Below are 72,089 nucleotides of genomic sequence, written 5' to 3'. Positions count from 1 at the left end.
CCCAAAGCCTAAGAAGAGGAATCTTAGGTCAGTAGAAGGAGCAGTCCCAGGCTGTGGTAGATGTAGTGAGGATGTTAAGCAAGAGGAATCGGAAGGACTCAAGTTGCATCCCCACTGTCTAGTCTCAGAGGCCCTGATGGACTAGGATCACATGAGGATCATCCTGACTTCCAACTTGGAATTCTCAGGAGACTAGGACCGTGATGGAAGACAAGAAGCTTCATAAAGCAGAGAGTGGAGTTACAGGGTTCATCATGTGTCATCGTGAGGACCTGAAAGTGGACACTATACACTATACACACTATACACACACTACACACACACTATACACTATACACACACTATACACACACTATACACACACTATACACTATACACTACACACACTATACACACACGATACACTACACAGACTATACACACACTATACACTATACACACACTATACACACACTATAGACACACTATAGACACACTATACACTATACACACTATAGACACACTATACACTATACACACACTAAACACTATACACACTATACACACACTATACACTATACACACTATACACACTATACACACACTATACACACTATACACACACTATACACACTATACACACTATACACACACTATAGACACACTATACACTATACACACTATACACTATACACTATACACACTATACACACTATACACACACTATACTCTATACACACTATACACACACTATACACTATACACACACTATACACTATACACACTATACACACACTATACACACACTATACACAAAAGAAGGCCCTGGAAAATCACTGATGCTATGGACCCCAGGAAGCCCTGGGCACAGATGTCAGGTTGATTTCAGTCTAGACAGTCTTAGCGAAGTGAGACCTCTGTCTAATACAATCAGCCGCAGTTTCGCAGAGGGAGGGACCTGAGTCCAAGGAGGACCTCACATGTGATGCTGAGTGTTAACGGGGACGCCTGCAGAGGGAGCCAAACAGAATTCTGTAAATTCTTAGCTCTGTGAAGCCCCCAAAGCTACTTCTGAGTGATCCCCTCCTTCAACCTGTGTGATATTAGGGAGGGCTGAGTCTCCTCTAGCCAGCTCAGAACCGAGATCTGCAGATGGGGGTGTGTTGACCATAACAGGACTTAAGGTGAGGACCATCAGTTCTAGTGGGAGGATCTCTCCCCCAACGAAGGAGGCTCACAGGGTGGCAACCCACCTGACAAGCAGAGATGCTTAGAGCAGAGCTGACCTCCCACCACTGGGGACTTGGGAAGGCGAGGGCTTTGTCTGGGAGCTGGAAGACTTCGGTTCATACAAGGAGGCATCCTGGGCTCTGATACACTGCACAAGGAGGATGCGAGGACGGATGAATATTGAGCTACCAGGGTTCCCGTAGCACGCTGCCCCTGCCGTCATCCCTGGGAGACCCCACGTAGGACCCTACGCAGCTCCCCTCCACTTCCGCTTTGAAAGCGAGCGGATCGGCCGGTAGCTGTGGCGACCGTTTGGCGGAGACTTAGTGTCCAGAACTCGTCCGGAGCCAAGGTGAGGACCTGAATGGAGCTGAAGGGACTTTCCCAACCCTCCCAGCAATAAAAGTGACCCATCCACATCCCACCCCTGTGATATGGCTCTTATGAGTCCCTCAGCGCTATCGGCTGAATGTGCGCTAGAGTTTCTCAGGCTAAGGCGTTGGTCTGTGGGGGGTAGGCCCGGATTCTACCCCCGGAGAAGCTCTAGGTCCTAGAGGAGGGCCCTGAGGGCTGATGAGCAGACTTCGACACTGCAAGGGGGCCAGTCTGAGCGGCCCCCCTATACTGGGCTCTAGGAGGCCCCGGGTAGAGCTGGCCAACTGTGGTGCCCCCTGGTGTCCACTGGAGCTGGTTTTGGGGAAGTGAGAGCCTTGCTCTAATGGAATAGACCCAGGTCAACAAAGGGACCTAGTCCTCAACAATATTAATGGCTGTGACGCTAGTAAGGATGGGGGCTCCTCCCATAAGAAATGGAGCCACATAAAGCGCCAGTCCTATTTTCAGGACTGGGAGAATCAGGCGTTTTGACATGACACTTCCCGGGACATCTCAGGGAAGTGAGAGACCAGGTCAGTGAGGGCAGCCACAGGTTGGCAAGGGAGGGTTTGCGGTTTCCTGGTGGATGGTGAGAACGTTGGGGGGCTGTGGATGTTCCACACCACGTCATTCGGACCACATCTCCCTGTCTTCGTCCCTGGGAGACCTCAAGGATACATGTTGAATCCCATTGTGGGCTAATGTGGAAGTCAGGGTCTTGGTCTGAATGGAGTGGTCAGCAGAGGGAGAAATCTTCCACCCTGTCATGAGTCAAATGTAGGCCTTGGTTGCCTCTGTGTCCTGGCCATGATAAAGACTGCTGCAGTGAACATGAGTACAGGTGTCTGTTTCCATTACCATTTCCTCAGGATATATGCCCAGTAGTGGCATTGTTTGCTCATGTGATAGTTTTATTCCTAGTTTTTTTTATGCAGAGTGAGTTAAGTCTGAAAGAGGAAAGCCAATATCATATATTAATGCATATATATGGAATCCAGAAAGATGGTACTGATGAACCTATTTGCAGGGCAGCCTGGAGATGCAGGCCTAGAGAACACACTCGTGGACACAGTAGGGGAAGGAGAGGGAGGGGCAGATTGAGAGATTAACATTGAAAAGGTACATATAACCATATGGAAAATAGATAACCAGTGGGAATTAGTTTTATGACCAGGGATCTTAAAGCCAGTGTTCTGTGATAACTTAAGAGGGGTGTGACGTGGGAGGGAGTTTCAAGATGGAGGAGACATAAGATAAACCTACAGCTGATTCATACAGATGTGTGGCAGAAACTGGTACAATATTATAAATTAATATTGTAATATTGTAAAAAATAAATTTATTTCCAAAAAGACATATAGGAGAAAACAGAAACAAAAGAATATTTTAGACCTTGAATTGGGATCTTTTGAGGGTCCACAGGGACATCAACCTGCCTGTACCAGATTTTGTTCTCAGGAGACCGTGTTTGGTAAGATAAGGTCATCTTCACTTCCTGCTTTTGGGACACAGAGTGACTGGCTTTTACTATCAAGCAGTCGTCACTTCAGGAGAAAGTTGAGCTTCTCTACCAGGAGCTCAATAAGGAACCTGAGTGAGTAATCAGTGCACCTATCCCAGCCCTCGGATTTCAGCCCAGGAAATCTCAGGGAAGGGCTGTGAGGCTCAGCACCTTCTTTACTGTGTTATACAAAGTCTGCGGGAGGGGAAATGTCTAGTCTGAAGGTGCAGACAGCAGCCCGCAAATTGATAATGGTGCCCGATGTTTTAAGGAGCCAAGGTAAGGACCTTGCATGATGATCCCAGTGAACTCAGGGTAGAAAAGACCCTAATGAGCTCTCAGCACTGGTTGTCTATCTCCTGGCAGGGAGGTGGACTGAGGCATCCCTTCACTTACCTCTGGATCATGGGGATGTCTAAAGTGTCGGCATCAGTGTAGCAGAGGGAAGGGTGCCAAGGCTCCGCCAGGACTTGACGCGATAACAGTGAAGTAGAACTTAGAAAACCCCACTGCTGGCACCTGCTGGCACCTGAGTGAATCCAAAGCAGGGCTGAGAGGTCGCAGAGGAAAAGTAAGGCCTCTATTTTTCCTCTGTGGGATTGTGTGGGGAAAGGCTAAGCAGGACAACAGGAGCCTTGTGGGTTCCTAGGGCAGTGTCCTCAAGGACACCTGCAGAGGCGGCCTTTGATTAAGCCAATGCAGAATCTCCCTGTTTTAAGGTGCTCATGTCAGCTCATTCTCCATCCTCTAGGTTCCCAACTTCCTGTCTATTGGCCCAGACTCGTGCCTGCGGTCCCTGACCATAGCCATCATGCCTCGTGGGCAGAAGAGTAAGCACCGTGCTCGTGAGAAACATCGCCAGGCCCGAGCTGAGACCCAGGGTCTTCATGATCAGGCTACCACATCTGGGGCAGAAGAGACCACCTCCTCCTCCCCTCCTGATTCAGAGAGCAGTCCCTCAAGCTCGTCTGCTGCTGGCACCTCCAAGGGGCCTCAGGGAGCCCAAGGCACCACCAGTGCTGCTGCAGGTGCTATGTGCCAAAGATCTGGTGTCGGGCGTGCAGCACGCTCGAGATCTGGTGTCGGGCGCGCAGCACGCTCGAGATCTGGTGTAGGGGCCGAGGGCCAAGTTCAGGAAGGGGAAAATTCCTCCCAGGCCTCAACTGCTGCTGAGAGCTCTCATACAGATCTTCTGACCTGGAAGTCAGAGATGTTGGTGCAGTACATGCTGTGTAAGTATAAGATGAGGGCGCTCATTAAGAGGTCTGAAATGCTGAAGGCAGTCACTAGAAGGTACAGGGAGCAATTCCCTGAGATCCTTAGCCGGGCCTCTGAGCGCATGGAGCTGGTGTTTGGCCTGGTGCTGAAGGAAGTCAGGCCCAGCAGTCACTGCTATACCCTGGTGAGCAACCTAGATCTCAGCGACAGTGAGTCTATGAGAGGTGACTGGGGGCTGCCGAAGAATGGTCTTCTGATGCCTCTGCTGGGTGTCATCTACCTGAATGGCAACCACGCCCCTGAGGAGAAGATCTGGAATTTCCTGAATATGCTGGGCATCTATGATGGAAGAAGTCACTTCATCTTTGGAGAGCCCAGGAAGCTCATCACAGAAGAACTGGTGCGGGAAGGGTATCTGGAGTACCGCCAGGTGCCCGGGAGCGATCCCCCTCGCTATGAGTTCCTGTGGGGTCCTAAATTGCTCACAGAAACCAGCAAGATGAAAGTCCTGCAGTTTTTGGCCAAGGTCAAGGATTCGGGTCATACTGCCTTCCTGCCACAGTATGAGGAGGCTTGGAGAGAGGAGGTAGAGAGCACCGAGACAGAGGTGCGGCCAGGGCTGGTCCTTCTGCCTCAGCCAGGCCTGGCACTGCTGCCTCAGCTGCTGCTGGCCCTTCCTCTTCATCCTGGCCTGGCAGTGCTGCCTCAGCCGCTGCTGGCCCTTCTGCTTCAACCAAGCCTGGCATTGCTGCCTCAGCCGCTGCTCGCCCTTCTGCTTCGACCAAGCCTGGCATTGCTGCCTCAGCCGCTGCTGGCCCTTCTGCTTTGACCAAGCCTGGCATTGCTGCCTCAGCCGCTGCTGGCCCTTCTGCTTCGACCAAGCCTGGCATTGCTGCCTCAGCTGCTGCTGGCCCTTCTGCTTCGACCAAGCCTGGCATTGCTGCCTCAGCCGCTGCTGGCCCTTCTGCTTCAGCCCGGCCTGGCACTGCACCCTCAGCCGCTGCTCGCCCTTCTGCTTCAGCCCGGCCTGGCACTGCACCCTCAGCTGCTGCTGGGCCTTCGGCTTTGGCCACTGCGTGCCCCAGGGCCAAATCCAGCCGCTCATCTCGCCCCTAGTGTGGTCTGACGCCCGTTGTTCACTTTGTGCGTGGAGAAGCCTGTCAATCTGTGTTCCTGATACGCATCAGTAACTTGTTGACTTTATTTCCCCCAATTTTCAGTTCTTAAAATATTTCAACAGAAACGTCATTTAGATTCATGATATAAGCATATGAATAACATGGGTCACACACAGTTTGCTGTTTGTCAAATTTAGGAGCAAAAATTTTGTTTTCTCAAATATTGGAAATCCTCACATCACCTTTGTGATCCAGGGTGAGAATAACATCACTTTAGGATGAGAATATGCTTAGAAATGTGAAAGACACCACGCTCAGAGAGGCTCAGAACATTGATACATAAATTGAGATATAGCTGAAAGCTAGTCAGTTTTTGGTTTACTTTCCTCTCTGTTTAGTCTCCCTTTTTGTAAAGATAAAAGTTATATACCTGAATATGCTTATGTTTTTCAAGAATGTTTGAGATTATAAATTATTGCAAATGATTTATTCGTGGTTCTTCTTTTACACAAACATTAATTGAGCATCTGCTTTTAAGAAGTCTTCATGCTTATACTGGTGATATTTAGTCAAAAATGTCTCAGCCTCTTCCCATTCAATTATAGTCTCTCAGAGAAGCTGTCATTCTATGGAAGAGGCTGAGATGCTCTCTACCTCAAGAAGAAAAAGAAAAAAGGGTAAAGTGGGGTTGGAAACAGCATATTACTTTGTTTTCATTGCTAGGCAGAATTTTTGCTAGATTCAGGAGGTTGGGTATTTTTTTCCCCTTCAGTTAGAATGCTGCATAGTACCTGCTATCTCTTAGATGCAAAAAAAGAAAAAAAAATACCAGCTGATGTAATCCCAGCTAATTATCTGAGGTCAAGATAATCATAGTAATAACTGCCATTGCCCCTAATGTCTCAGTAGAGTCAAGCACCATGACAGATGCTTTCTGTAAATACATATATTCCACCAGTCCAACAGGACAGGGCCTATCAAACACAGTTCATGATGGAGAGCCCAAGGCTCATAGAGATAGTGTTTGATTTTTGCTGAAGTACTTCAGGCTGGTAAATGACAGAGTTGGGACTAGACTTCTGCTCTATAAACTACTGTAGCACTCATACTATTTCCACCCCCCACCCCTTATCTTTTTTTTTTTTTAACAAGTACTTTTAACATTTGATATTTCATTTCCTTTTTCTTATTTATTTGGCTGTGCTGGCTCTTAGTTGCAGCACGTGGGGTCTACTTCCCTGACCAGAGATCAAACCTGGGCCCCCTGCATTGGGAGCCTGGAGTCCTAGTCCCTGGACCACCAGGAAAGTCCCCACCCTGTATCTTTTATTTCAGGGTTTTTCTTAATACTTCAAAATTTGTTGTAGGTGATTAAAAAGAATGCCCTTGTGCTCAAGCTCTTGGATCAGAATGTGTAGCCAGAGCAGTAAGAATACCAAATATATTTAACCAAAAATACATATCCCTTATTCATTTCTCACAGATTAATGAGACAATATTTGGTGCCAGTATAAGCATGTGCGTTGGCCCTATTAGATAACCTCTGAAGACCAAGGGCTCTCCATATCATGCTTACAGTCTCTTGCTGGTAGAAAGTATATCTATCAGAAATAACATGAGAATCTTCACCTGGCAGATGAGATAGATTGATGTACTTTTTTTTTCCCTAATGGGTGACCACCTGTCCTGGGACTCCTGCCTTGGGCTATAGCTTCTCCATCTACCATCACTCCTAGGACAGGGACCCATTCTCTGTAGCACTGCAGAGCAAACATAGCTGAAGAGTTTGTAGAGACGTGGAATTTCCCCAAAGGCCTTTAATCCAAGACACAGAGAGCAAGATGAGGACCCCATGTAGGAGGGTTGAGGAGAGCAACACACCAGAAAAGGAGGGAGTGGTCACTGGAACAGCATTCCCGACTGCTCTCAGACACAGAGGATCTCAGAACTGTTAGGCAAAGCATAGCCTTGCTTATTCTTCAGGCTTCTCAGAGACCTAAGAAACTTGGTGTTGGGGCAGAGTTCTGAGGTTGGATAGGAGTGAGGAATTGACGGTGATTAACGTGAATGAGGGTGATAGAAAGACCCAGCCACAACAGTAGCAACCCATAAAGACCTGTCCTCATTGGCAAGCCCATAAAGTCCAGAAAAATCCAGGCTGCTGTGGTTAATGCTTTCAGCTCAGGTCCCAGGAAGGTGGGGACATTGGGAATCAGCAGAGTCCTCAGCCTCAGATCAGCAGAGAATAGAGCCCCGGGAAGGGTGCAGATTGAAGACCCAGAGTGTGGATATGGAAGCCCCGCAACCCCAGCTGACAAGGCTACACTTACTCCCTCCTCTCCAGTTAGCCCTGGGAAACATAGGTAAGTGCTGGCCAGCTAAAGGGCCCCCTGACTTCTGCCTGGAGGGTGTCAAGGAGATGTGGACATTGATTTATAAGCTGGCTCTTCATCAGAGAGTGGAAATCCCAGACATGACATTTGCACAGTCCTGTATGAGGAGTGTGGCAGCCAGCTACCCCATTACAGATAAATTCTTAGACAGTCCTGCAAATGTAATGAGCCCTAGGAGGGAACAGGCAGGGCTTTCAAACTAGGTGTATCCCTTATTTTCTGAAGGCGAATGGCTTCAGCACCTTAAAGTCCTTGGGCTAATGGAGGGAGCCTGTATCAGCTGAGGAAGGGTACCCAGTTCCTAACAGGAATCAACTGATGATACAGACCGACAGCAAAGGATCCCTCCCAGAAAGAAGGGGGCTACAGAGGGCACTGTCCCTGTTAGGCCTTAGACTGTGCCACTAGGCCTGGTGACATGGTGAGTCCTACTCACTTCCTCCCAGAGGATCACTTGGAGGTAAGGAACCTCATCCTGATCAAAGGGAGCAGCCGAAGCTCAGTAGAAGGATGATTTCCACATTGTGCCAGAAGTCAAGGTAAGGACCCTGAAGACTGAAAAGACCACCTGCCTCAAAACAGTGGGGGCAGAACATATTCCTTCCACTACTGTTAGCCTTGGAAGACCACAGACTGGGTGGCCCATGAGACAAATTCCACCTACCTTGAGAATCTCAGGGAATTGGGGGCCTGATTGGAGAAGCGTTAAGGCAATTCAGGGAGCATTTCCAGGTTATTTCCAAGTCAGATTGAAGATGATAAAGGATGTGAGAATACATATACCAGGATGTCCACACAGAATCCTCCCTACTGTCAGGCTACAAGGCCCCAGGCAAAGTTGTCAGGCCAAGGGGCTGTTCAGTTCTGACTGAGGAGTAGCAGGAAAGTTAGGGTTTTGGGTCCCATGTTAACAAGGGGGAATCTTGGGCTTGGCTGAGAGTCAAATTTGAGACCCTGATTTGGGACCCTGAGAGGAACCATCTGTCATCCTCAACCAGCTTCCAGAGCTTTCATCCTTATGAGACTATTGGCAGGCATGGCTAGTTAAGGCCACCCTTATTTCTTCCTCCAGGCTCACAGGGAGGTATTGGTCTTACTATGAGGAGTTCAAGAAGGAGGGGATTCCCCAGGCCCCACCAAAATTCAAATTGTGGAGCCCGAGTGGAGACTGAGGGGTCCATCCATCGTTGAATAGAGGGGACAAAAGAGAGTCATGCCCTATCCTTTGATGTCAGTTCTAGAAGATCAGGGCATGGCTGTCAGCACTCTCCCTAACTTCTTTATATCACACCTTTTTGTTGTTATTGAATTGCTAAGTCATGTCTGACACTTTTGTGACACCATGGACTGTAGCCCATGAGGCCCCTCTGTCCATGAGATTTTCCAGGGAAGAATTTTGAAGTGGGTTGCCATTACTTTTTTAAAATTTTTTGACATTACTTTGCCAACAAAGATCTGTCTAGTCAAGGCTATGGTTTTTCCAGTAGTCATGTATGGATGTGAGAGTTGGACTGTGAAGAAAGCTGAGCGCTGAAGAATTGATGCTTTTGAACTGTGGTGTTGGAGAAGACTCTCGAGAGTCCCTTGGACTGCAAGGAGATCCAACCAGTCCATTCTAAAGGAGATCAGCCCTGGGTGTTCTTTGGAAGGAATGAGGCTAAAGCTGAAACTCCAGTACTTTGGCCACCTCATGTGAAGAGTTGACTCATTGGAAAAGACCCTGATGCTGGGAGGGATTGGGGGCAGGAGGAGAAGGGGACGACAGAGGATGAGGTGGCTGGATGGTATCACCGACTCGATGGATGTGAGTTTGAGTGAACTCCGGGAGATGGTGATGGACAGGGGGGCCTGTCGTGATGCAATTCATGGAGTCGCAAACAGTCGGACACGACTGAGTGACTGAAATGAACTGAACTGAACTGAATGGTGTATGAGGCTGAGCATCTTTTCATATGCTTGTTTGCTATCTGTGTATCTTCCTTGGTGAGGTATCTGATCATATGTTTTGTCCACTTTTGTTAGATGTTAGTTTTCTTCTTCTCAAGAGTTCTTTGTATATTTTAGATTAGAGCCTTCATCAGACATGTCTTTTGCAAATATTTTCTCCCAGACTATGGCTCATCTTCTTGTTCTCTTGGTTTATTTTTATAAAGCAGAAGTTTAAAGGGAATGAAATCTAGCTTATCAATTATTTCTTTCATGGATCTCTATCACTTTTTTCTATGATGATATTTTATTGATTGATTGATTGGTATATGGCACATGGGGTCTCAGTTCCCCAACCAGGGTTTGAACTCACACTTCTTGCACTGGAAGCACCGTTTTTCTTTAATTTTAACTTTTTATTTTGTGTTGGGGTATAGCAAATTAACAATATTGTGACAGGTTCAGGTGAACGGTGAAGGACTCAGCCATCCATATACATGTATCCATTCGTTCCCAAACTCCTGTCTCATCAATACTGCCACATAACACATAATTAACCAAATAATTAAGAGTGATAAATAAAGGAGACAAAGAGATAATGCTCAGTAACAGTATGATCATTTGCTTGTGCAAAATTAAACACCCTCAAGCCATCAAGGCTTACAAGATTATCTGCCACTATCCCTCTCTGTAGAAAGTGAATATTTATTTAATTAAAATATTTATTTTTATTTTTATTTTTTGACAGCTCTGGGTCTTAGTTGTGACACTCGAATCTTTTTTGCCATGGGCAGGCTCTTTAGTTGTGGCATGTGAGATTTTTAGTTGTGGCAAATGAACACTTAGTTGTGGCATGTGGGATCCAGGTACCTGACCAGGGATCAAACCCAAGCAGGGAGCACAGAGTCTTAACCACTGGATTAACAAGGCAGTCCCAAAATAAATATTTTAGAACTAACCTAAATCTGATGGCTCAGATGGTAAAGAATGCGCCTGCAATGCAGGAGACCTGGATTCGATCCCTGGGTTGGGAACATGCCCTGGAGGAGGCAACCCACTCCAGGTTTCTTGCATGGAGAACCCACATGGACAGAGGAGCCTGGCAGGCTACAGTCCATGGGGTTGTAAAGAGTTGGACATGACTGAGCGAATAAACACACACACCGTAAATCTGACTGAAGAGAAGGAATATATCAACTCTTTTTTTCTGACAGCATAACATGTATCTTGGATTCCTTGATTTGTGCTGCATTTTCCTAACCTTATATCACTTTGGGGACAGAGACCCATTTTCCCCAAGATTTGCTAGAGGGTAGCTGCTCAAATGTTGTAGGAACATGCATTTCCGAGGAAGCCTTTAATCAAGCGACAGAAGCTAATATAGGAACCTCCATGAAAGAGTACCGAGGAGACAGTCATCCCTGAATGTAAGGGTCACCCAAAGACTAAGAAGAAGAATCTCAGATCAGTAGAAAGAGCAGTCCCAGGCTGTGGTAGGTGTAGTGAGGACGATGCTGCGTACGAGGAGTCCAGAAGGACTCGAGTTGCATCCCCACTCGGAGGCTCCAATGGACTACGATGTAACGAGGATCACCCTGACTTCCAACTTCGAATTCTGAAGGAGACTAGGACCTTGATGTAAGACAAGCAGCTTCATAAAGCAGAGAGCGGAGTTACAGGATTCGTCACGTGTCGATGTGAGGACGTGAAAGTGGACTCACAGTAGCACACACTGCATCAAAGGAGGCCCTGGAAAATCTGACACTGTGGTCCCCAGGAAGCTCAGGGCACAGATGTCAGGTTGCTTTCAGTCTGGAAAGGCTCAGCGAGGTGAGACCTCTGTCTAATACGATCAGCCTCATTTTCACAGAGGGAGGGACCTGAATCCAAGGAGAACCTCACGTAATAATGCTGAGCGTTAGAGGGGACCCCTGGAGAGGGAGCTAAACAGAATTCTGTAAATTCTTAGCCCTAAGAGACCCAGAAGAGCTACTTCTGAGTGGTTCCCTCATTCCACCTGTGTGATCTCAGGGAGGGCAGGGCCTCCTCTAGCGGAATTGGACCCCAGATCCGCAGAAAGAGGCATCTTGACCATAACCGGACTGAAAGTGAGGACCGTCGGTACTAGTGAGAGGGCCTCCCCCCAAAGAGGGAGGCTTACAGAGTGGCGCTCCTCCTGACAAGCAGAGGTGCTCAGAGCAGTGCCCTGACTCCCCCGACTAGGGACTTCAGGAAGCAAGGGCTTTGTTTGGAGGCTGGAGGACTCAAATTCATAGGTGGAGGCGTCCCGAGTTCTGATAGGTTGCACAGGGTCGACTGTGAGACAGGATCCAAGGACGGGTGAATATTGAGCTACCAGGGTTTCCGTAGGTCCTTGCCCCTGCCATCATCCCTGGGAGACCCCACGTAGGACCGTATGCCCCGCCTCTCCACTTCCGCTTCGGAAGCGAGGCACTCGGCCGCTTGCTGTGGCGTCTGTTCTGCAGAGATTGATTGTCCAGAACTCGTCTGGAGCCAAGGTGAGGACATGAATGTAGCTGAAGGGAATTTCCCAAGTTCTCCCAGTAATAAAAGTGACCCAGCCCCGTCCCACCCCTGCAATACACAGTTTCACTGGCCCTGTCCTGAATTGCAGGGCCGAGGAGCCATCTTGTAGTTGCCATGTGGAGGGCCGCAGCGGGTCGGGCAGCTTGGTTTAAAGAGGGCGGCCTCTTTAGGTGAAGGGAGTAGTCTTGTTCTCAAAAGGTGAAAAGATGGGGCCGTCAGAGCTCACAGGGGTATCTCTTTCCAAAGAGGTGACTGCACAGAGGCCCCTCCTGCCGCCACTGCTGCAGGGACCTGGAGTAGCAGCCCCCAATCTTTTTGGCACCTGGGACTGGTTTCTTGGACGACAGTTTTTGCATGGGGTGGGGTGAGCTGGTGGGATGGGGCACGACGGGGTGGACAAGGAAGGGTGGGGTGGCATGGGAGTAGGGTGGGTTAGGGTGAAGGGATGGTTTTGGGATGCACATTACATTGTTACTTTATTTCTGTTTTTATTACATCTACTCCAGTTTAGATCATTAGGCATTAGATTGGGAAGGTTTGGACTCCTACCATAGGGGTCCAAATTACCATAGAGTAATTCAGGCTGAGAGAACCCGTCATTTTTGTGGTGGGGGTGGTGGCAAGCATTGGGAGTAAGGGACGTTCAGGTAGAGAAAGGCATTTATATAAAAAGGTATGGACCTAGAGAGTATTATGTATGTTAGGTGAAATAAGTTAGAGAAAAAGAAACTATATGATTGTACTTCTATGAGAAATCTGTAAAACAGAAACAGTTGTGATGCAGAGAAAAAAAAGAGGTGGTAATTGATGGGAGTTAGGGTTGAGAGTGTGGGGGAGGAGAGAAATAGATGAGGAAGATTAAGATGTACAAACTACCAGTTACATAATAAAATCAATGGGTGTGAAAGGTAAGTAAAGAGAAAGATAGATAAGGTAACCCCATTAGGCATAGGGAGGGGTTTTAGCCTTAGGAGGAGTCAAGCCAGGACCTTCAGTGCTAGTCAGCAGGCCTGGCATCCAAGCGGATTGCTGCACTAAGGAGCAGCCCCGCTCTCAGATCTGGGCATCCCCAAACAAGGTAGCTGGATATGGAGCCCCCAGCATCTCCTCTAGCCACTCAGGGAGGTGAGAGCTTTGCTCTGGGGCATGTAGACTCGGGTCAGCAGAGGGAAGACTCCCAAACTGGAGGCCAGAATCCTGAGTGAGGACTGAGGGAGCCGCTGACTCCAGACCTGGGGCAGGGGTGGAGGTCAAGAGTCCTGCCCTTGTGGTTAGCAGCATAGCCCCAAATCAGTTTTGGCAGGATGTGGCTCACTCTGTCACCTCTGGTCCCAGAAAGGTGAAGACCTTTTTGCAGGGTTTTGGGCTCAGATTGACAGAGGGCAGAATCCCAGGAAGGATGCGGAGTCGAGGGGAAGATCCATACACGGTAGAGAGAGCCACATCGGATGCCGCCTCTGCTGTCAGCCCCTGGGGTCCCAGGACAGAGCTGGCCAGTTCTGGTGCCCCTGACTTCTGCCTGTGGGGTCCAAGGGAGATGAGGGCCTTGGTTTCAGATCTGGCTGCCCAAGTCAGCAGAAAACAAGGAGTCCCAGGCCATGACAGATGTTGAAGCACCAATTCTATGTGAGGAAGGAGACAACTGACTCCCCCAGAACAGAGGAGCCCACAGAGTGCCACCTCTGCCGTCACCCTGGGAAGCCGGGTTAGAGCTCTCAGGCTGAGATACCCTCTCATTTCCTCCAAGGATGGTCTCAGGGACATTGGGGTTTCAGTGTGATGGGTGAGGCCTCATTCAACATAGGGAGGAAGCCCGGTTCCTAAAAGGAGTCACAGTGGTAACACTGAATGAACATGCGAGAACCCCACCCAGGAGGAAGTGAACCACATAGTCACATCACCCCTCTCAGACCTGGAAGACCCAGGCATGGGGACCAGATGACCCCCACTTACTTCTGCCCAGAGCCTTGCAGGGAGGTGAGGAACCTCGTTGATGGGGGTATGGGTTCAGGTCCACCACTGGAGCATTTGCAGCTAGTACCAGGAGCCCAGAAGAGGTCCTAAGAATTGAGGGGACCATCCAGCTACCCTGCAACAACAGAGGGCAGTGCAGAATCTCTTCCTGACTGTCTGCATCAGGAGTCCACACACAGCTGTAGCTAGAGATCGGGAAAATGTTGCTGCTTTTTAGTGGGTCTCAGGGAGATGGGGGCCTTAGTAGGAGGCGAGAGATCTCAAGTCGAGACAGAGATTTCCTGGTCTTGCCAGGAGTCACAGAGTCACAGTAAGGACCCAGAGAGATGACTTAGATGAGCACCTACCCAGAGCAGTGGGGGCCCGCAAAGTCCCAGCCCCTGTCAGCCCTGGGGCACCCCGGGCAGAGGTCGCCAGATGTCACCCCTCACTTCCAGCCCCAGGAACTCAGGGAGATGTGGGCCTTGATCTGAGGCCAGAAGACTCAGGGTGGACTAAGAGAGGAGCATAGATCCCATCCAGGTGAGGACGGCCAGCAATGATGGAACAGTGGAGTCCCAGAGAGTCCAGCCCCTGCTGCCATCCCAGGGAGGTCAGGGACAGGGGTGACAGGAGGTGGCTCACACTTTCTTTCACCTTGGGAACCTCAGTGTGCTCAGGTCAGCAGAGGGAGAATTTCTAACATTTGCCAGGACTCACGGAGAAGATGCTGAGGACTGTGGGAAACTCCCAGAATTCCTCTCACTGTCACTCCTTGGTGCCCCCAGGCATACATGGCAGGCAGAAGTGTGCCTCACTCACAGCTAACAGGGAAGTGAGTGCCTTAGTCTAATGGGTCAGCAGAGGAAGGAATCTTAGACTCTTTGAGTAAAATCTGGGGACCCATTACAGGGCCTCAGCCTCCTGCTGCAGCTCTCCAGGCCCCAGAGACCATGGGTGGTAAGGCCAGGTAGGGCCACCCTGGCTTCCCCCATTCGATCTCAGGGAGCTGTTGGCCTTGCTGTGAGGAAAGGTCCTCAAGCCAGGAGAGAAAGGAGCCCCCAGATCCTCCCAGGAGTCAAAGTGGGGACTGCGAATTTGGACTGAAGGTAGCACACTCCCCCTTCCAGCTAATCAAATGAACGCTAGAGTCTTGCCTGATCCTCCTCATTTCTTTGTGTCATTTCTAAGGGAGCTGAGGTTCTTCACCTGAAGGGGCGGCACCAGAGGCAGGAGGGAGGGGCCCACGGCCTTGGTGTTGACAAGATGAGGACCCTGAATGGTGGAGAACCGAGTTCAGGACAGAGCAGGCCCCAGAACTGCCAGTGCCATCCACCCCTAGTGTCCATGACTCAGTTCCTTCTCATGGGTCCCAGGGAGCTTTGAGGCATCACCTTTCAAGTGGCACATGGCAGGGGTCCCGGCCCCACTAAGAGCTGATGTGACAGTTGTGTGTGTGAATGAAGGGACCCAGAGGGGGCCCCACTCCCAGGCTCTGCTGTCCCTGGAGGCAGCCACAGGCAGGCTGAGGCTGGCGCGCGCTCACTTCTTACACCGGGTTCTCAGGGGATAGGCTGACCAAGAACAAGAGGCCAGCGGTTCCTGGAGCAGGGCTCTCCAGGAAACGGGCAGAGCAGCCTTCCCTCCATGCTGAAGGAGCTCATCCACTCATCTTCCCTTCTCCAGGTGCCAGCATCACCTACTTGCCTGCCTGCTCCCCTGCCTGCTGTGCCTGCTGATAGTCATGCCTCGGGGGCAGAAGAGCAAGCGCCGTGCGCGTGAGAAACGCCGCCAGGCACGCATGGAGACCAAGGATCTCGGGGATGCTCAGGCTGCTGCCTCCCCCGCCCCTACTTCTGGGAGTGCGCCCCCGGGCCCCCCCACTGCTGATGCAGGCCAGAAGCCTCAGGGAGCTGAAGCCACTAGCTCTCCTGTTGCAGAGGCTTCACCCCCAAGATCTAAAGCACGTGGCAGGCGCCAAGTTAAGGAACATAAAAATTCTTCCCAGGCCTCAGCCTCTGCTAAGACCGCTCCTCCAGATCCTCTGACCAAGAAGGCAGTGGTGTTGATACATTTCCTGCTTGAGAAGTTTAAGATGAAAGAGCCCATTAGGAGGGTAGATATGCTGAAGCTTTTTCACAAAAGGTACAAGACACGCTTCCCCGAGATCTTCAGGAGAGCAGCTGAGTGCATGGAGCTGGCCTTTGGCCTTGAATTGAAGGAAGTCAAGCCGAATGGTTACTCCTATACCCTGGTCAGCAAGATAGGCCTTGTTAGTGATGAGGTGCTGAGCAGCAGCTGTGAGCTGCCGAAGAATGGGCTTTTGATGCCTCTGCTGAGCGTGATCTACCTGAATGGCAACCGCGCCTCTGAGGCTGATGTCTGGGAGTTCCTGAATGTTCTGGGCATCTATGATGGAAAGCAGCATGTAATCTTTGGGGATCCCAGGAAGCTCATCACGGAAGAATGGGTGCAGCAGAATTACCTGGTGTATCGTCAGATTCCCGACAGTGATCCCCTGAGCTATGAGTTCTTGTGGGGCTCAAGAGCCTACACTGAAACCAGCAAGATGAAGGTGCTGGAGTTTTTGGCCAAGATCAATAGTACCATCCCCGGTGCTTTCCCATTCCATTATGCAGAAGCTTTGAGAGAAGAGGAAAAGAGATCCTGAGGCAGATCTCTAGTTAGATCTCATGCTGCTGCCAGGGCCACTGCCCGCTCCAGGTTCCCACCCAGAGATCCGTCCAGTGCCCAGTGAGTTCTCAGGCAGCTTCTTCACTTCGTTTGACCGATACTGCCAACCTTTTAAGAAGTGAGAGGCTAAAGTAGGCCTGGAAAAGTCATAATATGTATTTTCTTTGTGTTCCTGTTTTACCCCGTTACCTTTCAAATGTTGTTTCGTGTTCTAGAATGTTTGTTTAGATTCAGAATCCAAGTTTACAAATGACAGTTTTGTTATTATCTGTCAGATCTAAGAGTAAGAGTTTTGGCACTGTGTAGTAGAATTCAGAAAATTCTTCATCTTTTTTGGATCCAGAACAAGATAACATAGCTTTGGAATAGGAATTTTCTTGGGAATGTGAAAGAATGTTGTTGTTTTAAAACAGATGAAAATCAAGTAAGCTGTAGTCAAGTTTTGATTTATGTTATTCACCTTCGTCTTAACATTCAGTAGTACCTTTAGCGATACACTTAGATGTTGTTAGTTTATTCAAGAATGCCAATAAAAATAATAAGAAACTACATTCCTTGCTTGGTGGCTCCTTTATGCCCATCTTTACTTGAGCATCTGCTCTTCAGAAGCTTCTGTGCTGGTGAGGGTGATGCAAAGATAAAGGAGACCCTGCACCTGCCTGTAGATGTCTTGAGTATATGAGCAGTGATTCCATAAGGAAGGTGACCAAAAGCAGGGAGGATGCTGGGGAGGGAGTTGGGATGAGAGCAGTGAGGTATAAGTTCTCTCAGCCTTTATTCTCTTAAACCAAAACTTTGAGGTTTGGTATTTTGGCCAAGGTCAATGGTAACATCCCCAGTGCCTGCCCACCCCATTATGAAGAGGCTCTGAGAGATGATGACGAGAGAGCCCGAGCTGCAGTCAGGGTTTGTAGTCGTGCCAAGGCCAGTGTGTGCTCCAAAGTCATGTCTAGCAGTCCCTCCAGCCCCTAGTGAGGTCTGAGGCAACTGTTTCACTGTGTTCCACCAACACTCCCAACCTTTTAAGTTGTGGGAGGCTAAGGTGGGGCTGGAAAGCTAATCATAATCTCCCATCTTTGCGTTCTTGTTCCTTCTTGGGAGGTCATTTTAAATTGGCTGCGTGGTGGGCTGGATGAATCTGTGATAATGGTGAGCTGGGCCCAGACCCCTAGATGGTGGGCCTCAGGTTTGGGAGGCTGAAACTGAAATGAGAAGCTGCCCTGAACAGTTACCCTGAGATTGTGAGTCAAGCAGAGGGAATCTCCGCCTGTGGGAAAGAACAGAAGGTGTCCAGTGCTCCTGCCCCAGTGCAGGTGAACACAGTCCACAAACCAGGTGTTTGATGCGTATTATTGTCACCTTTGTGATGGGATGTGGAGACCTCACTGTGCTGGCACTCTGGGCCCTGAACGGAAGGAGCCCCAGCACACTCCAAACATGAGGGTATCTCGAGTGTAATCCAGTAGACCTGCTGGGCGGGGCTAGATTTTAGTGGTGGTGAAATACATGAAAATCAGGGTGTTTTGTCGGGAGGGCTTTGGGAGGCAGGGCAGTTACTGGTCCTTGACGTAAATTCTATAAGTTTTTGCGTTGCATCCTGGTAAAACGCTTGCCTCTAAATTTACTTAGGGTTACTTGTTTAGTTGCTAAGTCATGTCTGACTCATTGTGGCCCCATGGAGTAGCCTGGCAGGCTCCTCTGTCCATGGAACTTTCCAGGCAAGAATACTGGAGTGGACTGCCAATTCACAACCCAGATTGCCAGTCTTCACAACCCAGGGACTGAACTGACATCTCCTGATTGTCAGGTAGATTCTTTACCACTGAGGCACCTGGGAAGCCCTACCGTTTCTTGCTAAGCAGCAGTTTGATTGACTTAGCTTTCTTTGTTTAGAAGACCACATAGTCTCTAGTTTCTCCTGGATGAAGAAAAATTTCCATAGATGAAGGTAGAAATTCCCATAGATTGTCTTTCTGGTATGAAAATAAGTGTCATAAGACCTAAACATTGCCAGCTGCAGTGCCAGGTGCTGTACACAAGCTATATATGTTCTGATACTTCTGTAAGACAAGGCTTATCAAATTCACTTAGCAGACAAAGAACTTCTATTCTCCAAGCTGATAAAGTGACAGAACTGAGTGTAGAGCCTGGTCTGAATTGCGCTCGAGTCCATAATGTTTCACTCCTCCCAGTCTGAGGCTGACATTTTGTCAATTCATTTCTCTTCACACTGCCTGGCCACAATCCCCCTCGCTATAGGGGGATCCGAGAGCGCTCCTGTGGGGTCCGAGAGCCATTATGGAAACCAGCAAGGTGAAAGTCCTGGAGTTTTTGGCCAAGGTCAACTATACTGTCCCCACTGCATTCCTGCCCCTATTGTGAGGTGACTTGGAGAGAGGAAGTAGAGAGCACCGGGGCCAGAGCTGCAGCTGCATTTCTCCCTGGGCGGCGATGGCCCTTCTGTGGCCAGTGCCTACTCCATGGCTGCATCTGGCCACTCAATCTCACCTCTAGTGTGGTATGAATCCGTTCTTTACTTTGTGATCAGAAAAGCCTGTCAACCTGTGTTCCTGATATGCATCAATAACTTTTCAACTTACCCTTTTCTTGCAGGGGGTGAGGCAGTAATTTTCAAGTGATTTTCTTTTCAGTAGAAAGTTTATTTAGATTCAAAACATAAGCTTATGAATGACACGGCTCACACATTTATTGCTGTTTACCAGATTTAGAAATAAGAATTTCGCTTTCTGAAATACAAACTGAAAAATTTTAAATCATCTGTGTGATCCAGAGCAAGATTACATGGCATTGGAATAGGGGTATCCTTGGTAATGTAAAAAACCCCACACTAAGATAGGATAAGAAGAGAACAAAATTTTAAAGTGATTCAGTTCCAGGTCTAGCTTACTGTATTCAGTCTCTCATTCCTAAATTTCAAAGATATATACCTTTTAAATTTAGAAGCATATGTAACTTGCATTTAGGATATACTTAAATTATTAAAGAAAATGTGAGTTTATGAAAATGTAAATTGATTCAGCCACTATGGAAAACAGTATGCTGGTGCTAAGTCACTTCAGTCGTGTCTGACTCTGTGCGACCCCATAGACGGCAGCCCACCAGGCTCCCTTGTCCCTGGGATTCTCCAGGCAAGAACACTGGAGTGGCTTGCCATTTCCTTCTCCAATGCATGAAAGTGAAAAGTGAAAGTGAACTCACTCAGTCGTGTCCGACCCTCAGTGACCCCATGGACTGCAGCCTCCCAGGCTCCTCCATCCATGGGATTTTCTAGGCAAGAGTACTGGAGTGGGGTGCCATTGCCTTCTCCAGGAAAACAGTATAGATGCTCATAAAAAAAATTGAAGATAGAACTACCATGTGATCTGGCAACTCTACTCCTGGAAATTTAGCTGAAAGAAATGAAGCCAACACCTGGAAAAGATATCTGAACCCCCCCCCCCATGTTCGTTGAAACATTATTTACCATAATCAAATTATGAAAACAACATAACTGTCCATTAATGGATGAATGGATAAAGAGAATGTCACATAGACACACACAGACACACACAAACACTCATCCTCACTCAGATATTATTTAGCCAATAAAAGAAAAAAAGGAAATCTGGCCATTTGCAGTAACACTGATGCACCTTGAGGGCATTATGCTAAGTGAAATAAGTCAGACAAAGACAAATACTATATAATCTCACTTATATGTGAAAATTTTTGAAAAATGAACTCACAGAGAATAGATTGGTGGTTGCCGCAAGTGGGGGTTGGAGGATGGATTAAATGGGTATAAGTGGCCAAACGGCATAAACTTTCACAACTTTCACTTGCAAAATAAAGAAGCCCTAGGGATATTATATACAGGATGGTGACTGTAGTCAATCGTTGTTAAGTCACCAAGTGGTTTCCTACTCTCTGCAACCCTATGGATTGTAGCTTGCCAGCCTCCTCTGTCTGAGGAATTTTCCATGCAAGGATACTGGATTCAGTTGCCATGTCCTTCTCCAGGGGATCTTCCTGACCCAGGAATCAAACCCTCATCTCTGCATCAACAGGCAGATTCTTTACTGCTGAGCCACCAGAGAACCCCATAGTTAATAATACTGTATAGTATATGTGAAAGTTCCTGAGAGAATAGATTTTTTTAAAGTGAGGTATAGTTGATGTGGGCTTCCCTGGTGGCTCAGATGGCAAAGAATCTGCGTGAAAGGCAGGAGACCTGGGTTCAATCCCTGGGTCAGGAAGATCCCCTGAAGAAGGGAATGGTTACCCACTCCAGTATTCTTGCCTGGAGAATTCATGGACAAAGCAACCTGGTATGCTACAGTCTGTGTGGTCAAAAAGAGTTGGACAAGACTGAGCAACTAATACTTTCACTTCATTTTCATAGTTGATGTACAATATTTTATAAATTACAGATGAATAACAAAGTGATTCCCAGTTTTTAAAGGTTATGTTCCATTTACAGTTATTACAAAATATTGGCGATATTCCCTTTGTTGTACAATATATCCTTGTTGCTTATTGTATACATATTAGTTTGCACCTCTTAATCTTCTGTCCCTGACCTTCCCCTCCTGCTTGCCACTCCCCACTGCTAACCACTAGCTTGTTCTCTGTATCTGTGAGTCTGCTTCATTTCCCAGGTCTGTTTTATTTTTTAAATTCTCCGTGTCAGTGGTATCATACAGCATTTGTCTTCCTCTGTCTCACTTATTTCATTAATACCATCCAACTATTTACTGATTAATAGCATAATACCCTCCAACTCCATACATGTTGTTGAAAAATTGCAAAACGTCATTCTTTTTAATGACTGAGTAATATTCCATTATGCATGCACACACATGCGTGTGTGTGTGTATACGTTGTATACATATAGATTACTTTTGTACCTTGACAAATGTCAGTAATGCTGCTATGAACATTGGAGTGCATGGAATTTTTGAATTAGTGGATTTTTTTTTCCATTTTAAACAGTAATTTAAAGTTTATTCAAGATTTAATGCAGGTTATTCTGACTTTTATGTTAGCATCACATGGCATACTTCTGAGTACCTTCCTGAGAAATTCTGTTGTACTTATCTCTGTCTGTCTTATAGATCTATGCAACCTCTGGCACTGAGGAGGCTATCATTTGGATTCGGATCACATAGCAGGGAACAAATGGACACCAGAACTCTAGAAATCATGAAAGCAAGAGACCACAGTGATCTTAGAGTAGCGAGCCGAGTGCCGCCGTTAGTGTTCATGTCTGGGTGATAAATTCTGTTGCAAATGCACCCTTAGGTAGTGTGAACAGGTAGTCTTTATGGAAATGAATTGTCACAGAGAATACACTGCCTTGATATGGGCTGCCATTCTTTTTCATAATTGTGATTTGCCAATGAAATGTATCATCCCCAACTGGACCTGCAGAATATTGTGCTGGATGGTCACTGGCCACATCACTAAGTTCCTTATTAATCCATTTCAGTGCCACAGTCTGTGCTTTTTGTCTGACTCCTCACTGTCTCAGTGTGTACTCAAACGTCCGGCCAAAACTCCTGATTATCTGGTGGCTGGGAAGGACTAACTCTTCATCTCACACTGGCTCTGCCAGACACAGGTGCCTTCTTAATAACCAGAGAGGTTGGACTGGGGAGGGCTCCCTGGCAGAGAGTAGATGAGGCTGGAGGGGAAGGGGAGACGAGCAGTGGAAACCCTTAGACTCAGACAAGCATCGCGTACCTGACAGAGACCATTCAAATTAGTGGGTTTTTTTTTTTTTCAGCTATACACCCAGGAGTGGGATTGCTGGGTCATTTGGTAGTTCTGTTTTTAGATTTTGAGGGCCCTCCTAACTGTTATCCATGGTGGCTGCACCAATTGACATTCCCACCAACAGTGTACAGATCTTGTCCACATGCTCACCAGCATTTGTCACTTCTCTTCCTTTGCGATGATAGCCCTTCTGATAGGTGTAAGATAATACCTCATTGTGGGTTTAATTTGCATTCATATGATGATTAACGATGTTGAACATCTTTTCATGTGCCTCTCGGCCATTTATATGTCTTCTTTGGAAAAATGTGTATTTAAGTCTTCTGCCCATTTTTTAAATTCTTTTTTTAAACTGTCAAGTTATATAAGCCATTCATATATTTTGGATATTAACCCCTTATTGGTGATAACATTGGCAAATATTTTTTCCCATATAGTAGGTTGTCTTTTCATTTTGCTGATGGTTTCCTTGCTGTGCAAAAGTTTTTAGCTTTAGTTACATCTCATTTATTAATTTTTGCTTGTATTTTCCTAGCTTTAGGAGACAGATCCAAAAAAAATATTATTATGAATTATATCAAAAAGTGTCCCACTCATAGTGTCTTTTAAGAGTTTTATGGTTTCCACTCCTATTTAGGTCTCTAATCCATTTTCAGTTTATTTTTGTATATAGTGTTAGAGAATATACTAATCTCATTCTTTGACAGCAACATGTCAAAAATAAGATTAGAGCCTAAACACAACTTGGTATTATCAGAAAACTAAATATGCTTTCACATTTGAGCCAGTAATTAGAGTTTTCAGAAATTAACCCTGAAGAGACATCCACAACCATATGAAAATCCTTACATATCCATGAACATGCTAACTGAAGGAACATAATATATATCCACAGAGTGGAGTACTATACAGTTATAAAAAATAATGAGCATGGTCTTTGTAAACTAATAAGGGATGCTTCCGTGATAGATATAGATATATAAAAGAATGTGGGAGTTTGGGGCTAATGTCAATGATACCAAGCCCAGTGCCTTCACATCCTGGTATGAAGAGGCTTTGTGAGCTGAAAGAGAACCAGAGCCAGAGCTGGAGCCAGGGCTCCTATGGTGCCAGGGCCACTGCACTTTCCAGAGCATGTCCAAAGCTCCTCCTACCCCTAGTGAAGTCTGAGCAGATACTTCACATTGCATTTAGAGAAAGCAGGCAGTCTTCCAGCTACCGGAGGGCCAAGGTTTTTCTCATGGAAACACAGCATATAAAGTATTTGTGTTCCTATACAATATGCACAAATTGGAGGTTTTTCTTTTTTCTATTTTTAAATGTTGCTCCTTTTAATTAAAGATGTGTTTAGCTTCAGAGTCTAAGTATACTAATGGCGCACCTCCCCCATGTACTGCAGATTAACAAGTTGAAAAATAAGAATTTTTGTATTACATGGCAAAAACTGAAATCCTTGAATCATTTCTTGTCATTTGGAACAAGGAAACATGATATTGGAATATGGATTTTTTGCAAAAATGGAAATTATTTCACGGTGAAGTCTGTGTAATTATCAGATACAGAAAAAAAGAAATCTTAAGAGGTATTCACTTCTTGGTTTGTTTTATTCCTTTTAGTCTTTCTTTGTAAAACTGAAATGTATATACCTGGATTGGCTTAGCTTATTTAAGAATGTGGGAGAAGTGAAATCCCAGTAAACTTCACTTCTTGCACACTTTCACTGTAATTCTTCAAATATTATTTTAGCATCTGTTCTTTGGAGGCTTCTGAGTAGTATTGGTGATGCTAAGAAAAATAAACCGAACCATTTCCTATAGGATTCTAGAGTCGAAGAGAACAATTCATATACAGTAGCTTGTGGACAAACATATAGGAGCCGAATAAAAAATGACATGTAAGGAGGTGAGGGGATTGAGGGCTTCTTCATGAGGAGTCTAGTGTAAATACACTGAGGCAAGGCACTTGGAGACTTTAGGACAATAAATGTCCATGGGAGGTAGTTTTAAGTTAGGCTACATGTTGAGCCCACCAGGGAGGCTGTGGAAACACTAAATAGAGGCCAGACCCTCAGATGGTGGGTCTCAAAGATGAGAGACTTAAGCCTGGAATGGAAAACTACTCTGAACAATTGCTTTTCAATGATCAGGCTTCCCAGGCAGCTCGGTGCTAAAGAACCCGCCTGCCACTGCAGGAGACGTGGGTTCAATCCCTGGGTCAGGAAGATCCCCTGGAGGAGGAAATGGCTACCCAATCCAGTATTTTTGCCTGGAGAGTCCCATGGACAGGGCAGTCTGTTCAGTCCATGGGGTAGAAAAGGGTCAGACACGACCAGGTGACTAAAGAGCAACATGAGTAGACGAGAGAGAAATCCTCCCTGGGGTGGGGGTGGAATGTGCCCTGTGCTCCTGTCCCAGTGCCCGTGAACACAGTGCACAACCGAGATGTTTCATGCACATCATCTCCAAGGAGCTTCTGTGAAAAAAGTAATAGTAGAATGAAACCGGAAACTCAGAAGCCAGTGGGCTGACACTCTTTGCTGTGAGTCGTGGAAAAAGCTCATTTTATTGAAAGGGCATTCCATTCAGCGTTTTTGCCTATGTTGATAATTCCACCAAAGTCTGTGAGGTGAGTATATTTTAGGTGATGGTGAAATTGATGAAGATAGGGGCTTATTTTATTTAGTTACTTATTTATTTGGCTATGCTTGGTCTTGTCTTTGGCACGGAGGATCCTTGATCTTCCTTGCAGCCTGAGAGTTCTTTAGTTGCGGCTTGGGGAATGTTTCAGTTGTGGCATATACGATCTTTAGTTGTGGCGTGTGAAGTATTAGTTGCGGCAAAGCTGTGCCATTTGGGACCTAGTTCCCTGATCAGCGGTGGAACCCAGGCCTCCTGCATTGGGAGTGCAGAGTCTTAACCCCTGGACCACTAAGGAAGTCTCTAGGAGTTGTTCAGATGAAAGAGCAGCCGGGAAGGAAGACAAAATTAGTCTTGGAATCAAATTTAGATTCTTGGAATTTCGTTCAGTTAAAATACTACCTCCACACTCAAAATATGATTTAGTAGTGGAAATGAAGGATTCTTTCTAAAGAGCATTTTGGACTGATTTGGTGTTCCATGTCCAAGAATGCCACCGATTCTCTGCCATCTCCTGGATTTAAGAACTTCATCAGGGTCGGTGGTATCCTCCAGGATGAAAAGAATCATAATCATAGGAAAAACAGATATTGTGTAAAGTCTCAGTGTGGTCCAGGCACTGCGCCAGGTGCTTTAGCGCCATGCCACTAGCCCTACCAAAGCCACTTCACCTGAGGCTCCCCGAGTTGGGGATGGACCCAAGTCGACACAACTGATAAGAGCCAGAGCTGGGACTGGAGCGCTGGTCTGAATTTGTGCACAGCGTGCAGCCTTCCCCTTGTCCCGGCCTGAGGTGCTCATGAGTCAGTTAATTCACTGTCTTCTAGCACTCCAAAATGTATCTTGAGTGACAGAAAGAAGGACTCTGTGATGAAAACACTGGGATGGAACACCTAGCCAAGGCAATACAAACTCCAAAATAATAAAGAGGTGTGAATAAAGGAGAGCAGGAGACACTGCTCAGTAAGCATATGATCATCTGCAGGTGCAAATTCAGACAGCCTCAAGTGATCGAGGGCTTTCAAGATTATCTGGCGCTGACCTTCTATGTAGACAGTAAACATTTTCTTTGTTTTAATTAAAAATAGTTATTTCTACTTATTTTTTGACCGCTCTGGGTCTTAGTTGTGACATTTGGAATCTTTGTTGCCACATGCTGGCTCTTTAGTTTTGGAATGTGAGATTTTAGTTGTGGCACGAGAACTCTTAGTTGTCGGATGTGAGAGTTTTAGTTGTGGAATGTGGGATCACGTTGCCTGACTAGGGATCAAAACTAGGACCCCTGCATTGGGGGCGCAAAACCACTAGACCAACAGGGAGGTGCCGAGAGTAAATATTTTAGAACTACCCTAAATCTGGTGACTCAGATGGTAAAGAATGTGCCTGCAATTCGGAGACCTGGGTTCGATCTCTGGGTTGGGCAGAATCCCTGGTGGAGGGCATGTAACACACTTCAGAATTCTTGCCTGGAGAATCTGCATGGACAGAGGAGCCTGGCGGACTACAGTACATGGCGTCACAAACAGTGGGACATGACTGAGCGATTAAGCACACAACCTAAATGTGGCTAAAGAGCAGGAATAAATCACCTGGATCTCTGTGACATCATAACATCTGTGCTGAGTTCCTTAATTTCTACTGCATTTTCCTAATCTTACATCACTTTTGGGACTGAGACCCATTTTCTCCAAGATTTGCTAGAGGGTAACTGCTCTACTGTTTGTAGGAATATGCATTCCCCAGGAAGCCTTTAATCGAGGGACAGAAGCTGATATGGGAACCTCCATGAAGGAGGACTGAGGAGACAATCACCCCTGAATATAGCGGTCCCCCAAAGCCTAAGAAGAGGAATCTTAGATCAGTAGAAGGAGCAGTCCCAGGCTGTGGTAGATGTAGTGAGGATGTTAAGCAAGAGGAATCGGAAGGACTCAAGTTGCATCCCCACTGTCTAGTCTCAGAGGCCCTGATGGACTAGGATCACATGAGGATCATCCTGACTTCCAACTTGGAATTCTCAGGAGACTAGGACCTTGATGGAAGAGAAAAAGCTTCATAAAGCAGAGAGTGGAGTTACAGGGTTCATCATGTGTCATCCTGAGGACCTGAAAGTGGACACTATACACTATACACACTATACACACACTACACACACACTATACACTATACACACACTATACACACACTATACACACACTATACACTATACACTACACACACTATACACACACGATACACTACACACACTATACACACAATATACACTATACACACTATACACACACTATACACAATACACACTATACACACTATACACACACTATACACACACTGTACACACACTATAGACACACTATACACTATACACTACACACACTATACACTATAAACACTATACACACTATACACACACTATACACACAATATACACTATACGCACTATACACACACTATACACTATACACACTATACACACTGTACACACACTATACAAACTATACACACACTATACACACACTATACACACACTATACACTATATACACTATAAACACTATACACACACTATACACTATACACACTATACACACACTATACACACACTATACACACACTATACACTATACACGCTACACACACTATACACACACTATACACACACTATACACACACTATAGACACACTATACACTAAACACACTATACACACACTATACACTATACACACACTATGCACACACTATACACAAACTATAGATACACTATACACTATACACACTATACACACACTATACACTATACACACTATACACACACTATACACACACTATAGACACTATACACACACTATACACTATACACACAGTATACACACACTATACACACTATAGACACACTATACACTATACACACTATACACACACTATACACTATACACACGATACACACTATACACACACTATGCACACACTATACACAAACTATAGACACACTATACACTATACACACTATACACACACTATACACTATCAACACTATACACACTATACACACACTATACACACACTATACACACACTATACACTATACACACTATAGACACACTATACACTATACACACTATACACACACTATAGACACACTATACACTATACACACTATACACACACTATACACTAAGCACACTATACAAACTGTACACACACTATACACACTATAAACACTATACACACACTATACACTATACACACTATACACACACTATACACACACTATAGACACTATACACACTATACACACACTATAGACACTATACACACAATATACACTATACACACACTATACACATTATACACACACTATACACTATACACACTATACACTATACACACTATACACACACTATACACTATGCACACTATACACACTATACACACACTATACACACACTATACACTATACAATATACACAATATACACACACTATACACTATAAACACTATACACACTATACACACACTATACACACACTATAGACACACTATACACTATGCACACTATAGACACACTATACACTATACACACTATACACACTATACACACAATATACACACACTATACACTATACACACTATACACACACTATACACTATACACAATATACACACAGTATAGACACACTATACACTATACACACTATACACACACTATACACTAAGCACACTATACAAACTGTACACACACTATACAGACTATACACACTATACACACACTATACACTATACACACTATACACACACTATGCACACACTATACACACACTATAGACACACTATACACTATACACACTATACACACACTATACACTATACACACTATACACACTATACACACACTATGCACACACTATACACAAACTATAGACACACTATACACTATACACACTATAGACACACTATACACTATACACACTATACACACTATACACACACTATACACACACTATAGACACACTATACAGTATACACACTATACACACACTATAAACTATACACACTATACACACTATACACACTATACACACACTATATACACACTATACACACACTATAGACACACTATACACTATGCACACTATACACACACTATACACTATACACACTATACACACTATACACACACTATACACACACTATAGACACACTATACACTATACACACTATAGACACACTATACACACACTATACACACACTATACACTATACACACTATACACACTATACACACACTATACACACACTATAGACACACTATACACTATAAACACTATAGACACACTATACACACACTATACACTATACACACTATACACACACTATACACTATACACACTATACACACACTATACACTATACACACTATACACACAATATAGACACACTATACACTATACACACTATACACACACTATACACTATACACTATACACACTATACACTATACACACTATACACACACTATACACTATGCACACTATAAACATTATACACACACTATACACACACTATACACTATACACTTGATACACACTATACACACTATACACACACTATACACACACTATACACTATACACACTATGCACACACTAGATACTATACACACACTATACACACACTATACACTATACACACTATAAACACTATACACACACTATACACTATGCACACTATACACACTATACACACAGTATACACACACTATACACTATACACACTATAGACACTATACACACACTATACACTATATACACTATACACACACTATACACTATACACTATGCACACTATAGACACTATACACACACTATACACTATACACACTATACACACTATACACACACTATACACTATAAACACTATACACACACTATACACTATACACACTATACACACACTGTACACACACTATAGACACAGTATACACTATACACACTATACACACACTATACACTAAGCACACTATACAAACTGTAGACACACTATACACACACTATACACTATACACACTATGGACACACTATACACACACTATAGACACTATACACACTATAGACACTATACACAAACTATACACTATACGCACACTATACACACTATACACACACTATACACTATACACACTATACACGCACTATACACTATACACACTATACACACTATACACACACTATACACTATACACACACTATACACACTATACAGACACTATACACTATACACACTATACACACACTATACACACTATACAGAAACTATACACTATACACACTATATACACACGATACACACACTATACACACTATACACACTATACACACACTATAGACACTATACACACACCTTACACTATACACACACTATACACACTATACACACACTATACACTATACACACTATACGCACACTTTACACTATACACACTATACACACTATACACACACTATACACACACTATACACTATACACTATACACACTATGCACGCACTATACACACACTATACACTATACACACTATACACACACTATACTCACACTATACACTATACACACTATACACACACTATATACTATACACAAACTATACACACACTATACACTATACACACTATACACACTATACACACTATACACTATGCACACTATACACACATTATACACACACTATACACTATATACACTATAGACACTATACACACACTATACACTATATACACTATACACACACTATACACTATACACACTATACACACACTATACACTATGCACACTATAGACACTATACACACACTATACACTATACACACTATACACACACTATACACTATACACACACTATACACACACTATACACTATACACACTATACACACACTATACACACTATACACACACTATACACACACTATACACTATACACACTATACACACTATACATACTATACACACACTATACACACACTATACACTATACACACACTATACACACACTATACACTATACACACTATACACACTATACACACACTGCAAATGGAGGCCCTGGAAAATCACTGATGCTGTGGACCCCAGGAAGCGCTAGGCACAGATGTCAGGTTGATTTCAGTCTAGAAGTCTTAGCGAGTTGGGACCTCTGTCTAATACAATCAGCCGCAGCTTCGCAGAGGGAGGGACCTGAATTCAAAGAGGACCTCACATGTGATGCTGAGTGTTAGCGGGGACCCCTGCAGAGGGAGCCAAACAGAATTCCGTAAATTCTTAGCCCTGAGAAGCGCCAAAGAGCTACTTCTGAGTGGTCCCCTCATTCAACCTGTGTGATATTAGGGAGGGCTGAGTCTCCTCTAGCCTGATCAGAACCCAGATCTGCAGATGAGGGTGTGTTGACCCTAACAGGACTTAAGGTGAGTACCATCAGTTCTAGTGGGAGGATCTCTCCCCCAACGAAGGAGGCTCACAGAGTGGCAACCCACCTGACAAGCAGAGATGCTCAGAGCAAAGCTGGCCTCCCACCACTGGGGACTTGGGAAGGCGAGGGCTTTGTCTGGGAGCTGGAAGACTTCGGTTCATACAAGGAGGCATCCTGGGCTCTGATACACTGCACAAGGAGGATGCGAGGACGGATGAATATTGAGCTACCAGGGTTCCCGTAGCACGCTGCCCCTGCCGTCATCCCTGGGAGACCCCACGTAGGACCCTACGCAGCTCCCCTCCCTCCACTTCCGCTTTGAAAGAGAGCGGATCGGCCGGTAGCTGCGGCGACCGTTTGGCGGAGACCTAGTGTCCAGGACTCGTCCGGAACCAAGGTGAGGACCTGAATGGAGCTGAAGGGACTTTCCCAACCCTCCCAGCAATAAAAGTGACCCATCCACATCCCACCCCTGTGATATGGCTCTTATGAGTCCCTCAGCGCTATCGGCTGAATGTGCGCTAGAGTTTCTCAGGCTAAGGCGTTGGTCTGTGGGGGGTAGGCCCGGATTCTACCCCCGGAGAAGCTCTAGGTCCTAGAGGAGGGCCCTGAGGGCTGATGAGCAGACTTCGACACTGCAAGGGGGCCAGTCTGAGCGGCCCCGCTATACTGGGCTCTAGGAGGCCCCGGGTAGAGCTGGCCAACTGTGGTGCCCCCTGGTGTCCACTGGAGCTGGTTTTGGGGAAGTGAGAGCCTTGCTCTAATGGAATAGACCCAGGTCAACGAAGGGACCTAGTCCCCAACAATATTAATGGCTGTGACGCTAGTAAGGATGGGGGCTCCTCCCATAAGAAATGGAGCCACATAAAGTGCCAGTCCTATTTTCAGGACTGGGAGAATCAGGCGTTTTGACATGACACTTCCCGGGACATCTCAGGGAAGTGAAGACCAGGTCAGTGGGGGCAGCCTCAGGTTGGCAAGGGAGGGTTTGCGGTTTCCTGGTGGATGGTGAGAACGTTGGGGGCTGTGGATGTTCCACACCACGTCATTCGGACCACATCTCCCTGTCTTCGTCCCTGGGAGACCTCAAGGATACATGTTGATTCCCATTGTGGGCTAATGGGGAAGTCAGGGTCTTGGTCTGAATGGAGTGGTCAGCAGAGGGAGAAATCTTCCACCCTGTCATGAGTCAAATGTAGGCCTTGGTTGCTTCTGTGTCCTGGCCATGGTAAAGACTGCTGCAGTGAACATGAGTACAGGTGTCTGTTTCCATTACCGTTTCCTCAGGATATATGCCCAGTAGTGGCATTGTTTGCTCATGTGATAGTTTTATTTCTAGTTTTTTTATGCAGAGTGAATTAAGTCTGAAAGAGGAAAGCCAATATCATATATTAATGCATATATATGGAATCCAGAAAGATGGTACTGATGAACCTATTTGCAGGGCAGCCTGGAGATGCAGACCTAGAGAACACACTCGTGGACACAGTGGGGGAAGGAGAGGGAGGGGCAGATTGAGAGAGTAACATTGAAAAGGTACATATTACTATATGGAAAATAGATAACCAGTGGGAATTAGTTTTATGACCAGGGAACTTAAAGCCAGTGTTCTGTGATAACTTAAGAGGGGTGTGACGTGGGAGGGAGTTTCAAGATGGAGGAGACATAAGATAAACCTATGGCTGATTCATACAGATGTGTGGCAGAAACTGGTACAATATTATAAATTAATATTGTGATATTGTAAAAAACAAATTTATTTCCAAAAAGTCATATAGGAGAAAACAGAAGCAAAAGAACATTTTAGACCTTGAATTGGGATCTTGTGAGGGTCCACAGGGACATCAACCTGCCTGCACCAGATTTTGTTCTCAGGAGACCGTGTTTGGTAAGATAAGGTCATCTTCACTTCCTGCTTTTGAGACACGGAGTGACTGGCTTTTACTATCAAGCAGTCATCGCTTCAAGGGAAAGTTGAGCTTCTCTACCAGGAGCTCAATTAGGAACCTGAGTGAGTGCTCAGTGCACCCATCCCAGCCCTCGGATTTCAGCCCAGGAAATCTCAGGGAAGGGCTGTGAGGCTCAGCACCTTCTTTACTGTTTTATACGAAGTCTGCGGGAGGGGAAATGTCTAGTCTGAAGGTGCAGACAGCAGCCCGCAAATGGATAATGGTGCCCGATGTTTTAAGGAGCCGAGGTAAGGACCTTGCATGATGATCCCAGTGAACTCAGGGTAGAAAAGACCCTAATGAGCTCTCAGCACTGGTTGTCTATCTCCTGGCAGGGAGGTGGACTGAGGCATCCCTTCACTTATCTCTGGATCATGGGGATGTCTAAAGTGTCGGCATCAGTGTAGCAGAGGGAAGGGTGCCAAGGCTCCGCCAGGACTTGACGTGATAACACTGAAGTAGAACTTAGAAAACCCCACTGCTGGCACCTGCTGTCACCTGAGTGAATCCAAAGCAGGGCTGAGAGGTCGCAGAGGAAAAGTACGGCCTCTATTCTTCCTCTGTGGGATTGTGTGGGGAAAGGCTAAGCAGGACAACAGGAGCCTTGTGGGTTCCTAGGGCAGTGTCCTGAAGGACACCTGCAGAGGCGGCCTTTGATTAAGCCAATGCAGAATCTCCCTGTTCTAAGGTGCTCATGTCAGCTCATTCTCCATCCTCCAGGTGCCCACACCTCCTGTCTATTGGCCCAGACTCGTGCCTGCGGTCCCTGACCACAGCCATCATGCCTCGTGGGCAGAAGAGTAAGCACCGTGCTCGTGAGAAACGTCGCCAGGCCCGGGCTGAGACCCAGGGTCTTCATGATCAGGCTACCACATCTGGGGGAGAAGAGACCACCTCCTCCTCCCCTCCTGATTCAGAGAGCGGTCCCTCAAGCTCGTCTGCTGCTGGCACCTCCAAGGGGCCTCAGGGAGCCCAAGGCAACACCAGCGCTGCTGCAGGTGCTATACACAAAAGATCTGGTGTCGGGCGCGCAGCACACTCGAGATCTGGTGTAGGGGCCGAGGGCCAAGTTCAGGAAGGGGAAAATTCCTCCCAGGCCTCAGCTGCTGCTGGGAGCTCTCATACAGATCTTCTGACCTGGAAGGCAGAGGTGTTGGTTCAGTACATGCTGTGTAAGTATACGATGAGGGCGCTCATTAAGAGGTCTGAAATGCTGAAGGCAGTCACTAGAAGGTACAGGGAACAATTCCCTAAGATCCTTAGCAGGGCCTCTGAGCACATGGAGCTGGTGTTTGGCCTGGTGCTGAAGGAAGTCAGGCCCAACAGTCACTGCTATACCCTGGTGAGCAACCTAGATCTCAGCGACAGTGAGTCTATGAGAGGTGACTGGGGGCTGCCGAAGAATGGTCTTCTGATGCCTCTGCTGGGTGTCATCTACCTGAATGGCAACCACGCCCCTGAGGAGAAGATCTGGAAGTTCCTGAATATGCTGGGCATCTATGATGGGAGAAGTCACTTCATCTTTGGAGAGCCCAGGAAGCTCATCACAGAAGATCTGGTGCGGGAAGGGTATCTGGAGTACCGCCAGGTGCCCAGCAGTGATCCCCCTCACTATGAGTTCCTGTGGGGTCCTAAATTGCTGACAGAAACCAGCAAGATGAAAGTCCTGCAGTTTTTGGCCAAGGTCAAGGATTCGGGTCATACTGCCTTCCTGCCACAGTATGAGGAGGCTTGGAGAGAGGAGGTAGAGAGCACCGGAGACAGAGGGGCAGCCAGGGCTGGCCCTTCTCCCTCACTCAGGCCTGGCACTGCTGCCTCAGCCGCTGCTGGCCCTTCTGCTTCAGCCAGGCCTGGCACTGCACCCTCAGCCGGTGCTGGCCCTTCTGCTTCAGCCCGGCCTGGCACTGCTGCCTCAGCCAGCGCTAGCCCTTCTGCTTCGACCAAGCCTGTCATTGCTGCCTCAGCCGCTGCTGGCCCTTCTGCTTCGACCAAGCCTGGCATTGCTGCCTCAGCCGCTGCTGGCCCTTCTGCTTCATCCTGGCCTGGCACTGCACCCTCAGCCGCTGCTGGCCCTTCTGCTTCGGCCAGGCTTGGCACTGCACCCTCAGCCGCTGCCGGCCCTTCTGCTTCAGCCTGGCCTGGCACTGCACCCTCAGCTGCTGCTGGGCCTTCAGCTTTGACCACTGCGCGCCTCAGGGCCGCATCCAGCCGCTCATCTCGCCCCTAGTGTGGTCTGAAGCTCATTGTTCACTTTGTGCGTGGAGAAGCCTTTCAATCTGTGTTCCTGAAATGCATCAATAACTTGTTGACTGTATTTCCTCCAATTTTCAGTTCTTAAAATTTTTCAACAGAAAGGTCATTTAGATTCATGATTATAAGCATATAAATAACATGGGTCACACACAGTTTGCTGTTTGTCAGATTTAGGAGCAAAAATTTTGTTTTCTCAAATAAATATTGGAAATCCTCACATCACCTTTGTGATCCAGGGTGAGAATAACATCACTTTAGGATAAGAGTGTCCTTAGAAATGCAAAAACACCACACTAATTGAGGCTCAGAACATTAATACATTGTTAGGGAGATAGCTGAAATTCCTACAGTTTTTGGCTTGCTTTACTCTCTGGTTAGTCTCCCTCTTTGTAAATGTAAAAGACACATACTTGCCTCTGCTTATGCTTTATGGTTTTCAGGAATGTTTGAGAATATAAATTACAGCAAATGATTTATTCGGGCCTCTTGTTTACACAACCATTGAGAATCTGCTCTTCAGAAGTCTTCATGCTTGTACTGGTGATGTTTAGTCAAAAGAAGTCTTAGCCTCTGTGCATTCATGATAGTTTCTCAGAGATGCTGTCATTCTATGGAAGAGGCTGAGATACTCTCTACTTCACGAAAACAAGAAAGAAGCAGGGTAAAGAGGGGTCGGAGAGAACATATTACTTTGGTTTCATTGCTTAGCTGAATTTTGGCTGATTTGGGAGGTTGGGTCTTTTCTTTTCCCAGTTGGAACGCTTCATAGTTTCTGACATATGATAGATTGAAAAAATCCAGCTGATGTAACATCTGAGGTCAAGATAATCATAGTAATAACTGCTGTTGCTCCTAATGTTTCAATAGAGACAGGCGCCATGACAGAAGCTTTCCATAAATACCTATATTCCAGCAATCTGACAAGAAAGGGCTTATCAAACTTCCTTCACAGTGGAGAGCCCAAGGCTCATAGAGTTTGGTTTTGTGCTTAAATACATAATGCTGGTAAATGACAGCAGGCGATAGACTCCTGCTCTGAACTACTTTGGCACACATAATGTTGTTCTCCCCCCCAACCTGAGACATACCCTTGTCTTTTTTTTTTTTAACAAGTACTTTTAACATTTGACATTTCTTTGTTTATTTTTATTTATTTATTAATTTAGCTGTGCTGGATCTTAGTTGCTGCACGTGTGGTCTAGTTCCCTGACCAGGGATCAAACCTGGGCCCCCTGCATCGGGAGCCTGGAGTCCTAGCCATTGGACCACCAGGAAAGTCCCCACCCTGTATCTTTTATTTCAGTGCTTTTCTCAGGACTCCATAATTTGTCCTAGGTGATAGAAAAGATTGCCCTTGTGCTCAAGCTACTGGATCAAAATATGTAGCCAGTGCAGTAAGAATGCCAGGTATCCTTAACCAAAGATATGTATCCCTTACTCACTACTCATAGATAAGTGAAAAAAACAATATTCAGGGACAGTATTAGTGTGTACACTGGCCATGTTAGATAACCTCTGAAGACCAAGGAGTCGCCATGCCATCCTTACAGTCTCTTCCCTGTAGAAAGCAAACCTATCAGAACAGAAATGACGTGAGAATCTTCACGTGGCTGAGCAGATAGATTGATCTACTTTTTTCTCCCTAAAGGACTACCACCTGTCCAGGGACTCCTGCCTTGGACTATAGCTTCTCCATCTCCCATCACTCCTGGGACAGGGACCCATTCTCTGTAGCACTGCAGAGCAAACATAGCTGAAGAGTTTGTAGAGACGTGGAATTTCCCCAAAGGCCTTTAATCCAAGACACAGAAAGCAAGACCCCCATGTAGGAGGGTTGAGGAGAGCAAGATGCAAGAATATGGGGGATGGTGGTGACTGGGACAGGACTCCCTTCTGATCTCAGACACAGAGGAATTCAGAACTGTTAGGGTTAGCCTATTAGCATAGCCTCACTTATTCTTCAGGCTTCTCGGAGACCTAAGAAACTTGGTCTCGGCGCAGAGTTCTGAGGTTGGTAGGGAGAATCAGTCTCTCAGAAATGATGGTGATTAACCTGAATGAGGGTGATGGAAAGACCCATCCAGAACAGTAGGATCCTTAAGACGCGTCCTCATTGGCAAGCCCATGAAGTCCAGAACTATCTGGGCTGCTGTGCTTAACACGTTCAACTCAGGTCCTGGGAAGCTGGGGACATTGGGATTCTGTAGAGAATAGAGCCCCAGGAAGGGCGCAGAGTCAAAGTGAGGACCCAGGGTGTGGACACGAAGCCCCTGAATCCACAGCCGACAGGGCTGCACTTAGTCCCTCCTCTCCAGCTAGCCCTGGGAGGCATAGGTAAGTGCTGGCCAAGTCAAGGGCCTCCTGACTTCTGCCTGGAGGGTTTCAAGGAGACGACCTTGGTTTATAGGCTGGCTCTTCATCAGAGAGTGGAAATCCCAGGCATGACATTTGTACAGTCCTGTATGAAGAGTGTGGCAACCAACTACTCCATTACAGATAAATTCTCAGAAAGGCCTACAAATGTAATGGGCCCTGGGAGGGAACAGGCAGGGCTTTCAGACTAGGTTTATCCCTTATTTTCTGATGGCGAATGGCTTCAGGGCTTTAAAGTCCTTGGGCTAATGGAGGGAGCCTGTATCAGCTGAGGAAGGGTACCCAGTTCCTAACAGGAGTCAACTGATGATACAGACTGACAGCGAAGGATCCCTCCCAGAAAGAAGGGGGCTACAGAGGGCACTGTCCCTGTTGTCGGGCCTGAGACTGTGCCACTTAGGCCGGGTGACGTGGTGAGCCCTCCTCACTTCCTCCCAGAGGATCACATGGAGGTAAGGAACCTCATCCTGATCAAAGGGAGCAGCCGAAGCTCAGCAGAATGATGATTTCCACATTGTGCCAGAAGTCAAGGTAAGGACTCTGAAGACTTGAAAAGACCACCCGCCTCAAAACAGTGGGGGCAGAACATATTCCTTCCATTATTCTTAGCCTCAGAAGACCATGGCCTGTGGTGGCCCTATGAGGCAAACTCCTCTTCTTCCTCAGGGATCAGGGAATTACCGGCTTGGGTGCAGAAGCTTTAAGGCAAGTCAGGGAATGTTTCCAGCTGGGGAATGTTTCCAAGACGGTGAGGACAGCAAGAACGTGGGAACACAAATACCAGGATGGCCACACAGTATGTTCCCTACTCTCAGCCCAGAAGGCCTCAGGCCGATTTACCAGGCCAAGGGGCCCTTCAGCTCTGACCGAGGAGTAGCAGGAATGTTAGGGTTTTGGTCTGATGGTGGTGTTCCCATGTCAACAGAAGGGGGAGTCTTGGGCTTGGCTGAGAGTCAATTTGGGACCCTGATTTTGGACCCTGAGAGGAACCGTCTGTCATCCTCAGGGAGCTTGCCACAGCGTTCGTTCTTGTGAGACTATGGGTAGGGGTGGCTAGATAAGGCCGCCTTATTTCCTTCTCCAGGCTCACAGGGAGGTATGAGGAGATAGGCCTCAGGTCAAGAAGGAGGGGATTCCCCAGGCCCCACCAGAAGTCAAATTGTGAAGCCCGAGCAGAGACTGTGGGTCTACTCATCCCTGAATAGAGGGGACAAAGGAGAGTCATGCCCTACCCTTTGATGTCAGTTCTAGAAAGTCATGAGAAGGGAGGGTCATGGTGCCTGCCAGGCACTGTGGCAGATGCTTTACAGTTACCACCACATGCCAGCAGTCCTTCCAGACAGGGCTTGTCAAACTCCCTTCACAGTTAAAGAACCCAAGGCACTCTCAGAGAGTTTACCGATATGACAAACTTTTCCATGGCTGTTTAAGTGACCGGGATGGTCATAGGCCCTTGATCTGAGTTAGTCTGAAGCTCACCCTCTCACTCCTGCAAGCCTGGTCTGACTTGTGCCCTTACTTCCCTTTTTATTCTCATTACTGTGAAATGTATGAAGCATTAAGAAGAGGGACTCTCAGGTCAAACTATTATATTGTAATCCATAGCCAGAGCAATAATAATAGTAATGCCAAAATAAATATGACATATGAAGAGAGGAAAAAAGAGAGAGTATTTGCTGGCAATAGGATCATCTGCCCACACACATGGGGGTTCAAACATCTTAAAAGCTCTGAAAGTTTTCAGTTTTAGATAAGCTTATAAGATCAGTAAGGGACTCAAAAACCTCATCTCACAGCCATTCCTTTGTATAAAAGAAATCTGTTAGATCTAAAATATAAAGGTTATTGATTAGAACAGAGGTTGCCTGAGAAGTCTGGCTGAAGGAGAGAAGGGACAGGTTACCACGTTTTGTTTCTCTCACAGGTCTCTACCTGGGCCCCCTTACTTATGCCATGGATTTCCTATCTCTTATCACTCCTAGGACAGGGATTCCTTCTCTGCAAGGTCTGCAGGAGAGAAAGTACTCAGAGCCTTCCAGGGATGTGGCATTTCCCAAGAAGGCTTTAATCAAAGGGGCAAGGGCCTTTCGGAAGACACCCATGCAACTGGACTGAGGGAAGCAACAGCCCAGAATATGAGGTGTAAGAAGCCTTCAGGCAGAGCTCTCAAGCTGAGCATCTCTTTTCTCTGTTGTCTCAGGACAGTCGTCAGGGACTTGAGACCTTTGGTCTAAGGAGGGCAATCTCAGGTCAGAGTAGCAACTGTCAAACCTATATGTGAGGCCCCTTAAAAAGAAGTGAAAGAAATAGCCACCCAGAACCACTGGGGTTCTGTAGCGTCCACTTCGTGCTGTCAGCCCTGGGAGGTCCTGAATTCCATCATAGGATGAGGTAGAGAGAGGCCTCGAGAGCTGAGAGAGACAGAGCGCTACTGCCATGGGCCGGGCACGTTCCAGAACCAAGTCCGCCAGCTCCTCGCACATAGTGACATCCAGGGCAGATCCTTCATCTTGGGGTTGAAAAGAGAAGTAAGTATTCCAAGTAAGTGAGTGCCAAGGTGGATCTGAAGGGAGCACATTTTATGTCTTTTTTTGTTCTTGCTTGGCCTCAGTAACTGGGAGATGTATCTTTTTCTGTTTAGGGCTTTCTTTCTGGCACTATTGGAATACGCTTCTTGTAACTGAAGGTTAATTTGACTTCCATTTTTGTGTTTATAAACAAAGTATATCCCATTTATTGCTGTAATTCAGTATAAGCACAAAGGTGTTTTTATTGAATCAGAAATCCTTGAATCTCCTTTGGTGGTTCAGAACAAGATGACATGACAAGAGAATTGGTAGATTCTTGCCAATGATAATGGACAGTGAGTGAAATTGTTCATATCAGGAAATTTAAAAAAAAAATAAAGGTCTTGTCTGTGTGGCATCTGCAATAGAGGGGAACAGGAATTCCCAGCCCCTGTTTCCCCTCCGCAGCCCAGATTTTAACAGTATATAAGTAGCAAAATAACCTTTATAGAAGGTCCAGAATCCAATTAAGAAATTCAAGTACCACAGGTAAGCATGAAACTTAGATCAGCTGCACTTGTATTGGTAAGAACAACACACACACACAGACATGGATCATGAATAGCACTATGCATCTATGATGAACAGTTTCTATACTAAAGTGTTATCTCAAAAACTGTGATCACCAATGATTCACAGCTATTTCTTACTCCATTAGGTACGATACTGTAAACTTTGAATAACACAATAGGACTCATGTGAAGTGCCGCTCGTGGTGCTGGAAGTGCTCTCAAGAAGCAGAGAGAAGTCATGACATTATACAAAAAGGTTGGATTGCTCGTTGTATACTGGTTTGGATCTGCAGTCATGGTTGCCACCATTTCAAGATGAATGAATCCAGCATTAGGACTACTGTAAGAAAAAGAAAAGGAAATTTATGAAGCCATCACTGCAGCTACACCAGCAGGTGTGAAAATCTTGTGCTTTTTGTGAAATACGTTTTTATCTTGTATTGAAGATACAGCTTGTATGTGGGTGCAGGATTGCTATAAGCAAGGCATATCTATAGACTCTTAACATGATTGAAGAAAAAGAAAAGGCATTATAACAACATAAAGCCAAAGTGGGTGAGGAATCTAAAGCTGGAAAAGTTAGTGCCAGCAAAGGATGATCTGATAATTTCAGAAAGAGGTTTGACTTCAAAATACCTAAATGATAGAGGAAGCAGCTTTTGCAAACAAGAGGCAACAGGTGGTTTCCCATATGTCATTAAGAAAATCACTGGGTATTAATTTTGTATCCTGCAACTTTACCAATTCATTGAGCTCTAGTAGTTTTCTCGCAGCAACTTTAGGCTTTTGTATATCTAGTATCATGTCATCTGCAAACGGTGCAGGTTCACTTCTTTCCCAACTTGCATTCCTTTTCTTTCTTCTCTTCTCTGATTGTCACGGCTAGGACTTCTGAAATCATGTTGAGTAAAAGTGGAGAAAATGGGCATCTTTGAACTTTTCATAGTAAGTGAAGTCAGACAAAGACAAATGTCACATCACTCAGATGTCGAAAGATAATTTTAAAAAATGATAGAAATAAACTTATTTACAAAATAGTAAAAGAGTGTACAGATATCAAAAATGAACCTATGCTTCAGTTCAGTTCAGTTCATTCGCTCAGTTGTGTCCGACTCTTTGTGACCCCATGAATCACAGCACGCCAGGCCTCCCTGTTCATCACTGTCTCCCAGAGTTCACTCAGACTCACGTCCATCGAGTCCGTGATGCCATCCAGCCATCTCATCCTCGGTCGTCCCCTTCTCCTCCTTCTCCAATCCCTCCCAGCATCAGGGTTTTTACCAATGAGTCAACTCTTCTCATGAGGTGGCCAAAGTACTGGAGTTTCAGCTTTAGCATCATTCCTTCCAAAGAAATCCCAGGGTTGATCTCCTTCAGAATGGACTGGTTGGATCTCCTTGCAGTCCAAGGGACTCTCAACACTCTTCTCCAACACCACAGTTCAAACGCATTACCAAGGAGGAAACGTGGCGGGGAGGAATAAATCAGAAGCTTGGGATGAACGTATAAACAGTACTGCATTTAAGATAGATAGCCAACAAGGATCTATTGCATAGAACAGGAAAGTCAACAATCCGTGATAACTTATATGAGGAAAGATTCTCTAAAAGGATGCATATATGTATATGAATAACAAATCACTTTGCAGTACACCTGAAACTAACACAACATTGTAAATCAAATACACTCCAATAAAATTTAAAACAGAAAATCACTGAGGAGAAAGGACATCTGTCTGGACAGGTTTTAAGGTAGATGAAAGTGCCCTATTCTGGATGAAATGCCACAAAGTATATTCACTGGTAAGGAAGGGAAATGAGCTCCAGGATTTGAGACAGAAAGAGAGAGGCTATTTTATGCTTTTGTGCAATGCCGTCAGGTTTTTGTGCAAATGATCAGGACTCCCCTAACCTATAGAGCTGCTAACCCTGAGCTTTAAAGGGAAATGATAAACATCATCTGCCAGTGTTTCAGTTGTACAGCAAGAAGGCTGGACAGCAGGAACCCTTTGGGGGGATTGGTTTCATCAGTGCTTCGTCCCTGGATGCAGAAAGTACCTTGCCAGTTAGGGATGGCCTTTTACAATTCTTTTGATACTGGACAATGCTTTGGCCACCCAGAACCCTGTGAGTTCAACACTGAAGGCGTCAAAGTGTCTCCTTTCCCCTAAACGCAACATCTCTAAGTCAGCCTATGGATGAGAGGGTCAAAGGGACCTTTAAAGCTCATTACACCTGGTACTCTATGGAAATGATTGTCAGTGCTATGGAAGAGAACCCGGATAGAACATCATGAAGTGGAAGGATTACACGACTGAAGATGCAATTGTTGTTACAAAAAAAACAAAAAACAAAAACAAAAACCCCACAACCCATGAAAGTCCCAAACAATAATTTCCTGCTAAATAAATCTGTCCAGGTGTTGTGCATGCCTTCTTAGGATTTGGGAGAGCGTCAGCTAAGAAAATCATGAAAGAGACTGTGGATATAGCATGGAAAGGTGGGAGGGGTGAAGAGTCCCAAAATACAGATCTTGGAAAAATCCAAGCGCTAGCAGACCCTGCAGCAGAGGAATTAACAGAATACGACTTGATGGAGATGAGTGGTTCCGAACCAGAGCCGGATGATGAGGGAGAAGACCTAGAAGCAGCAGTGCCAGGAAACAAACTGGCACTAGACAGTCTGGCAGAAGCATTCTGAGTTCTCAAGACTGCTTCTGACTCTTGTATGGCATGGACCCTTCTGTGATATGGGCACTGAAGCAAAAGCAAATGGTGGAAGGAGGACTGATAACACACAGAAACGTTTTTAGAGAAATGAAAAAGCAAAACCTTCAGACAGAAATTACAGTGTATTTCCATAAAGGTACCCTGAGTGTGCCTGCTTCCCCTGCCCCCCCTTCCACCTCCTCTGCTCTTCCATCTCTGCCACTCAGCAAGGTCAACCCTCCTCTTCCTCCTCCTCCTCAGCCTCCTCAGCAAGAAGGTGTCAGGAATGAAGACCTTCATGACGATCCACTTCCACTCAATGAGTAGTAAATACTCACTGTGCCATACTGGTAATAACCTTATCTGTTGGGTATGTGTGTGAGTGTCTTAGTGCTAAGAGCTAATAACTGTAGGCAAGGACTGTATGAGATGTTTCTGTGTCACCATCTTCATCATCACCACCAGCTAAGTATTCATCATGTAGAACATTGCGTGCAAGACTTGTATTGAAATGGATAGCCTACCATTGCATAGGCAGAAGCTGAGTGACATTTCATATAAAATTAATAATGTTTATATTCTGTTTTATAATTTTGCTTTCAAAGAATTATATTACCATACACTGTCCCATCTCTCTCTTGTGAATGGATAAACAGCACATCAGCCTATCCTCACAGGTAAGTGTTTTCTCTTAAAGTAACAATGTTTCCAGTACTTTATTATAAATATGACTGAAATAGTGTAGGGTAGAAAAATTTTCAGTGATCCATTCATTACAATATGCTTGGCTACCACGAAGCAATCCTATCAGTTACACTAGGCTACTATATAGCAATCACATTGCTGCTTCTTCGTTATCGATGCTTGAATCATTATACCTGTAACTATGGATTGCTTTTCACATTATTTTTTCATTGTTGATATTTGGTGTTTTGTATCTATAGTCTTTCGTGTCATATGAGGCAACATAGATGTATGTACTGACAGACAATTCTTGCAAATGCATGCTGCAAACTACAATATTGATAAATACCGTACTGTGAATATATTTTCTCTTAAGATTTTCTCAATAACATTGTGTTTTCTCTAGCTTACATTATTGTAAGAATACAATAGCTAAAACTTATAGCTACATCAAGTAGAAAGAAAGGAATACATCAAGGTTGTATATTGTCACCCTGCTTATTTAACCTATATGCGGAGACACATGTAAAGAACAGACTTTTGGACTGTGGGAGAGGGAAAGCGTGGGATGATTTGGGAGAATGGCATTGAAACAAGTACACTATCATGTAAGAAACGAATCGCTAGTCTAGGTTTGATACAGGATACAGGATGCTTGGGGCTGGTGCACTGGGATGACCCAGAGAGATGATATGGGGAGGGTGGTGGGAGGGGGGTTCAGGGTTGGGAACTCATGTACACCTGTTGTGGGTTCATGACAATGTATGGCAAAACCAATACAGTATTGTAATATCAAAAAATAAAATTGAAAAAAAAAGGAACACAGCTGAGTAATACTCCATTGTGTATATGTACCACAGCTTTCTTATCCATTCATCTGCTGATGGACGTCTAGGTTGTTTCCATGTCCCGGGTATTATAAACAGTGCTGCGATGAACATGTTGTGGGGAGGGAGGTGGGAGCAGGGTTCAAGTTTGGGATCGCATGTACACCCGTGGTGTATTCATGTCACTGTATGGCAAAACCAATACAGTATTGTAAAGTAAAATAAAGTAAAAATAAAAATTAAAAAAAAATTAAAAAAAATTTTAAAAGATAAAAATAAAAATGAAAAAAGAGTGAACATTAAAAAAAAAGAATACAATAGCTAAAACTTATAGCTAAGTCAACTAGAAAGAAAGGAGTACATCAAGGTTGTATATTGTCACTCTGCTTATTTAACTCATATGCAGAGTACATCTTGCAAAATGCATGGCTGGATGAAGCACAAGCTGGAATCAAGACTGCAGGGAGTAATATCAATAACCTCAGATTCGCAGATGATACCATCCTTATGGCAGAAAGCAAAGAAGAACTAAAGAGCCTTTTGATGAAAGTGAAAGAGAAGGGAAAACGTTGGCTTAAAACTCAACATTCAAAAAACAAAGATCATGGCGTCTGGTCCCATCACTTCACGGCAAATAGATGGAAAACAATGGAAACCGTGAGAGACTTTATTTGGTGGCTCCAAAATCACGGCACATGGTGACTGCATGTGCAGCTGCTTTTCACGTGGTTTAATGTTTCAGTTATACAAGATGAATAAATTCCAGAGATCTGCTGTGCAACATTGTGCCTATATTTAACATTACTGTATTGTGGGCCTAAAGATTTAAGTGAGTAGATCTCGTGTCCAGTGTTTTTACCAGAACAATAATTTGAAAAATTGATTGTCATGCTTCCTCTCCAGGACAGAGTAAGATGATTAAGAGCAAGCATTTAGAGAACTCTTTTATAATGTTAGTGAGAATGTCAATGGGTGCAACCATTGTGGAAAACAGTATTGAAGTTCCTCAAAAATTAAAAATTGAATTACCATATGATTCAGCAAGCCCACTTCTGGGTTTTAATCCAAAGGAATTAAAATTAGAATCTCCCAGAGATATTTTCCTTCCCATATTTGTTGCAGCATTATTCACAATAACCAATACAGGGAAGCAGCCTAAATGTCCTTTGCTGTATCAGTGGATAAATATGTAATATATACATATCATGGAGTGTTGTGTGTGTGTCCTCAGTCACTCAGTTGTGTCTGATTCTTTGAGACCCCACAGACTGCAGCTCACCAGGCCTCCCTGCCCTTCACTCTCTCCAAGAGTTTTCTCAAACTCATGTCCATTGAGTCAGTGATGCCATCCAACCATCTTGCCCTCTGGTGCCCCCTTCTCCTCCTGCCCTCAATCTGTCATTCCTAGCTTCAGGGTCTTTTCCAAGGAGTCGGCTCTTCGCATCAGGTGGCCCAAGTATTGGAGTCAGATTCAGCATCAGTCCTTCCAACAAATATTCAGGGTTGATTTCCTTTAGGCTGGACTGGCTTGATCTCCTTTTGTCCAAGGGACTCTCAAGAGTCTCCTCCAAGACCACAGTTCGAAACCATCACTTCTTCAGCACTCAGTCTTCTTTATGGTCCAACTCTGACACCCATACATGATGACTGGGAAAACCATAGCTTTGACTACAGGGACCTTTGTCAGCAAACTGATGTCTCTGTTTTTTAATACACTGTCTCGGTTTGGAGCCTTAGGAAAACACAGAGGCTTCAGTGAGAGATCATTTCAAGTGAACTTGCCGGGTGGGCTAGAGAGACAGTGGGAGTGGTGAGCATGGCCAGATCCTCAGATGGAGGGCCTCAGAGAATCCACAGTCTCCTGGAATGGTGACCTTCACCGTGGGTTGAGGGAGCCAGAGACCTCTCCTTAAGGACCTACTAGATTATTTTATCTTGTTGTAACTGGGCAAATTCTAGCCAAGTTCTAGATTTTTTGTTGGTACTTAAATACGTGGAAATATTTGTTATTTAGATGAACGGCTATCTGGGAGGGAAGATACTGGTCAATGACAAAAATTCTAAGAACTTTGACTTGTTTCCAACTGGAAAAGATTCTACCTCAAGCACATTCTATGTTACATCCTCTGGTGTGAATGTTACATGATTGTCCCTGCTAGGCAACATTTAGTTCACTGTGATTTTCTTTGTCTTGGAGTTTGGGTAATGTGTTGGATGGAGTTCAGGGGGCTAGTGAAACAGCATGTGAAACAATTGACCAGCTTAAACTGGTTTGACCTTCTCAAATAGATTGTTGATTAATCACACCTCGAGTCATTTTACAAAGAAAGAACTGCATGTGTCCAAGAGGGAACACATGACCTCAGGATGACTCCAGAGCCAAGATCTTCTGTCTGCAAAACTCAGAGAAATGTTGCCCCAAGGGCCATTTACAAAGTGAGAAGTCCTTCAATAAGGAAAACCTGGCTTCCAGTAACCTGAGTAGCTGAAATGGACTAATTGAAGACTAGCCAATTTGCTTCCAAGTTAAAATTCCGGGGACCCCTTAGATTGCACCCAGGCTCCTGGATTGAAGAGAGATTTGATACCTTACCTCCTGCATTGTTTGGCCTTGCAGTAAAGCTCTTTTCTCTAAAGTTCTTGCCATAAGTATTGACTTCTCTGAGCATCGTGCAGTGAGCCCATGTTCAGTGAGTTAGAGCAGCCCAGTTGAGATTTAGGACTTGTGACCATCTGCCTGAGGCACTGTAGCCCCTGGCAGAGTGTGAGTTCTCAGCACCCACCCTGAGTAGCCACCTCGATTGAGTTTTGTCTAGAGAGTCATCTTTCGGGTTCCTGCTTCCTCACCATGGCACTCCGGGATCCTCAGGATCCTTTCACTTTTAATAAAAGAAACAGCTCCTAGAGCAGACATCTTTGGGGTGAGTAAACTCATTATAATGTCCCTGTAGCTAAATGTGCTAAATGTAGTTAAAATGTGTCTTTGGTCTAATAATCTAATCAGGACTGTGGGTTAGACAGGGTGAGATGGTTGGATGGCATCACCGACTCAGTGGACATGAATTTGAGCAAACACCAGAAGATAGTGAAGGACAGGGAAGCTTGGCATGCTGCAGTCCATGGGGTGGCACAGAGTCAGACATGAGAGAGCAACAGGAACGACAACAACACTATGGGTTAGAGTCCCACCTAGGGGATGTTCTTCTGTATGTTTAGAATCCAAGGCTACAACTGTGGGTTAGAGACCCACTCTAAGAGGACAATGCAAGAGGTTAAATCTGCTGAGGTACTCAAAGGATTGGTTTAGAGTTCTGAACACTGGGTTAAGGTCTCAGGCCTTTTGATTTGCTTGCCTATGTTGTCTATGTCTGACAACATATATGTGTTGGGATTGCCTAATAGGAGTTGGCTATTGGATCACTGTGGCAAAACTTTATTAAACATTATATTAGTGAGGGTCCTCTGAATCAGGAGATAAAACACCTTGCTCTTGGACTAGAAACCTTGCATTATGGAGGTGACAGTTTTTCACCCATGCCTTAGGTGATTGCCCAGAGGTATTGTTACAGATGTATATTCCTTTCAAAAAAAGAAAAATTATTGGAGATTGTTGATTTATAGTCTTTTGTTAGTTTCAGGTGTACAGCAAAGTGATTCATTTATACTTATATTCAATCTTTTCCAGATTCTTTTCCCATATATGTTATTACAGAATATTGAGTAGAGTTCCCTATACTATATAGGAGGTCCTGTTCGGTTACCTATTTTATATATTGTTGGTGTGTGTATGTTCATCTCAAGCTTCAAATATTTCCCTCCCCCCAGATTTTCCCCTTTGGTAACCATAAGTCTGTTTTCAAACTGTGCGAGTCTGTTTCTGTTTTGTCAATAAGTCCATTTGTGTCATTTAAAAAAATTAGATTGTACCTATGAGCAATATACTATGGTATTTGTCTTTGTCTGACTTACTCAGTAGACAATCTCTAGGTCCATCCATGTTGCTGAAAATGGCATTCTTTCATTCTTTTTTATGGCTGAGTATTCTTCCATTGTATTTATGTATCACATCTTTTTTCATCTGTTGATAGACCTGTAGGTGGTTTCCATGTCTTGGCTATTGGAAACAGTGCTGCAAGGAACATGGGGGTGCTTGTTCCTATTCGAATTATGGTTTTCATTAAATGCATGCCCAGATAGTCTGTTTTTGAAAATTTATTGGAGTATAGTTGTGTTAATTTCAGGTGTATAGCAAAGTGATTCAGTTATACATATATGTACATTCATTAATTTTCAATTTCTTTTCTCATATAGGTTATCACAGAATATTGATTAGAGTTCCCTGTGCTATGCAGGACATCCTTATTGGTTATCTATTTTATATATAATGGTGTGTGTAAGTTCATCTCAAGGTCCTGTTTTATCCCTCCCTCACTACACTTCCTCTTTAGTAACTATAAGATTGTTTTCAATATCTGTAACTCTTTCTGTTTTGTAAATAAGAACATTTTATCACTTTTTAAAATTAGATTACACATATGAGGGATATACTTGTCTTTGTCTGACTTACTTCACTTAGTATGACAATCCCTACGTCCATCTATTTTGCTGAAAATGACATTCTTTCATTCTTTTTTATGGCTGAGTAATATTCCTTTGTATTTCTGGACCACATATTTATCTATTCCTCTGTTGATGGACATTTAGGTTGCTTTCATGTCTTGGGTATTGTAAATAATGCTGCAATGAACATTGGGGTGTTTGTACATTTTTCAAATTATGATTTTTCTCTGGATATATTCCCAGGAAGGGAATTGCTAGATATTATGGTAATATTATTTTTCTGTTTTATTTTATTGGAGTATAATTGATTTACAATGTTGTGTTAGTTTCAGGTGTATAATAAAGTGATTCAGTTATACATACATATGTATTAATTCACTTTTAGATTCTTTTCTCATTCAGGTTACTACAGAATATTGAGTAGTGTTCCCTGTGCTATATAGTAGGTTGTTTTTGGTTATCACTGTTATACATAGTAATTGTGTATGTGGGCTTCCCAGGTAGTTGAGAGGTAAAGAATCCACCTACCAGTGGTGGAGACACAAGAGAAGTGGGTTCAATCCCTGGGTTGGGAAGATCCCCTAGAGCAGGAAATGGCAACTCACTCCAGTATTCTGGCCTGGAAAATTCCATGGACAGAAGATCCTGTTGGACTAGAGTCCATGGAATCAAAAAGAGTCAGACATGACAGTTGTGTATGTTTATCTCAAGCTCCTAATGTATCCCTCCCCCAACATTTCTCCAATGGTAACCATATGCTTGTTTTCGATATCCAGAAATTTGTTTCTGTTTTGTAAATAAGTTTATTTGTGTCGTTTTAAAACAATTAGATTCCACGCATAAGTGATATCATATGATATTTGTCTTTCTCTCTCTTACTTTACTTAGTATGACATTCCCTAGGTCCATTCATGTTGCTGCTGCTGCTGCTGCTAAGTCGCTTCAGTAGTGTCCGACTCTGTGCAACCCCATAGACGGCAGCCCACCAGGCTCCCCTATCCCTGGGATTCTCCAGACAAGATCACTGGAGTGGGTTGCCATTTCCTTCTCCAATGCAGGAAAGTGAAAAGTCAAAGTGAAGTCGCTCAGTCATGTCCAACTCTTAGCGACCCCATGGACTGCAGCCCACCAGGCTCCTCCATCCATGGGATTTTCCAGGCAAGAGTACTGGAGTGGGGTGCCATTGTCTTCTCTGCCATGCTCGTGCACATGGCATTATTTAATTCATTTTTATGAGTGAGTAGTATTTTACTTTATATATGTACCACATCTGCTTTATTCTTTCCTCTGTTGATGGACATTTGGGTTACTTCCATATCTTGGCTAATATAAATAGTGCTGCAATGAAGATTGAAGTGCATGTACATTTATGAATCATGGTTTTCTCTGGATATGTGCCAGTAGTGGAATTGCTGGATCATATGGTAACTCTGTTTTTAGTTTTTCAAGAAACTTCCATAATGTTCTCCATAGTGACTGTATCAATTTTCATTCCCACCAACAGTGCAAGAGCGTTCCCTTTTTTCCACACTCTCTCCATCATTTACTGTTTGTAGATTTAGGGATGATGACGATTTTGGCTGGTGTGAGGTGATACCTCATTGCAGTTTGGATTCGCGTTTATCTGATAATTAGTGATGCTGAGCATCTTTTCATGTGCTCTTTGGATATCAGTATGTCTTCTTTGAAGGTGTGTTTATTTATATCCTTTGCCAATTTTTGTTCGGATTGTTTATTTGACATAGAGTGTATGAGCCTGTTATATATTTTGGAGATTAATCCCTTGTTGTTTGCTTTAATTGCAAATATTTCCTGTCATTCTGTGAATTGTCTTTTTCTTTATGGTTTCTTTTGCTCTATGGAAGCTTTTAACTTTAATTAGATGTCACCCGTTTATTTTTGTTTTTATTTCCATTACTCTAGGAGGTGAATCAGAAACCATATTGCTAAAAAAAAAAAAAGTACTACTGGAGAGAACAAGATGGCAGAGGAGTAGGTGGATTTGGAGTACATCTCTCTCCATGGATACATCAGGAATACACCTTCAGACACAGAAATGCATGCAAAACACCAGCTGAGAGCAGATATGAGTACCTGACCAGTGGAAAGAATATATAGACCCATGCAAAACTCGGTAGGACAAAGGAACTAGGAGAAAAAACAGGAGTGTTAATAGGACAGGATCTCCTTTTGGTGGGTAGGGGAACTGAAGCAGGGGTCTGATACCCAAATCAGGACAATTGTCTGAGTCAGAGGAGAAACATTTAAGGCTGAGAGTGAAACAGCTAATCTGTGGCAGCCTAAATGAATGAGAATCACACAGTCCTTGTAGCAGCCATATATACCTTGGACAGGGACATAGATGCCCTGGAAGGTGCAGCAGCTGGGAGCTTAGGGATTGTGGAGCAATCTCAGGGTGAGGGCTGCTGTTGACCGTAGAGAGATGGATCAAGAGGATGTGAGGGAGGAAACTGTGGTTGGAAATGCCTGTGGAGGTAAGCCAGGTAGCCATGGAAGCAAGGTGATACTGCTGAGTCATGTGTAGGAGGTGGACCCATCACCATAGCCTCTCTCCCCTCACATGCCAGCATTGGCACCTGAACAATAGAGGCTGGCACATAAAACACTTGATGCTCTGAACTACAGAGTAGGACCCCACCCAGGGTGCTCCTTGAAGTGACTGATGCCCTGAACAACAGAGAAGGACCCCAGACAATGGCACCCTCTTAAGTGCCTGAATGGGCAGAGTTATGGAGAAAGACTGGCCAAAGAGACCTTCTGATAGCCAGCTACAAGAGGCTCGAAAAAAGACTGATAGGGCCATAACTCCTGCGGCGGGGGCAGTCCATGTCCCAGCACACCTGGCACCACCAGGGTCCCTGCAAGCCAAGCAGCTGTGCCACCTTCACGCTCAACTCTCACTGGGGCAGAGCTGCCACAAGCAAAAAAATCTTGCGTCTGCGTGCAGGATGGCTTCAGTGATGTCAGACTCTTTGCAACCCTGTAGACTTTGCCCTTCCAGGCTTCTCTGTCAGGGGGTTTTCCAGGCAAGAATGGCCTGGAGCATATTGGCCAATACTGGTTGCCATATCCTTCTAGAGCACTATATTTCCTGCTGCCCTAGCCACCAGCTCTCCTGAGTACCAGGTGCTGCCAGAACCCCTGTGACCCAAGCAGCTGCACCACCTCCACACCTGGCTCTCACAGGGGCAAACCCAAGTCTTCCAGGGAAGCCTCAGGAGCAAACCCCAGGGGACTCCCCACATGCAGAGGTGGAAATAAAATCACAGTTGAAACCCAGGGATAGTGTGGCTAAGGAAGAAGACCCAAAACCTTCCGACCAGCTGTACAAGCTGCAGATTAAATCCGCACGATCAACTAGGCAGACTCTGTGTCTATGGAATATATGAAAGGTCATTGAGAGCTCCCACAAAAGAAAACGTACTAGTTCTGATAGCTGTGGACATTGGAGGCAAGAACACAGAGTAGTAGGACCGGATTAGAATCTGAGCTGCCCCCACAGCAGGTCCAGAGATCAGCACAGTGTTGGAGGGCATCCTAGGGAGGTGGGGTGGACTGTGACTCCCAGCGAGGGAAAGAACTCTGACAGCAGTGACTCAAGAAAACATTCATTATTCTTATTTTTTGACTTGTTCTGTAGATTCTTTTGGATTTTTTACTTCTTTTTCCACCTCCTCCTCCACCCCCGTTGTAGTTGTCGATTTTAGTGACACAATGAAATTTAATTAAGATGTTGAGCTTTTTTTTTTTTTTTCACAGTCACATTTTTTATTGTTGTTATAAACCCCTGCCTCTACATTGGGCTTTTGCAGTTATGGGGAGTTTTCCTTATTTTTTTTTCTTTTCTCTTTTTTTAATTTTACTTTTTACTTTTTTAAACCTCTTATTATCTTTTCTAAACTTATTTCTTTGTTTTCCTAATGTTCTTTCCCCCTTGCAGTTAATCTTTAATGTATATAAATCTTCTTTATCTACCTCTATTTAACTTTGCATATCTATTCTTTCTTTCTTTCCTTTCCTCTCAGCATATGTTAGTTTTATTTTCATTGCTTTATTCCCCAGTTGGCACCTTGCTTTAGTTTTGTTTTCCAGTTTGTGCTTTAGTTAGTTTTGTTCTGCTAGACATAATTTTTGGTTTCCTTTGTTTGCCAGGTCAATCTACTATACTTTATTTTCATTGGACTGTTTTGATTTTGCTTATGGGTATATACATATATTCAGTCAGACTTTTTATTGTTATAAACCTCTGCATTTACATTGGGCTTTTGTAGTTCTGTGAAGTTTTCCTTTTTTTCCCTTTTTTCTGTCTTCCATCTTTTTTCTTTTCTCTTTTTTTATACTTTTGATTTTTAATTTTTTAAAACCTATTTTTTTACATTTATTCCATTGTTTGCTTTTCCTACTGTTCTTTTCCCCTTGCAGTTAATCTTTATATAAACTTTCTTCATCTACCTCTGTTTAACTTTGCATATCTATTCTTTCTTTCTTTTCTTTATTTCCTCTCAAAATATTTGTTAGTTTTGTTTTCATTGCTTTATTCCCCACTTGGCACCTTGCTTTAGTTTTGTTTTCCACTTTGTGCTTTAGTTAGTTTTGTTCTTAACTGGTAAATATAATTTTTGATTTCGTATGTTCACCAGGTCAAATAAATTCTACTTTATTTTTGTTGGAATGTTTTGACTTTGCTCATGGGTGTATATTCAATTATTTAAATTATTCTTTTCCTGAGTTTCTAACAACCATTTGTCTGGGGTTCATCTTTGGTTTCTTGTTTTGGGGTATTTCTTTTAATCTCACTTAATGCTACAACAAACCACTTGTGGAATCTTCATTCCTGACCAAAGATCAAGCCCTGAGCCTTTGGCGTGGGAGCACTGACTCCAAGACCCTAGACTACCAGAGAACTAACCCTAGGGAGTATTAAATACTGAGAACTTACACAAAGAAAAATGCTTGTAGACCCAGCATCACCCAACCACCAGTAGCACCCTGAGCAGGATGCCTCATCTAAAGAACAAACAAAACAAAAATACAAACCCAATCATCAGCAGACAGGATTACCACCTCACTCAGCCTTGCCCATCAGAGGAAAAACAAACGAACAAACAAAAACTCAGCACAAATCTCACCCTATACAAAGCTTACACAAACCACTGAACCAAACTTAAGAGGGAAGAAACCAAAAGGAAGAAAGAATTCAACCTTGAAGCCTGGGAAAAGGAGACCTCAAACACGATAAGTTAAAAAAAAAAAAAAAAAGGTAGAGAAATAATACACAAATGAAGGAACAAACTAGAAACAGAGAAGTCCAAATAAATGAAGAGGAAATAGTCAAACTATGTGAAAAAGAATTCAAAATAATGAGAGTAAAGATGATCAAAAACCTTGAAAACAAAATGGAAAAAATGCAACAATCAATTAACAAAGACCTAGAAGAATTAAAGAATAAAAATACAGAGACAAAGAGCACAATTACTAAGTTAAAAATACTCTAAAAGGAAACAAGAGCAGAATATCTGAAGCAGAAGAACGAATCAGTGAGCTGGAGGCTAAAATGGTGGAAATAACTTCTGAAGAGCAGAATAAAATAAAAGAATGAAAGGAACTGAGGATAGTCTCAGAGACCTCTGAGACAATATCAAACGCACCAATTATAGGGATCTCAGAAGAAGAAGAGAGAAAGAAAGAGTATGAGAAAATTTTTCAAGAGATTATATTTGAAAATTTCCCCAGCATGGAAAAGGAAATAATCAATGAAGTCCAAGAGGCACAGAGAGTCCCATACAGGATAAACTCAAGGAGAAACATGACAAGACCCATACTAATCAAACTAATAAAGACTAAACACAAAGAATATTAAAAGCACCAAAGGAGAAGCAACAAGTAACATACAAGGGAAACCTCATTTTCTTAACAGCTGATCTTTCAGGAGAAACTCTGCAGGCCAGAAGGGAATGGCAAGATATATTTAAAGTGCTGAAAGGGAAAGATCTACAACCAAGATTACTGTACCTGGCAAGGATCTCATTCAAAATTGATGGAGAAATAAAAAGCTTTAAAGACAAGCAAAAGTTAAGAGAATTCAGTACCACCAAACCAGCTTTACATCAAATGTTAAAAGGACTTATATAGTCAAGAAATACAACAGAAGAAAAAGATCTACAAAATCACATCCAGACAATTAAGAAAATGGCAATAGGAACATATATGTCAGTAGTTGTTTTAAATATAAATGGATTAAAGGCTCCAACCAAAAGACACAGATTGGCTGAATGGATACAAAAACAAGATCCATATATATGCTGTCTACAAGAAACCCACTTCAGACCTAAAGACACATATAGGCTGAAAGTGAGAAAATGGAAAAGTATATTCCATGCAAACTGGAAGCAAAAGAAAGCTGGGGTAGCAACCCTCATATCAGACAAAATCGACCTTAAAATAAAGAAGATTACAAGAGATAAGAAAGGACACTACATAATGATCAAGGGATCAATCCAAGAGGAAGACATAACAATTGTAAATATCTATGCACCCAACATAGAAGCACCTCAATATATAAGACAAACACTAACAGACATAAAAGGAGAAATTGACAGTAACACAATAATAGTAGGGGACTTTAACACCCCACTCACACCAATGGACAGATCATCAAAACAGAAAATTAATAAGGAAACACAAGTCTTAAATGATACATTAGATGAGATGGATCTCATTGATATCTTCAGCACATTCCATCCAAATGCAGAAGAATACACCTTCTTCTCAAGTGCACATGGAACATTCTCCAAGATAGACCACATCTTGGGTCACAAATCAAACCTCACTAAATTTAAGAAAACTGAAATCATATCAAGCATCTTCTCTGACCACAATGCTATGAGACTAGATATCAATTACAAGAAAAAAACTATAAGAAACACAAACACATGGAGATTAAACAACATGTTTCTAAATATCCAACAGGTTACTGAAGAAAGCAAAAGAGAAATCAAAAAATTTCTAGAAACAAATGACAATGAAAACATGACAACTCAAAACCTATGGAATGCAGCAAAAGCAGTTCTAAGAGGGAAGTTTATAGGAATATAATCCTACCTCAAGAAACAAGAAAAACATCAAATAGACATCCAAACTTTACACCTAAAACAACTCGAAAAAGAAGAAGAACAACAACAAAAAAACAAAATTAGTAGAATGACAGAAATCACAAAGATAAAGCAGAAATAAAAAGAAAGAAACAATAGTAAAGATTAATAAAACTAAAAGCTGGTTATTTGAGAATATTAACAAAATTGACAAACCTTTAGCCAGACTCATGAAGAAAAAAAGAGAGAAGAACCAAATCAACAAAATTTGTAATGAAAAAGGCACTGTTACAACAGACAATGCAGAAATACAAAGGATTATAAGAGACTATTATGAACAACTATATGGCAATAAAATGAATAACCTGGAAGAAATGGGCAGATTATAGATAAGTTCAATATTCCAAGACTGAACCAGGAAGAAATAGAACTTATGAATAACCCAACTACAAGCAGTGAAATTGAAGCTGTCATCAAAAATCTCCCAAAAAACAAAAGCCCAGGAGCAGATGGATTCACAGGAGAATTCTATCAAACATTTAGAGAAGAGCCTATCCTTCCAAAACTCTTTCAAAAACTTGCAGAGGGAGGAATGCTTTAAAACTCATTCTACTAGGCCACCATCACCCTGATACCAAAACCAGACAAAGACAACACACAAAAAGAAAACTGCAGGCCAATATCACTGATGAACATAGATGCAAAAATCCAGAACAAAATTTTAGCAAACGGGATTCAGCAACACATCAAAAAACTCATACAGCATGATCAAGTTGGGTTTATTCCAGGAATGCAAGGATTCTTTGATATACGCAAATCAATCAATGTGATATACCATATTAACAAATTGAAAGATAAAAACCATATGATAATCTCAACAGATGTAGAAAAGCCTCTGACAAAATTCAGCACCCATTTATAATTAAAATTCTTCAAAAAATGGGCATAGAAGGAACCTACCTCAACATAGTAAAGGCCATATATGATAAGCCTACAGCAAACATTATTCTGACTGGTGAAAAACTAAAAGCATTCCCCGTAAGATCGGGAACAAGACGAGGGTGTCTATTTTTACCACTGTTATTCAACTTAGTTCTGGAAGTCCTAGCTGCAGCAATCAGAAAAGAAAAAGAAATAAAAGGAATCCAGATCAGAAAATAAGAAGCTCTCACTGTTTGCAGATGACATGATACTGTACATATAAAAACCTAAAGATAGTATCAGAAAATTACTAGTACTAATCAGTGAATTTAGCAAAGTTGCAGGATACAAAATCAATACACAGAAATCACTTTCATTTCTATATACTAGCAATGAAAAGTCAGAGAGAGAAAAGAAGTAATCAATCCCATTCACCACTGCAACAAAAAAAGTTAAATATCTAGGAATAAACTTATGTAATGAGACAAAAGAACTGTACACAGAAAATTATGAGACTGATGAAAGAAATCAAAGATGACATAAATAGATGGAGAGATATTCCATGTTCCTGGGTAGGAAGAATCAATATTATGAAAATGACTATACTACCAAATGCAATCTACAGATTCAATGTGATCCCAATCAATTCGCCAATGGCATTTTTCACAGAACTAGAACAAAAGATTTCACAATTCATATGGAAACACAAAAGACCCTGACTAGCCAAAGCAGTCTTGAGAAAGAAGAATGGAGCTGAAGGAATCAACCTTCCTGACTTCAAATTATACTACAAAGCTACAGTCATCAAGACAGTATGGTACTGGCAAAAAAAAAACACCACAGAAATATAGACTAATGGAACAAAATAGAAAGCCCAGAAATAAACCCATGCACCTATGGGTACCTTATTTTTGACAAAGAAGGCAAGAACATACAACAGAGCAAACAGAGTCTCTTCAATAAATGGTGTTGGGAAAACTGGACAGCTATGTATAAAAGAATGAAATGTAACAACTGACAAAGGACTAATTTCCAAAATATACAAGCAGCTCCAAATAGGGAAAGGAGTACATCAAGGCTGTATATTGTCACCCTGCTTATTTAATTTATATGCAGAGTACATCACGAGAAACGCTGGGCTAGATGAAGCACAAGCTGGAATCAAGACTGCTGAGAGTAATATCAATAATCTCATATGTAGTTGACACCACCCTTATGACAGAAAGTGAAGAAGAAGTAAAGAGCCCCTTGATGAAAGAGGAGAGTGAAAAAGTTGGCTTAAACCTCAACATTCAGAAAACTAAGATCATGGCATATGGTCCCATCACTTTGTGGCAGATAGATGGGGAAACAGTGGAAACAGTTACAGACTTTATTTTTGGGGGGCTCCAAAATCACTGAGGATGGTGACTGCAGCCATGAAATTAAAAGAGGCTTGGTCCTTGGAAGAAAAGTTATGACCAACCTAGACAGCATATTAAAAAGCAGAGACATTACTTTGCCAACAAAGGCCCATCTAGTCAAAGCTATGGTTTTTCCCGTAGTCATGTATGGATGTGAGAGTTGGACTATAAAGAAAGCTGAGCGCTGAAGAACTGATGCTTTTGAACTCTGGTGTTGGAGAAGACTCTTGAGAGTCCCTTGGACTGCAAGGAGATCCAACCAGCCCATCCTCAAGGAAATCAGTCCTGAATATTCATTGGAAGGACTGATGCTGAAGCTGAAACTCCAATACTTTGGCCACCTGATGCAAAGAGCTGACTCACTTGAAAAGACCCTAATGCTTAGAAAGCTTGAGGGCAGGAGGAGAAGGGGATGACAGAGGATGAGTTGGTTGGATAGCATCACCGACTCAATGGACATGAGTTTGAGTAAGTTCCAGGAGTTGGCGATGAATATGGGGGCCTGGCGTGCTGCAGTCCATGGGCTGCAAAGAGTCAGATACAACTGAGTGACTGGACTGAACTGGACTGAACTGAACAAGCAGCTCATATAACTCAATGCCAGGAAAACAAGCAACCCAATCAAAAAGTGGCAAAAAGAGCTAAACAGACATTTCTCCAAAGAAGACATACAGAAGGCTAACAAACGCATGAAAAGATGCCCAACATCACTTATTATTAGAAAAATGCAAATCAAAACCACAATGAGATATCATCTCACACCAGTCAGAATGGCAATCATCAAAGTCTACAGACAATAAATGCTGGAGAGGGTGTGGAGAAAAGGGAATGCTCCTGTACTGTTCGTGGGAATGTAAATTGATACAGCCACTATGGAAGATGATATGAAGATTCCTTAAAAAACTAGGAATAAAACCACCATATGACCCAGAAATCCCACTCCTTGGCATATACCCTGAGGAAACCAAAATTGAAAAAGACACAACGTATCCCATTGTTTATTGTACCACTATTTACAATAGCTAGAACATGGAAGCAACCTAGATGTCCATCAACAGATGAATGGATAAAAATGTTGTGGTACATATACACAATGGAATATTACTCAGCCATAAAAAGGAACGTATTTGAGTCAGTTCTGATGAGGAGGATGAACCCAGAACCTATTATACAGAATGAAATGAGTCAGAAAGAGAAAGATAAATATCATATTCTAATGCACATATATGGAATCTAGAAAAATGGCACAGAATAATTTATTTACAGGGCAGCAATGGAGAAACAGACATAAAGAATAGACTTATGGACATGGGGAGAGGAGAGAGGAGGGTGAGATGTATGGAAAGTGCAGCATGGAAATTTATATTACCATATGTAAAACAGACAGCCAATGAGAATTTGCTGTATGGCTCAGGAAAATCAAACAGGGGCTCTGTATCAACCTAGAGGGGTGGAATGGGAAAAGAGATGGGAGGGAGGTTCAAAAGGGAGGGGATATATGTATACCTATGACTGATTCATGTTGATGTTTGACAGAAAACAACAAAATTCTGTAATATATTTATCCTTCAATAAAAAAAAATTAAAAAACGTACTTCTGTAACTTTTGTCAAAGAGTGGTCTGCCTAGGTTCTCCTCTGAGAGTTTTATAGTGTCTGACATTACAGTTTTGATCTTTGATCCATTTTGAGTTTATTTTTGTGTATGGTGTTAGAGAATGTTCTAATTTTATTCTTTTCCACGTAGCTATCCAGTTTCCAGAGTGTCACTTATTGAAGAGACTTTCTTCTTTGGTTTGCTAGTATTTTATTCACTGTTTTTGAATTTATGTTCTTCAGTGTTATTGGCCTGTCATTTTCTTTTTGTGTGTTTCTCTGCCTGGTTTTGCTATCAGGGTGATGGTGGCCTAATGGAATGACCTTTGGAGTGTTACTTCCTCTGCAATTTTTTGGAAGAGTTTGAGATGGACAGGCATTAACTCTGCTCTAACTGTTTGATAGATTCACCTGTGAAACCATCTGGTCCTGGGCTTTTTATTGGAAAATTTTAAATCACTGTTTTACAGTACTTGTCATTGGTCTCTTCACATTCTCTGTTTCTTTCTTGTTGAATCTTGGAAGGTTGTACCTCTAAGAATCTGTTCATTTCCTCCAGGTTGTCCATTTTATTTGCATATAGTTGTTTGTAGTAGTCTCCTATGATCCTTTGAATTTCACACGAGTGTATTCTTAATGAAATCAGCCCTGATTACCTTGTTGTGGTGTGAGCATAAATGTAAAATGAGGGACTGTAATGCAAGAAAACTCTCCCCCCACAGAAGAACATACCATGAGCCCATGTTAAAGGAATTTTATACAATTGGACACATTCTGGTGTTTCCTCACTAAAAAGTCTAGTCCTCTTTTGTATCAGCCAGAATAGCTAAAGGCCATGGGCTACATAGAGGACTTGCAGTGAATGTATTCCCCCTGGAAATTACCCAGACATCTAGATTCGCATGTCTGTAGTCTCTGCTAGAGGGGTAAAATAATTTGGTCATCTACCAGAAAGATTAAACCTCAGCATGCTCAGAAAGGAAGTGAGAAAATCAGTGTTTAAACATGTGTTCTCCTGAGTTGCTCTCTGAAAGTCAGCTCTGCCTGAGTCTAAGACAGCTTCCTGTTTCACTTTCCTCAATGTGATGCAATCACTCTTTCACCCTCCTCCTCACTAGGTAAGATTTTCAAGGTGGAGAGCGAGACAGAGCCTGAAATTCCATGGGCTTCTCTTCAGTAGACAAGCTCATCCTCAGCACATGGCAGGGTGGAAATATTAGGAGCCTCTGACCAAATGGGCTCCAGTCATGGAACTGGACAAATTCCTTAGAAGTCAGGTAGCATGTGTGACTCTCAAGCTACGGTATGACAGCCACCTCTAATGGAAAACTTTTCAGGGTTCTTTAAGTGAACCCTCAAATCCAAATTGGTCACCTTGAGACTGTCCATTCTTCTCAGTGGCTTTCCAGGGAATTCATACAGCCAGCTCTTCCCAGAAACCAAACTAGGAGATGGAATTGGGTCCTAAATTAAGGAGAGATTCCTCTAGTTTGCCCCTTTTTCTTCTTAAAGTAACAAAGTGGTCTGAGCCAAGATAGATAAGTCCTGATGGCTTTCCTACAGCTCCCATAAATGCAAGGGTTTTCCAGGGGAAGCCAACATTTCTGCCTCATCCAGAGACCTCAGGTTCCTAATAAGAGTGCTGGTTGATGTTGGCTGCAATCCATGAAGGCTGGGAAGAGGCATCAAGCATCGGTTAAAGACAGTTGGTCCGGGCTCTCTCCTGGTCAAGATGTAAACTATTTTGAGCACTAGAGTGGAAGAAATCAGTCAGTCAACTGCAGAGCTCAGTTAGGACTGATGAGTGGCCAGGAAGAGCCAAGACAGCTGACCCAATAGTCATAAATTCCATCCAGGCACCAAAACTCCAAATTTAAAGCAATAGTCTGTAAAGAGACATGTGAAGGAAGCAAAGCCTCTGATAATCACCTTTCTTAAATACCAATTAATCCAACCTTGTCAATGCTTATATAACACTCCAGTCCTATTGGTACAGAAATCTGGGACCCGGGATTATCATTTTTTACACAATTTGAGAACCATTAACCAAATTGAGGATGATTTCCCACAAGCTTGAAGAATGTACAAAGAGAAATGGGGGGGATTGAAATATAAAACACTGAGTAGTTTAAACTGGTTTTGCCTCCTTAAAACCGGTTGTTGATTAATCAAACCTTGAGTTATTTTTAGAGGCAGCACTATGCATGTGCAAAAAGGAGCCTATGTTTCCAGGATGACTGCAGAACCAAGAGGGTTCCGTCTGTGGGACTCTCAGAGTAGGAATGTTGCCATGGGAGAACTGTATGAAGTCCTTCAATATGGAAAATCTGCCTTCTAGCAGCATGAATAGCTTACATGAACTAACTCAAGACTAGCCAATTAGCTTCCAAGTCTGCAGTTCCCCTAAACCCTTTAATTTTACCCCAAATTCTGGATTGAGGAGACAGATTTAAGAGCCCTGCCTCGTGTCTTCTTGCCACTCCACCCTGGATTAAAGTTTTTCTCTCAAAAGCCTGTTCCATAGTATTGGCTTCTATGTGCATCAGGCAGCGAGCCCTTGCTGGGGACACTAGTGACTGGTAGGCCTGGAGTTAGATTCCTCTCTGAATTCCCCTAGATCCCACACTGTTACACTCCCCTTGACCCTAAGCAGAGCTTGTGTTGTTTAACACTCAAATGTATCTTGGGATAAAAGTAAGGACTCTGGATATATTCCAATACACTTCTTCAGGCACAAAGCCTACCTCAGGAAATGACAGCGATAGGAGGAGAAATAGATGATAGTGACAATAAGATCATCTCTCTATGCAGTGTAAGAGAACTTCAATCAAAATAGCAGAAAACCATATTGGACTGCTCCTTTCCTTTAGAAATGTATGCATATCTCAGATATGGTGGGTTGGGTTCTAGATCACTGCAATAAAGTGAATATTGCCATAAAGTAAATCACAGGAATTTGGGGGATTCCCAGTGCTTATAAAAGTTGTTAATCCTATTGTACACTTACTAGAAGATGTCTAAAAAATGTACATAGCTTAATTTAAAATTAGAATACAGCTACAATAGTAACAGAAACCTGATCAGAGCACCATAAGGAATAAAATACGGGAAGAGTTTAAAATATTTCACAAATTTACAAAATGTGGCACAGGGACCCCAAGTGAACACACGGTTTGGGGGAAATGATGCCATAGTTATGTTCAATGCACAGTTACTGTAAACTTTCAGTTTGTAATGAAACACAATATATGTGAAGCATGGTTAAGTGAAGTACAATTTTTTAAAGGTATGCCTATAAATCAATTAAAACAATTCACATAAGAGACTGACTCTGGCTAAGGTGTTTTTTTTTTCTTTTAAATTAATTTAATTGGAGATTAATTACTTTACAATATTGTGGTTTTTGCCATACATTGACATGAATCAGCCATGGGTGTACATGAGTCCCCTCATCTTAAATCCCCTCCCCCTCCAGAAACAGAGAGATCAACATATTTCTCTGGGAGCATACCCCATCCTGCCCCCTGCCTTATGTGGCATTTTCCCCATCTCACATGAAGTCTGAGACATGAAACTGTAAGGTTTGCTTTAGGGACACTTCTCAAGATTATGCAGGGATGTGGTGTACCCCAGGAAACTATTATTCCAAGAGATAGACAAAATGAGGGCCCACATGAGTGAGGACTGGAGGGACAACCACCCTAAAATATAGGTCATTCAGAGACCTGCCCAAACTTGCTCTCAAACCTAGAACGCACAGACAGGGCATTCCCTATTACAAGCCTTAGAGTTCTCTGTGAGGTCAGTCTTACTCTAAGAAAAATGGCCTCAATTCAGTAGAGGGAGAATCTCAGGTTGGAGGGTCAGGTCCTAGGACTGACCAGGACCATGGTGAGGTCCCTGAGTGAAGAAAGAAGTGTCACTAGACCCACAAATGAGGAGGCTTTACACACCCCTGCCCCTATTCCTAACCCCAGAGGCTCCAGGCAGAGTTATAAGGATGAGAAGCCTCTTCATTTCTGTCTGGTCTCAGTGAGGGAAGGGCTTTTTCTATCAGGATCAAACCTCAGTTCTGAGGAGGGGGACATCTTGGCCATCACCACAGTGAAGATGAGGACCATCGGTGCTAATGAGAGAGTCTCCCACCAAGGAGGAAGGCTCACAGAGTGGCACCCCTCCTGTCAGGGAGAGATGCTCAGAGAAGCGCCCTGACTCCCCACTAGGGATTTGGGGAGGCTAGGGCTTTTGGGGGGGCAGGAGGACTCAAGTCCATAGAGTAAAGGGACTCAGGCTCTGACAGACGGTGCAGGGAGGACCCTAAGGGATGACCCAGGGACTGCTGAACACTGAACGATGGAGTCCCCGCAGAGCCCCGCCCCTGCCATCATCCCTCAGAGACCCCACACAGGGTAGCCGTCACTGGAATTAGCTCCCCCCAACTCCCGTGCTGGTGGCAATGAGCTCTGACTGCCGTTCAGGGTGTTCGTTTAAATGAGAGTGGATTCCCAGGACTGACCTGAAGGCAAGGTGAGGACCTGAATGTGGACTCATGGGACCATTGCCCCTCCTGTAACAAAGTGAAACCCACAGTCTCACCTCTATGGTCAGCAGGGGATGGTTCCTACAACACTGTTAGGCTGAATTATTGGTAAATCTTGATCTAAGAGATTGTGTAAGATCGAAGAGATTACTTGATTCTATAATAGAAAGAAACCTAGGCCCCAACTCCAGCCACGGGGAGAGGCCCGAGTGCTAACTCGGCACTGGCAGTAAAGATGGCAACACAAAGCAGCACCCATGCGCTAAATTTCCTGACTTCTCCCCTGCTGAACTCTAGGAGGAGAAGCTCTGTTTGGAGGCTTGTGGACAGAGTTCAGGTAAGGGAGGAGTGTCAGACTCTCTAATAGACATGAAGATGGAGACTCCGAATGAGGACCATAGGACACCCTCCCGGGGCTTTCCCTCGCCCCACCCGCCATGTGCCCCCATAAGCTATCTGACACCCTGAGCATCATGGCCAGAAATGAGTCATCCTCACTTCCATTTTACAGTTTCCTGTAAGTAAGGACTTCGATCCAGCAGTCAGGCCTCTGGCTGGCGGAGGGCGGATTCCCAGCGCCAGTCTGGAGTTGAGGTGAAAACTGAATTGGGACTGAGGCAGGGGCCACTCAGCCCATAACAAAGAGGGCCGCACTAAGTTTCACTGCTGCTGTAAGCCCTGGAAAGCTCCGGCAGAGCCATCAAACTGAGTTCTGCCTGGGGAAGTCTCATGGATGGTATGGCTTTGGTCAGGAGTAGCCCCTGCTTGCAGATGGAGGATACCTCTGTCCTAACTGCAGTGAAGTGAGTGCCCTAAGTACTGATTGGGGGGCCTTTCCCATTTAGGGGTGGTATCACAAAGCAGAGCACCTACATATCTAGGGGGCTCAAGTGAAGGGTAGTCACGTATGTAGTATCCTGACTTTGCCCCTCCAGGGACTTGGGGAATTCAGGACTTTGCTCTGAGGCTGAATTACCCAGGTTATTGGTCGGAGGAGTCCTGAGTTCTACCCAGACCGGAACGAGGTCTAAGGTGAACACCAACTCTAAATGTAAGTTGTCGTTAATTTTGGCTCTTTTCCAATTGGAAACCTAGTGTATCTGTGAAGCTGGTGAGTCTTCTCACTTTTGTCTGGAGAGTTCAGAGATGTAAGGATGTTAGAATATGTCAATGGCCTCAATTCTGCCAAGGGAAGAGGCCCAGGGCTTCAGAGGAGTCAGCGAGAGGACCCTGAAAGAACAATGTTGATTGCACTCACCCTCCAACAGGGAAAACAATAGACAGCACCACCTCACATCCCCCACCTGCCACACAGCACTGAGAAGCCCAGGCATGGAAGTCAGGTGTAGGGGAACCCAGGGCAGCAGACACGGGTGTCCCAGGCTCTACCTAGAGCCAAGGAAAGACCCTGAAAGGGGACAGAAAACCCCAGTGAGCCCAGGACAGAGTTCCCTAGAGCTGACTGCTGTGGGTGCCCCCTGCCAGGGACACTGGGCTGAGGTACCTCTTCACTTCTTCAGGTATCACAGGAAGATGAGGACCAGGCTTTGGGGTAGAACCTTAGAGGATAGGCAAAGAGTATAGGGCCCAGGCCATGTCAAAAGTTGATACAATTGTCCTGAATATGAACCAAGAGGACCCCCACCCTCAAGAATGGAGGGGGTTGTCCTCAAGGAATGGACTGGCCCACTGCTCCACTCAGTGCCAGGAAGCAGATGGCACGGATGGCAGGCTGCAGCCTGAGTCTCAATTATTTTGACAGAGTTCTTAAGAGGACAGGGTGACCAGATCAGGAGTCCTCTGGGTTTGTAGAGCAGTGCCCACATGGAAACCTGCAGAGTGGGCCTTCTTAAAGGCCAAGTGGTGCCTCCCTGCCACAAGCGCTCACACCCTTTCACCCTCTCTCCTCTCTGCCCAGATCACGTGCTGTTCTACCTGCACTCCTGCCTGTTGTCCCTGACGACAGCCACCATGCCTCGGGGTAAGAAGGGTAAGCTCCACACCTGTGACAAACGCCGCCAGGCTCAGCATGGCACCCAGGATCTGAGGGGCGCTCAGGTCACTGCCACCACGATGGAAGCACTCTCCTCTTCCTCCAATCCTGGTCCCGGGGTTGATGCTAAGGGAAAGTCCGGTGCTAGGTCTGGTAACCATCTCAAGCGTCCTCGGGGGACCCTGACCACCACCCCTGTGCCTGCAAGTGTTTCTCCCACAAGATCATCCAAAAGACCCCTTGGGGAAATTGGGAAAACACACAATTCCTCTCAGGCCCCTGTTTCCAATGTGCGGTCTGGAAAACACTCACTAACCAGGCCGACGAGTCTGTTGGTACAGTTCCTGTTATGCATGTATAAGACGAGAAAGCCCATTAGGAAAGTGAATATGCTGAAGATTATTGATAAAAAGTACCACAATCGATTCCTCAGGATCCTCAAAAGAGCTTCTGACAGCATGGAGGTGGTATTTGGTATTGACGTGAAGAAAGACAACACTGCCAAGCATTCTTATGTCCTTGTCAGCAAGATGAGTCTCCCCCGCAATGGGATCGTGCACCGTGGCAGGGGTTTTCCCAAGACCGGTCTCCTGATGAATCTCCTGGGTGTGATCTTCATGAAGGGCAACTGTGCCACAGAGGAATACATCTGGGATTTCCTGAGTAAGATGAATATCCATGCTGGGAAGAGGCACTTCATATTTGGGGAGCCCAAGAAGCTCATCACCCAAGATTTGGTGCAGCTGAAGTATTTGGAATATTGGCAAGTGCCGGGCAGCGATCCAGCATGCTATGAGTTCCTGTGGGGTCTGAGAGCACACGCTGAAACAAGCAAGATGAGAGTCCTGGAGTTCCTGGCCAGGATTTACCGTTTGGATCCCAGTGCCTTCCACTTTTGGTATGAAGAGGCTTTGAAAGATGAGGAAGAGAGGGCCCAAGCCAACGGATGTCCCAGTGTTCCTCCAGCAGTTCCTTCCACACCTAGTGAAGCTGAGGCAAATTCTGCACTTTGTGGCTCAAGAGAGTAGTCAGTGTTCCAAGAAGTATAGGACTGGACGTCACCGAGGGTTCACAGTGTAAAATACCTTGGTGTTCCTGTTCTGTATGGGGAATAGAGAGATAAACCTGTGTTTTTAAGTTCTCTACTTTTCTAATGTTGCTCCTAAATGAAAGCTTATGTAGCTTATAATCTAAGTGTATGAATGACATCAATCACACTTTTATTGGTCTTAAGGATAAGAGTTTTTCTGTTGTGTAAAGCAATTGGGGAAGCTTCCATCTTATTTAGTAAGCCAGTTCAAGACAAAATGGCATTGTAATATGTTATTTCCTTGAAAATATGAAAAAGTTAAGCAGTAAAATATGTGGGATCAAGAAACATAGGAAAAGTAAGATGGTCAGTATTTGGATTCCTCATGCCTTGTACTCTGTGTTTTACAAAATTATGAACAACAGTATATACTTGGTTAATTCAAAATGTAGAATTAAATTCTAATAATTTCAACCTCATGCTCACAGGCTCATTTATTCCCCATACATGAACTGAGCCTCTGCTCATAGTAGGTTCCATGCTAGTACTTGGAGAGCTGAGAAAAAGATCTAGCCACTGACCATAAAATTATAGAGTCGGGAGGCAGCTGTCATGTAGAGGAAATGGTGACATGACAGCAGTCAAATGTGAATTCCCTGATGCAAGGTAGTGGTGGGCCTTGGGAAAATGGAAGTCCTTCAGTGGGAAGAAATTATAAGTTGCGTGCATGGCGGGCTGGATGAGGCTGCGGTAATCGTGACCAGGGACCAGGTTCTCACGTGGTGGGCTGCCTAGTTTAAAGACAAAGCCTGGGATGGGGAACTGCCCTTAACAGTTACAGGCACGCTTCACTCTGTTGCACTTTGCTTTATTGCATTCACAGGTACTGCTTTTCGTTTCTTTTTTCTTTTTCCTTTTTCTTTACCAAATTGAAGGTTTGTGTTAGTCAACCTTGCTTCCAGCGTGTTTTGGCTCCATCTTTCCAACACCGTTTGCTCACTTCATGTCTGTGTGTCACATTTTGATAACTCTTGCAATGTTCACACCCTCAGTGGCAAAAATGATGGCCTCAGTGAAGGCTCAGATAATGGTTAGCAATTTTTTTAGCAAAGAGGTGTTTTTATTTAAGATATCTATATTGTTCTGAGGCATAAAGCTATCGCCCACTTAATAGCCTACAGTATAGTGTAGACATAAATTTTATGAAAGCATTGGGAAACCAAAAATTTCTTGTGACTCAATTGTGATATTGACTGTCCTTCAGGGGTTGGGAACCAAACTTGCAGTATTTTCTGAGTCTGCCTGTCCTTTGGGATTGTGAGTAAATCAGACAGAAATCGTGTGAACCTGGCATGGAATGTATCCTGTAGCTCTTGTTCCGGTGCAGGCAAGCAATGTGCAGATTAGATGTTTTATTCACGTTGCCTTCTATCCACAGAGTTTCTGAGAAATCAGGGTGAGGTCTCCGCGGCGGCTGCAGCCCTAAAGCGCCTGCTGCTGTCCGCACTCCGGCCTCGCGCCCCTGCCGCCCTTTGTGGACTCCAACTCGGCCGGTGCGGTCGGATGCGCCGCGGTCGGATGCGCCGCGGTAGCCCCGGGCCCGGGCTTGGAGGCTCCTGGCGGAGAGGAAGCGGTCCGCCCAGGCCGGGACCCCGCGCAAGGCGACGGCCGGCCGAGAGGTTGCCTAGGCCCCGCCCGGCCAGGCCCAGCCGAGCCCCGGACAGAGACAGGGCAGGGCATTGTTCATGCACTGACCGACCTCAGCAGCCCCGGCATGACCTCAGAGAACGGAAACTCTGCCTCCAGCATCACCGGCACTGCCCCCCAAGAATGGTGGGACGCTCGTCCCTGCTGTGGGGGAATCTCAAGAAGTACGCACAGAGGTTCTTGCCTGAGAAACTTCCGCCTCAGGACCATACCACCACCACTGACTCGGGGAGGGAGGAGCCCTATCTGCAAGAATCCAAAGAGGAGGGTACTCCCCTCAAACTCAAGTGTGAGCTCTGTGGCCGTGTGGACTTCGCCTACAAGTTCAAGCGTTACAAGCGCTTCTGTTCCATGGCTTGTGCAAAAAGGTACAACGTGGGGTGCAACAAATGAGTGGGGCTTTTCCACTCAGACCAGAGCAAGCTGCAGAAGGCGGAAGCCACGATCCACAACCGCTGTCGGGCCAGCAAAGCCAGTCTGCCGACACTTACCAAGGATACCAAGAAGCAGCCAACAGGCACCGTACCCCTTTCAGTTACCGCTGCCCTGCAGCTAACACACAGCCAGGAAGACTCCAGCTGTTGCTCAGATAACTCAAGCGATGAGGACCCCTTGTCCCTCATCTCAGCCAGCTTGTCCACCTCCCACCGGAGACAAGGCCCGTGGGACCTGGAGCTCCCTGACACGCACATGCAGGACCTGGTGGGCATGGGACACTACTTCCTGCCAAGTGAGCCCACCAAGTGGAACGTGGATGATGTCTACGAATTCATCCGCTCTCTGCCAGGCTGCCAGGAAATCGCAGAAGAGTTCCGTGCCCAGGAGATTGACGGGCAAGCTCTGCTGCTGCTCAAGGAGGACCACCTGATGAGTGCCATGAACATCAAGCTGGGGCCCGCCCTCAAGATCTACGCATGTATCAGCATGCTCAAGGACTCCTAGGGGTGGCCGGGCGCCAGGGCTCCTCCTCCTGACCGAGCAGAGCCGGCGGACACTCCTGGGGGCCAAGAGCAGGGCCGGTCAAGGGAAGGGCCCCCGCTGTGGGGCATGGCTGGGGAGGAGGTCTCGGGACCTCCTTGGTGGCTCTCAGGGGCCTTTCTTTCTGTGGGAGGGGCAGAGAGGTAGGTGGCACAGAAGATGGGGCTTTATGCTTGTAAATATTGATAGCACTGGCTTCCTCCAAAGTCCCACGACTCTAGCCCCGCTTCTCTTCCCCTCTTTCTGTCCCTCATTTTCCAGGGGGTATGTGGTCAGGGCTCCCAGCCTGAGTTGGGTCACTTCCCAGGGCACCCATCGGGCCCTCACCTGCCTTCCTCCTCTTCTTTATCAGGGCCCAGCTCGCTCTTCCGTTGCCAGATTCTCCCACTTCAGCCTGTTACTGAAGCCGCCAGAAGGGTTCTCCCCCCTCACCCCTGCAGGTGGAGGGAGAGAAGCTGGGCCTGGTTTGGCCACACCTGCTGGTACAGATGCCTTAACGCTGTGTGTGTGACTGTGACTGTGTGTAAGCCTGGACTGACTGACGGGCGGAGAGCACCCCCCTGGCATCTCCAGGT

General features: G+C 44.6%; 4 protein-coding genes and 2 pseudogenes across 4 annotated transcripts; 5 read left to right on the top strand and 1 right to left on the bottom strand.

Annotated features, from left to right (window-relative positions):
- Positions 1-3,896: 3,896 nt before the first annotated feature.
- Positions 3,897-5,419, top strand: LOC138070645 (melanoma-associated antigen B2-like). The gene is made up of 2 exons (XM_068961880.1): positions 3,897-4,910; positions 5,138-5,419. The coding sequence occupies exons 1-2, from the start codon at positions 3,897-3,899 to the stop codon at positions 5,417-5,419; spliced, it is 1,296 nt and encodes a 431-aa protein (XP_068817981.1).
- Positions 5,420-15,984: 10,565 nt separating this feature from the next.
- On the top strand, positions 15,985-16,911 carry LOC138071992 (melanoma-associated antigen B1-like). The gene has a single exon (XM_068963349.1). The coding sequence runs from the start codon at positions 15,985-15,987 to the stop codon at positions 16,909-16,911; it is 927 nt and encodes a 308-aa protein (XP_068819450.1).
- Positions 16,912-21,981: 5,070 nt separating this feature from the next.
- LOC138071861 (ubiquitin-conjugating enzyme E2 D3 pseudogene) lies at positions 21,982-34,532 on the bottom strand (annotated as a pseudogene).
- A 1-nt stretch (position 34,533) lies between these two features.
- On the top strand, positions 34,534-35,932 carry LOC138071860 (melanoma-associated antigen B2-like). The gene is made up of 2 exons (XM_068963246.1): positions 34,534-35,619; positions 35,717-35,932. Exons 1-2 carry the CDS (start codon positions 34,534-34,536, stop codon positions 35,930-35,932), a joined length of 1,302 nt encoding a protein of 433 aa, XP_068819347.1.
- Positions 35,933-67,777: 31,845 nt separating this feature from the next.
- On the top strand, positions 67,778-68,827 carry LOC138071859 (melanoma-associated antigen B3-like). The gene has a single exon (XM_068963245.1). The coding sequence runs from the start codon at positions 67,778-67,780 to the stop codon at positions 68,825-68,827; it is 1,050 nt and encodes a 349-aa protein (XP_068819346.1).
- Positions 68,828-70,406: 1,579 nt separating this feature from the next.
- LOC138071487 (polyhomeotic-like protein 2 pseudogene) lies at positions 70,407-71,478 on the top strand (annotated as a pseudogene).
- The last annotated feature ends 611 nt before the right edge of the window (positions 71,479-72,089 follow it).

This window comes from Capricornis sumatraensis, chromosome X (assembly GCF_032405125.1).
Source record: "Capricornis sumatraensis isolate serow.1 chromosome X, serow.2, whole genome shotgun sequence".
Lineage (NCBI taxonomy): Eukaryota > Metazoa > Chordata > Mammalia > Artiodactyla > Bovidae > Capricornis > Capricornis sumatraensis.
Note: the sequence above shows the minus strand (reverse complement) of the source record. Positions and strands in the feature narration are given on the sequence as shown.

Bases quoted from the DNA above. Each gene is read 5' to 3' on its own strand.
- LOC138070645 (XM_068961880.1), top strand. From the start codon at position 3,897: ATGCCTCGTGGGCAGAAGAGTAAGCACCGTGCTCGTGAGAAACATCGC. The intron at 4,911-5,137 runs GTGCGGCCAGGG...GCTTTGACCAAG, and splicing joins TAGAGAGCACCGAGACAGAG to CCTGGCATTGCTGCCTCAGC.
- LOC138071992 (XM_068963349.1), top strand. From the start codon at position 15,985: ATGCCTCGGGGGCAGAAGAGCAAGCGCCGTGCGCGTGAGAAACGCCGC.
- LOC138071860 (XM_068963246.1), top strand. From the start codon at position 34,534: ATGCCTCGTGGGCAGAAGAGTAAGCACCGTGCTCGTGAGAAACGTCGC. The intron at 35,620-35,716 runs GCCGGTGCTGGC...TTGCTGCCTCAG, and splicing joins GGCCTGGCACTGCACCCTCA to CCGCTGCTGGCCCTTCTGCT.
- LOC138071859 (XM_068963245.1), top strand. From the start codon at position 67,778: ATGCCTCGGGGTAAGAAGGGTAAGCTCCACACCTGTGACAAACGCCGC.